Raw genomic sequence first — 72,089 nt, 5'->3', positions numbered from 1 at the left:
AAGGGGCTTTAATATTCACCAATGGGCGATCGCCGATATCGCATCGGCGAGTTACAATGGAGCATGGCCTTTTGCATATATGAGCGTTCGCTGATGGGCCGGACCCGATGGCATATTAACTCCTTTTGATAGATTATCGGGTCCACGAAAATATCGGCATATCGCATTGGCAGGAGGTAGTGGGAGCGACAAGACTTTGCCGATGGGCCGGACCCGATGGCGGTATTAATTCCTTCTTATAAAATATCGGATCCGCAGCTATCGGCGCATCGACGGGACAGTGGTATGGGCAGTGACAATGGAGATCAACGATTAAGTGAGGATCGTTGATCACGTGTGTGGATCAATGGCTCACGCTGCGTCAGCTTTTCGCTATCGGAAAAACCAAAGGGGCGGACCTGATAGATGATTGAACCATGCCTGAGCCTTTTAAAGCCAAAGTCGAAACAGTGATGGGCGGGAATGAACAGTGCAACAACGTTTCTCTGATTTAAATCCAAACAGTCATGATTGAGCCGTTTTAATGATTCAACAGCTGCCATTAATCAAAAGTATGGCCGAGGAGGAAGCAGGATGTCGTTTATCAATGCAGAGCATTCAATGGTTATGGTTCCTTTGGTATTACACACCACCTGCCCAAAGAAAGACCGCAGAGAGCCAGAGGGAGGCAAATCCATTTACAGCACAGCCAGATTTGTATCAAAGGCCCATTCCTGAATGTAAATGTTGTTGGCCTTCATTTATTGTTTCCTGCACGTATAACCAGCAGAGCAATTTTGTAAACAAACTCTATATATACCCAGAATAGAGATGTAATGGATTGATGAGTGTTTGACGAATGAGAGCTTATTGTAGCCTTTTAACTTCTGGAGACTGTTAATACTATGAGACCTACAGTTTCTGGTCTTGATTTCCATTAATACAAGCTTCTTTTGCTATCACCTGCTTGCTTTTCACTTCTTCTATGTTCTAGGATCTGCTTGCTTTGCATTTTGTTAATGTGCTGTGAATATTTGGCATCTGAGGGGCTGTCATCCCACCTCTATGTTAAAATTTAGTAGTTCATTGAAAATTGTGTGCAGGTTGCTGTTGTTCAAATAACAGAGAGTTTTCATCCTCACTGTCTATTGAATAATAGTCGTGCAGATCCTCTAACTGATTGCAGCTGGCCATCACAGAGCTCTGTGCATCTGCTGGTGCAATCAATCTTCTCCATCATCACTTTTACCTTAAACCGTGAGTAGTTGGTGGTTGAAAGCCTTGTAGTTTGGGGGTCTTCACCCATGTCTGGGGCAAATCATAATAGGAGTGGTTATCTGGCTTAAAAGTGTTGCACATCTTCCATTTATCCATCATCTTATCCAACATAATTGTTGAATTTTTAATGTTCCTGAGCATCACTGATTTACAACCTAGGTGAGTTTCTTGGGGTGATAACAGTCCCTACCATTTCATATTTCCTTCGATGATTCAGAAAATGCTATTGGCAAAACATTAGGACAAGAAGAGAATAAACAGTCCTATGATATTTACTACATCAATAAAAATTTGTCACCTGCCGAATTTAACTATACAGTGACTGAGAAATGATTTTTAGCCGTTATTTTTGATATTAATAAATTCAGACATTATATTACAGGATATGAAGTTTATGTTCATACTGATCATTCTGTTATAAGATATTTAATGAATAAACCTTTAACTAGAGGTAGTGTGACTAGGTGGTTACTTTTATTATAGAAATTCAATGTTACAATTGTTGATAGGCTAGGAAAGTCTAACGTTGTAACTGATTATCTTTCCAGTTTAAACAATCCTGGCGAAGCAATTCCTGGTGATGTTGATTTCCCTGATGAACATCTTTTTTCTATGTCAGCAAAATCTCCATGGTTTTCTGACATAGCCAACTGTTTAGTCACCGGAAAGACACTACCTCACTTATCCACTCGTGAAAAGAGGAATATTATTCAGAAAAGTGCTTCATATTCTTGGATACAGGGAGACCTCTTTTTCACCAGACTAGATTTTGTTATTTGTATATGTGTACGATATGAAGAAATGTTTGATATTTTAACATCTACCCATGATGAGCCTTGCAGTGGCCACTTTCCTGACAAATGAACTGCATATAAAATTTTACACACTGGCTATTTTTGGCCTTCTTTGTTTAAGGATGCCAAACAATATGTTAGGTGTTGTGATAGTTGTCAATGAATGGGTCAACCTGTTCAAGCGAATGAAATTCCTTTATGTCCTAAAGTCATGATTTAGCCCTTTGAAAAATGGGCTATTTATTTTGTAGGACCCATAAATCACACATCTTTAAATAAAAAGCATATCTTTGTTTGTACAGATTTTGTTGCTAAATGGGTAGAGGCTAAAGCTGTTTCTTTTGCCACTAAAAATGTTGTTGTTGATTTTTTGTTTAATGAAATTTTTACTAGATTTGGTGTTCCTAGAGAAATCATTTCTGACAATGGACCACGATTTTTTTCTAACTTGGTATAGGAAGTCATGAATCAATATAAGATTCGACACATGAAATCTACACCGTACCACCCGCAAGCAAATGGCCAAGTGGTATCCACAAATAAGGTGATCGAATCCATCCTCACCAAAGGAATAAACATTCACAGGAAGGATTAGGCTAGTCAGTTTCCTGAAGCCTTACGGGCTTATCAAGCCACTTGGAGGAACAACAAGGGGCATACGCCATATCAACTAGTGTACGGAAAACAAGTCCTTTTGCTGATTGAATTTTAGATAAAGAATTTCAGGACTGCAGTTCAGTTGGGTCTATATCTCTTGGAGGCATAGAAACAACGTCTATTATAGCTAAACACATTGGATGAATTTTGAAGGGATGTTGTTGAACATAATATTTTGGTGCAACAATAATGCAAGAAATGGCATGACAAGTTTATCAGGAAAAAGCAGTTCCAAGCAGGTGATTGGGTACTTCTCTATGATTTTAGATTTAAACATTTTAAAGGGAAGTTCCATACTCGTTGAATGGGACCGTATGAGGTGATTTAAGTCTTTGACAATGGGGCTGTATAAGTCAAAACCATCGATGGGTGAGATTTAGTCTTCCTTGTGAATGGGCATAGGCTTAAAGTATATTTTCAGCCCATCACAAAGGAAGACTTCATGCAGCAAGTGTAGCAATAGTCTGAACTTCAATTGGTAGGTGGCTATGCCAGCCTATTGTGATCTGATTTCTTCTCTCTTGAAATGAAGTTTAAGGAAAATCTAGAAAAAATATATAAATAATTAAAAATAAAAAAAATTAAAAAGAAAAAGAAAAATATTTTTTCGTGTGATTGTGAAAATCAGTTCTACTAACATGATTGCAGAAGGATCAACTTGAAAACCAGCTTGCTGGCGGGAAGATCAATTCTAATAAAATGGGAATGTTACTTGATCTTTAGATGTGTTAATTGCCACCAAGAAGAAGCAGGTTCAAGTATAGGAATGTTATAGACATTTTTGTGCCTTGCATCACTGAGCATGAAATGTCAATAATCAAGGGATCCAAAGTCCCTAAACATGTTGTTCCTACCCCTAAAGGAACAAGGCCAAGTAACCACAGCAATTCACAAAAGTTCTCCACCTGAAAACACTCAAAACAAGGCAATTCTGGATCATGTCAACTGCTCCACTGAGCATCTGCACTGAATGTCAACTGCTCCACTGTCTACCTGCGTTGAATGTCAACTACAAAGAAGGCTACCTGCGCTGAGCGAGTTTGGACAAGTGGCAGAGTCATTCCTCAAGGTGTCAATGCCCAGGAAGCTTCCAAAATGACACTTGGATCAGGGAATTCGACTTGTGATGAGTAAGAGGTTCCAAATCTCCAAGTGGAAGCAAGAACCTCCAAGTGGACTCAAGAACTGAAGTGGGAGAGGACACTAGTCAGTCTCAGACCAGTCTCAAGCTGACTCATCCTCTCTCCAATATCCTTATATATAGATCTCTCTCCATGAGGTCTGGGGAGGCTGGAATTTGGTATTTGCAAAGAATTGCTGCTGGTTTGTGGCTAGAAATATTGGGTGTGTTATGCTTTGAAAAGAGTTGAAGAATGAATTCCATTCTGCTGGGAAGGAAATGCTGGGTTGGAGCCCTATGGGTTGTATCTCTTCCTGAATCCTGTTACTTTCAATAAAGCTATCTCGATTCTTTCCTATATGATGCTGTACTTTATATAATTGTATTAGTATATTTGATTTACTTCTAATCCTGAATCATTTATGAATATGTATATTTGCCTTTGTATTGTGTTCTTCTCTTGTTGCAAGTAGCTGTTCTCTTGTCACAGGTAGCTGTTCTCTTGTGATCTCGTGGGATTCAAGTAGTTGTTCTCTTGATCAAGCGAGGAGGCAAGTAGCTGTGGACACACAAGGAGAAGAGGATCTAGTTCGAGGGACAGCCGGAAGATAACGGTAAGTCTGCCAATCTCCTCTCTTTCATATTTCATAAAGGAAGAAATCATGATAGCTGTATTCGTTTGTTGCTAAGGCGCTGTCACACCTTAGGTGGATAGGATCGTCCTAAATAGGCATTTCTCCCCACAACAAATTGGCAACTCCGCTGGGGAAGAACTTGTTTATTCATTTCATTTGTGTTTCCGTCATTTGTTTACTTCATAGACTTGACAGCAACTCTTGAACTGCATCTTTCCCGGATGCAAAGTAAAAGTTGCTGCTTTGATCCAGTATGTTGGACTTGTCTATGATTTAAACTAGATCCACAAATGATTTGATTGATCCTTGTGATAGTCTTTAGTACCCTATCAAAGCATCCCTCTGTTTATACCTTACTTGTGTTTCTGATTTGGCCTGAAACAATTGATTTTTGAGCATTTTGTGACCCAGAAACCAAGGGAAACGAGAGTTTCTCTCTTCAGCGCAGGCACTGTGAAGGCAGTCTGCATTTCAACGCAGGTCCCGAAGGGGCTACCTGCGCTGAATGTCAAACTGACAGTGTTGGACCTGCGCTGAACCAGTGTGGCCTTGTGCAGCTGGGGTTCTTTGTCCTTTTTTCCCTGTTTTGATCTCTGTTTTTGCAGCCTTTAACCAAGTATAGGTGCTAGTCTGATAACCCTTTTCTTTGCCTGAATTCCGCTCCAATTTTTGTACAAAAATATTGTGAATGTTTTTATGTGCTTGTGGCGTCATTTACAGTATTCCTTTGCACGAGTAAAGTAGTCTTTCTGTAGCCTTTGATTCAGATCTGATTGAGAGTGATCTTAGAAGAGAGTTCATTGGCTGTTTGTTCAGATTGATTATAGTTTTACTTTTGCTTATTGGTTTGAATTTGTCTCTTTCAAAGTATCAAAACAAGTCTTTATTTTGAAAATCGCAAAGTGATTGTAATCTCTTCTACCCTTGTTGATTTCGAAGAAAGTGAACTTGTTTATTTTGATCATTGTAAAAGCAAATTCAAAGTTGTGCAAAAAGCTTTCTTTGTAGGCATTTATACTAAGAAAGTGAAAACAAACACCTGCATTGTGCATTTTGAATTTGATAAGTTTGCATGTTGGATTTAGGGAAAGTGCATTAGAGTGTGCTGATTGCTCTTTGAGAAAAGATAGTCGCTCTCTTTTCCCTTAGTAGCTAGGATTTTCAAAGTTGAAAGATTGTAAAGCTTGCTTATCATCTTAGACTGCATTTAGGAATTTGTATCATACATCTCGTGGTGAACCTTGAAAGGCAAACTTTAAAAAGATAAACCTAAAATAAACTGAATGAATCTAACAACGCTTTGTAACATAACGCACAACATAGAGGTCTAGGCTAGAGACGTGTTCCGGCGTCGTTAAACATAGTGACTGTCGATCTCGAAGAAGGTGGGTGATTCCTCCTGAGAGTCGGTGGCGCTAATACGGATTGTGCTCCCACGTACCGTCGTGTATATATTGGGATACCCCTATAAGCATATATCTTTTATCCTTAGGAAGCCCTGTCGGCCGCCCTACTGATCGCAATGCAGTGAACACAGCATTCACGAAGATCGACCACCCGTACCGTAAAAAGTATTCTGTGGTTTTGCGAAAGGTTTGGCACACCCTCTGCCTAGATCTCCAGAGCAGTTTCTTTTGGCCTTTTTCAGACTCTATAACAGAAAAAGTCCAGCCGAGCATTTGTCACTTCGGGCTCGTTAAAACATCGAAGGAGACTAGAGTCATCTTTAGCTTTTTCTCGACTCTTTAAAACTGAAAAAGCAAGTTGTGTCTAAAAGCGTCGTTAACAATTTATTTTAAACGGAACAATCACCCTTTAATCCTGCGTTGATCTTTAGGTTGAAAAGATGGAGCACACCAACCAAGGAGTTCCCTTAGGTGGAAATCCTAGTCCCTTCTCCTCTTGGGGAGATGTTGGTGCGCCCCACATGGCCACATTGTCGCTTCCAGGACTGACAATTGGCCTACCAGTTTGGCTCTTTTCGACCAATGTCGTTCAGAATACCACCACTCCTGAACAGTCAAGTCAACAGTTAGATCAAACAAGAGTTGCCTCCTAGCCTTCCACTTCATCTTCCTCCCCTCCTTCCTCTTCACTTAATGGGACTGGTCGATCAAAAAGTCGGGTTCCTAAGGAGAAGAAGGAGAAGAAGAAGAAAGAAAAGAAGAAGAAGGAGCCTAAGGCAACTGGGGGAAAACAAATGTCATCTAACAAAAATCCACACACCACACTTGCAAGGCCTAAATCGCCATGCATCATATGCAGGGGAGACCACTTCCATAGAGATTGTCCCTGTATCCCACGGATACTAAGAGACTGGTCCCCTCGTTTGCACAATTCGGGAGCATCGACCTCTGATAGCCATGTCGACTACTCACCGTCAACTAGTGGGAGTGAAGCTCCAGGATAGAATGGGAAAGTTAAATTTCCCTGCAGACTGTGTGAAGGCGATCACGCCATCCACCGTTGTCCCTTCTTAGACGAGGCAAAAAGAGTTCTGGAAGATCGTCTGATTTTACGAGCGAATCTTCCTCCTGGATATCAAAGACTCCTGCCAAGTCCCTCACTAGTTGAGAATCCAGCTGAGCCACTTAGATGGTCAGCCGAACCACCTGTCATTGAAGAAGAACCGTCTGGATCCATGCCTGATGAAAGTCAAAAGGTTGATACGGCAGTTGACCCGGTTTTGCCTTCAGAGGCTCCACCTTCGAATGACACCATCACAGAGGAGAATACAGACGACACCGTCCAAGTTCTCTTCATCAGCACTGACTCTGATGATCAAGGGGGCAATGCCACCATTCCTTTGTCGCAGGAAGGAAGTTCATCAGAGCGCTATCCGGCCGTATATTCGGTCCCACCACCAAGCAACCTGGTTGTGTCCTTTGATTGGAACCAACTAGGAAGACCCCGGTTGCCAGCCAGTGTGCCATTCAGAATTATTTGTCAAATATACAGAATGGTAATGGCTGGCACTATCATTGATGAGGGGGCATCTGTGAGTATCCTTTCCTCTATTGCTTGGAGAGCGCTTGGTTCGCCAACACTCTTACCTGAGATGAGAAATCTATCAGGTTTTGATAAAGGAACCAGTCGACCTTTAGGGATCCTCCCCAATGTGCCTATAACATTGAAAGGGAAGACCGTTCAAATGAACGTGATGGTTGTTCAAGGACCCTTGGATTATAACCTACTCCTTGGACGAGATTATATATATTGCATGGGAGCTGTAGTCTCCTCACTCTTTAGAGTAATGTGTTTTCCGCATGAAGGAAGAATGGTCAAGCTCGTGGACCAACTTTCGTTTCCCGGATCATACATCGCAAATAGTCATGTGCCATCCCTAAATGGTCTATTCATGCAAGAAGTGTCTCAACCCACGGTCCGTCCTCCTGGTGAGCGCGAGTAATCCGGGAGGATATGACTGGAACCCAGGGGGCATGCATCCTGGCCTGCTTCGGCAGGGAAACTTTGGGTATAAGGTAGGTTTCCACGGGAGAATATGACTAGTCCGTACCCCGTCCGTGGATGGAAGAGGGGTTGTTCTAGAATAAGATTCTTTTGTCAAAGTTACGTGTTTGACAACAGTCATTCACCCTTGTCTATTTCGGTAGATATTGCCGAGGAAGTGTTTTGTTTGAAGGAGTGACGAGACAATCTTTGGGTAACCTGAAAGAGGTAAGCCTCTCTCGATTAAAACAAATGTTTTGGCGGAGGGTAAGTAGAGGTAACCTTGAAACTCTGTTTTATACCTGGGGGCATGCAAACCTTTTGGAGTGCAAGCAAGGGGCGACTATTTATTTTTTAAATTTTTAGGTCCTCCCTTTAAACCTGTAGGTCTAACCCTTTAAACTCGTAGGATTAGCCGTTTCCGAACTTGCATAAAGAAAGGAGAGTGAGCATAGCTTTGGTAAGGCGCAAGCTCTATAAAAAATGGGATCTTTCATGAGACACTCTTAATCAAATGACTGGGTAATCAAGCAGTTTTAGCATAAAGTTCATGCTCGTTAAAAAATAAACGCAAGATCCGAGCAGTTTTAACGCGGTCTTCATGCTCGTTAAAAAATAAATATAAGCAGTGAGCAATGTTTCCTCCAGAGTTTAAGCTCATTTTTAAATAAAAAATGAACCTATCCTGGTAAATAACCGCTGTGATCGTAAATTTATCAGCCATAAAAGCCTTGGTCATGTTTGCACCTGCCACCTCCACTTTCATTTGGCCGATCATTCACCTCCATATGATTGTTTACCCTTTTTGAGGAACAGCTGCGAAGAGTGATTTCACCTAGCCATCCTTGTGACACTGCCGTGATTGGAAAATTCCAACCTGTACCTGGAATCAGTTGCTATCCCTGTTTATCACTCGTTCCTCAAAAGACGAGTCTTCTTTAAGCTCTTTTCAGCTGACTCGTAAAATATGAAAAGATTGCCGAGTTTTGGCCTTCCAGCTCATTAAAGGACCGGAAGAACTATCCCTCCTCTAGATTTTAATCTTTTTGGACCTGAGGGATTATTGCACAAAAAGATCGAGCGCTTGTTTTGTTCGGCTCGTTAAAGATATCGAAAACTCATCCCTTTTGTATTGTTTTATACTTTTTTGGACTTAAAGGATTAGATGACGAAAAAGGAATTTTGGAGTTAACTTTATGTACCTTTTCAGACTCTCTAAAAATGAAAAGGACCGAGTTATCCTTGTCGTTAGACTCGTTAAAATGATTAAATAGCAACAAACTTGTCTTTAGACGAGAACGAGTTTCCCTATCGCTAAGCTCGTTAAAACATAGCGATGGGCTTGCCCGAAGGGCAGGTTAGAGAACAAGCATATGTTATCCTCCTCAAGCTTGACAAAAATAAAGAGGTACTGGTCAGCAATGACTGGGGAAAAATTGGGAAAGATCAAGAAAACTTTGATGGTAGCAGGTCGCTCTTGAACATGACACTTTTCCTCCGTATCACAATTCGGGTTGGGTTGTTTCATTCACCGGTCACATCACCATGGTCTTGCCATACAATCCATATTTGGGGTAATGCTACCGATCCATCGCATCAGTGTTGCCATATGTTCAAGAGAATTTGTTCAGAAAGAGTCAACCGGGTCCCATCCACTGCCATACATTATCCTTCATCCATTCATGACCGCCACCCTGAATCATATGTCACAGATTGTTTTCACCTCCATTAAAATCATTAGCTCCATTCTGTGTCACTGATGTGGGATTCATTAAGGCCCTCCTTTGACGGATCGCTCCTTGTCGACATCAGCTCATTATCCAAGGAGTTGATCTAGGAACAACCCCCTTCAGTACTTTGAAGCTTGCATGCCTTAATGGCAAGTTTCTCACTTCCGGCGATAGGTATACATCAATGACCTTCGACCAGAAGATTTTGCGTGGTGTTTGACGCCAAGTCCTTTATTCACACCACGTGAATTGTACTGCAGTACCTTGAGGGTCATTATCATTATCGGTGATTCCTCTCGCGCTTGTTAACGGTTTACATCATTGACCGGTAATCAAGCGATGTCTTTCCATGTTCGACTTCAGCGCAATTCTCACATGGATCGACTTGTACTTAGAGTGAAGATCGAACGAGTTTGAAGACCCCGGATCTAGTTTCATCCATCTGGGCTGCGATATATATTCAGGAAATATAAAGACATTTGACATGTACATCATTGCAGTAGATGATCATCCTACTCAAAGGATGATAATTTTCACCAAAATTATCAGTCTACCATCAGACGACCGTCTGTTCTATGTACAAAAATGAATTTATAAAGCTGAGCATGGGAATGCCCACCTCAGCTAGATCATGAAAACAATATGAATCATAATGTATTGTATTGTATTTTATTACAGGTCTCCTCCCAGCAGATGGATGAACTTCGGACCCTTCTGGATAAAGCATTTCACCCGATAAACGGCCTCATACTTTAGGGGGCAACTGTTATAGACATTTTTGTGCCTTGCATCACTGAGCATGAAATGTCAATAATCAAGGGATCCAAAGTCCCTAAACATGTTGTTCCTACCCCTAGAGGAACAAGGCCAAGTAACCACAGCAATTCACAAAAGTTCTCCACCTGAAAACACTCAAAACAAGGCAATTCTGGATCATGTCAACTGCTCCACTGAGCATCTGCGCTGAATGTCAACTGCTCCACTATCTACCTGCGTTGACTGTCAACTGCAAAGAAGGCTACCTGCACTGAGCGAGTTTGGACAAGTGGCAGAGTCATTCCTCAAGGTGTCAATGCCCAGGAAGCTTCCAAAATGACACTTGGATCAGGGAATTCGACTGGTGATGAGTAAGAGGTTCCAAATATCCAAGTGGAAGCAAGAACCTCCAAGTGAACTCAAGAACTGAAGTGGGAGAGGACACTAGTCAGTCTCAGACCAGTCTCAAGCTGACTCATCCTCTCTCCAATATCCCTATATATAGATCTCTGTCCATGAGGTCTGGGGAGGCTGGAATTTGGTATTTGCAAAGAATTGTTGTTGGTTTGTGGCTAGAAATATTGGGTGTGTTATGCTTTGAAAAGAGCTGAAGAAGGAATTCCATTCTGCTGGGAAGGAGATGCTAGGTTGGAGCCCTATGGGTTGTATCTCTTCCTGAATCCTGTTACTTTCAATAAAGCTATCTCGATTCTTTCCTATATGCTGGTGTACTTTGTATAATTGCATTAGTATATTTGATTTACTTCTAATCCTGAATCATTTATGAATATGTATATTTGCCTTTGTATTGTGTTCTTCTCTTGTTGCAAGTAGCTGTTCTCTTGTCACATGTAGCTGTTCTCTTGTGATCTCGTGGGATTCAAGTAGCTGTTCTCTTGAACAAGCGAGGAGGCAAGTAGCTGTGGACACACAAAGAGAAGAGGATCTAGTTCGAGGGACAACTGGAAGATAACGGTAAGTCTGCCGATCTCCTCTTTTTCATATTTCATAAAGGAAGAAATCATGATAGCTGTATTCGTTTGTTGCTAAGGCGCTGTCACACCTTAGGTGGATAGGATCGTCCTAAATAGGCATTTTTACCCACAACAAGGAACTAGGCCCTTATTTAAGTTTTGGATAGCTGGCACGCAAATTTTTATTTAAAGCAACACTCAATTCCTGTTGCATTTATTTTATGGATCAACACTGTGCAGGAAGACATTAGGTGAAATTGTTCATTTCTTCTATTCCCATTTTTGAAAAAAAATCCCCTTATTTTCTTCTTTTGATATCCCTAAAGTTTACCATCCCCTTCTTCAAAGAAATTTCCCTATCCAATTTCGTATTTCCCTCTTTTCCCTAGAAAATTTCCCCAAAATCCATCTTCGTGGTTTCTCTCTTGAATTCCCTGTCGTAATTTCCTTCCCATTCTAAAAATTTACCATTTTCCCATTTATTTTTTTCCCTCATGGATTGATTACAAGATTTTATGTGAACGTACAATTCAGATCGAAAGGCATATGTTAACACCAAGGAATGGAAAATAAATTCTCCTTTGTATATTCAACAAATCGTTTTTAATCCAATCTATGAAATGTATTCTATCAAAATTCTGTTTTGGCTCCTATTAAGCTACAAATATCCATGGTGCAGGAATGTATGTTCAAAGTTCAAGTAGATTCAGTGCAGACATGGGTAGTGCTAGCACGCTCGGTGCAAGCATGGTTGGTGTAGGCACATTCAGGTATAGGCACGATTCAGTGTAGGAATCCTCACTGCTGAGCGCGCCCAATTCAAAACACATGTTCTAGTGCAGGAACACCTAGTGCAAAAAAAATGTGTAATGAAGATTATATTTTATTTCATGAACCTTTGTACAGGCAGAACAACTGTGCCACTTGTAGGGCATGACATTCATTTTATGTTATGATTAATGATTTGTCTCATCATTTACTAGATTAGGGAGAAATTGTTTAAGTGCAAGGATATTTTAGGCTATAAAATCTTATCTTTTTAATGAGTACTAAAGTACGCTTTATGTGAAATCATGGAGTAAATGTAGAGTGGTACGATTCTCCCAGAATTTGATACTTACCTTCCCTTGAAAAACTCATCACCTGATAATAATAGCCTCACCCCATGTCCGACCTTGCATGACCGTTATGTGAAATTATTGTCTAAACCGCCGCCTCTTCCAATCATTATAGCCTGCCTGTACTGGCACCAATTCACGTTCGCATCCGTGTAATTTTAATGATGAAGCATGACCCTTTGGGAAATGGTTGATTTAATGATGGGTGTGTAGCTCGATCACCATTTGAGTCCTTTTTGCTTTGATATATTTTTGAAACAGAGAGTGGGTGAATTTGAATAAACATGGTGCTTGTAAGGATCGAGCCACAATCCAAAGAGATGGAACAGACAACTGAGTACAGGAATAGTCTTGCAATGTTGCAGGAACTTGGGTTCCTCTCATTCCTACAGAAGTTCGATGGGTTTGACTCATCTGTGGCAATAGAATTTTCCCGGACCATCGATGGGAGCTGAGCCAAGGTCGGTTCATTGGAATTTGTAGTAGCAGAAGAATCTATATCTTAGGCTACAGGGTTGCTAGTAGTAGGGGAGAAATGGTTCAAGAAGGAAAAGTTAGAAAAGAAACTGTGGTGCCAGTTCGTGGTTAACCCAAAGAAGAAGGTAGACTGGAAGAACAACCTCTAGTAGAATGCCATGATAGGGAAGTGGATCAGTCTCCTGTATCTGTTGCAGAAGTTCCTTACATGCGAAGGCCGCTATTCACTAACTTTCCTCTACCACATACACCTACTCTTACACTTTGAGTCTAGTAAGCTCATCAATTTCCCATATTATTTGCTTAGAAGTTTAGAAAATATGGCGAAGGGGGTTTAGAAAGGAAAATCCAATTAGGTGCATGCAGATTATATCACCACAAGCTGATCACAATCTTAGTCAAGAAGGAACTGGAAGCTAGAAGTATGACTTGGGAGGAATTCTTGGAGGAGTTTCGGGGGCGGAGCATAGAGAAGTCGACTCAAAAGAAAAGCACAGAGAATTTGACCCAGAAGAAGAGTGCAGAAAAACTGAAGTCAGCTCAGAAGAGGAGTGCAGGAAAAAATGAGAAATCAGAAACGATGACCCCACGTTCTACTAAGACTAGGAGTTCGGCCAGGCAAAGAACTGCCTCCTCAAGGGCGGGTCATGTTCAGTCGATCTCTCTAACATTATTCGATGACTCGCCACTTGCTTCACCGGGTAAAGATAATATTTCAGTTCTTACTGAGGCAGTAGCTCACAGAGTGCTTGATGGTGACTATGTGGAGAAGGAATACGCCACACCCTTGTCGGTCCTCCCTGGCATAATGAAGAAAAGAAAGGTGATCTTGAGTACAAGTAAGGACCCGACATAAATTAATTTGGATGACAAGGCACAGGGTGTTGAAACCCCCAATGATTTTGAAGAGCAGGGTACTAAAACCCTTGACATGATGAATGAGCAGGGTACTAAAACCCTTGGCGTGATGAATGAGCAAGGTGCTGAAACCCTCAACAGTTTTGAAGAACAGGGTACTGAAACCCCTAGAGAGATAGATGAGCAAGGCACTGAAGCCCTTAATAATCCTAAGCAGGAGGGTATTGAAACCCCTGGTGAGATAGATGAGCAGGGCATTGATGCCCTTAATAACTCTGAGGAGCAAGGTACTGAAACCACTGATAAGGTAAAAAAGAAGGGCACTAAGACCCTTAGTAACATTGATATTCTCGGTGTTGAAACCCTTGATGATATTACAATGTTGGAATTGAAATGTGGCCAAGATAATTTCGACCTTGATAATGATTGCACATGTCTGGAGTCGATTGCTGAAAAGTCGGTGCTCGAGGAATTGAGAATGTAGAACTCCACCCTCTGCTTGAACAATTGTATAGAAGAACTCAAGCAACATGTTTATGTCTTGGAGGTGTTAAACCGAGCCATGAAGGAACAACATACAGAGCAGAAACGAGAAAACGTAGAGTTGGCAAGGGGGCTGAAGGAATATAAGCGACAAGTTAAGATATGGAAGTATCAAGCTTCAAAGTGTTTTGAGCATCTTAAGAAGGTGACCAAGAAACTTAAAAAGGTTCAGAGTAGGAAGGCAAAGATAACGAAAGCAGGAATCAGTATACGAGTTTATAATTAAAGGGAGGCCATTCTATTTTGGTTTTTTTGTAGCATGTAAGGGTTGTGTTAGGACCCACAACAACTTAAGGAGGGGAGGATGTTGGTAGGCTAAATTGCTCCATCTTTTAACCCTTTTTCCCTTCATAACCATAACCTTATACCTATGTTTTAAGCTTGCAAACTCCCTTATTCTTGCACTAGTCCAAGAATCGTATCCCTTCCTACACTAGCTTTATGTTTCATGTTTAAGGGTAATGAATGTGCTTAATTAATCATTTTCATAGATTTTATTCCTTTAAATCTTTGCAACTAATAATTCTCTTCCTAGAAAGTATTTGATGGACAATAAATTAATGATCTTGATAGCATGGTCAAGTGTAGGTAGGATTCCTACACCGCTGGCGAATCTTCAACTACCATGACAGCTCACCACTCCGTGCAGATGTCGTGTTCTAGAATGATTAACTTGAGTTGGGCTCAAAGCATGGAGGAAAATCAAGGATATGGTGGAGATTAGGTTGCCAGCTGAATACCTAGAATAGTGTTTTGTTATAGCCGAAAGTCTTAACACGAGCTATTGTTGTCATTTTTTTATAGTCGAAAGGCTCAGATTGGAATTTTCATTGTAATTTGGTTATGATAGCAGGCCTGGATGCATGTATAAAATGTAGGAATCAGATAGAAAATGGTATCGAGTGATAGATATAGAAAGGATATTGTGATTCTGTCCTTTTGTAATTTTTCTTATATCGCCCTCATTCTGGACTGGATTCAAATTCATGATGTACATTTGTTGATCATTAATAGAAAGGAACTATGCCATGTTTTCTCAATCTTGCACTGTAATTCTATGTTGATGCGTTGATTAAAGAGCTGAGTCTTTACATTTCCTAAACAGGGAAACACGCTGGTTGGTTAGGACCCAACCAACCCAACTCGTTCTTCCTTGTGTTCCTCTCTTTTTCGATTAAGGTGTGTTAATTTGTTTTAATGCAAAGTGTGAAGTAAGAAGATGTTTCTTTTATCCTTCTGCAAGATTTAAATCTGATTTCATTACAGTGTGACGGATCCGTGGTGTGCGACTTCGATCGAAGTTTAATATTATGATTTCCTTCTTTCAAGTTTAATCACATTTTTTGTTGGATCGTGCAAGAACGCATTCCTGCACTAGTGTGTTTGCAGTTTCACATATTGATTCTTCTGGTTCATTATAGTAATGGTCTTTTGTTTTTATTTTACAAGTCTTAATGAAATCTTGAAGAGTGTGATTTCTATTAAGTCTTAATGCGATTTTGAAAAGCGTGATTTCCATTGTAAAGTTCTTTTGATATTTTGAAGTAAATATACTTTTGAAACAAAACATTGTTGCGACACACACTGGTCCGTGCTTGCACTTTATACTATTTAGGAAAGATTCGATTCATGAGTAATAATTCTTAAAGGAAATCTTTTTGGGTTTAGAAGGTTATGCATGCAAATCAGTAGTGTGGATAGCTATTACAGGATTAAAGCCTTATGTCACATTTAAATGATCTCTTAGATTACGTGCATAAGTTCCTTAATTAAAAGTGTGCTTTGACTTTGGAATTAATTATTGTTTTAGTCATTAAAACATTAGTTGAAGCATCTTTTCGTTTGAGTAATTTAATTTAAAAGTTTTGTTCACCTTTGCAAGTTATTTTTCTTAGTTAACACATTCTTTATTTTCTCGAAAGAAGGATTGGAAAGCTTGGTGTAGGAACCTCTATCCTGGTACATGAATCAATCTCCTAATACAAGAACAGAGTGCTCTAGCCTTGAGGCTTAGAGTTCCTGCATAAAGACATAAATCTTTAGTACAGGTGTAAAATATACTCCCAACACTTAAACTTTGTTCTGGTACTAGTGCAAGCACATTGCAGAAGTACAGGAATAATAACTTAGTATAGGGAGGAAGATCTAAAAGGAGCCAGATATCTTCAAGGGTCCAATTATTAATCTGGAACACAACTATACTGAAGATAAACATAGATTTACATTTTCAAAGATTGTTGCAAGAAGTTTTGAGAATTCCTTTCATTTGTTTTCCCGCAAAAGTAATTTCTTTCATATTCCAGCACTAGAATATCTTTGGTGTAAATTTCTGTGCGATATTTTCTTTTTGATTCTACAAGATTGCAATTAATGAAGTAGGGATAGATTTCGGAGAAATTTATACAATTTCTGGCATTTCCTGTGCTTCCTCTCTAAGTTTAAAAAACCCTCAGGTTGACAATTAAGTGTTGAAGGATTCTCCTTGATAGCAATTCCTGCACCCAACACAAATCATATGACCGAAATACTTTGTAGGGTGCACTTCCACGAGACACCAAAGGCGAGCCAAAGCGAGAGAGAGACGGAGAGGTGGTTGAAGCAATGCAAGGAAGGAAAAAAATGGAGGTGTCGAGACCTAGTAAAGTGATAGAAGTCTCCTTTTATGTCAGAGTACAATATCTCAAATGAGATGGGCGAGGCATACCCATACCCGTCGAGATAACTGAGTACAAAGAATAATGATGAGACCTGTTAGCTCTGCTACAAATTAAGGGTCAAAGAAAGCTTGGCAGTGTTGTGGGTGCTTAAAGAAAGCTGGCAACAGCCTTCTCCTACCTCCTCCTTCATTTTCCTTATATTCTCTTCACTCCCACTGTCCCTATTTTCATTCAAAATCCTTTGAATGAAAATATTCATTCCTCATATTTCCTGTTCCCCTGCTTAATTCTTTTTACCCTGTCATTTATGTTTTCTTTATAAAACTCTTTCATTTCTGATTAAAACCCCGGAAACAGGCAAAGCTCCTATTTAAGCTCCAGCCCCTAAGTGCAAAGCGTAGGTATTTCATAAAACCTAACCATATAACCATGGCACTCTCACCTTCCCCATCGCAGCCGTTGATCTATCGCGATCAGATCTAACGGTCCCTGTCACCCCAACCTGAACGTTAAAACTCATGCTCCTTCCTTGTCATTCGACCTTCCATCGCGAGATCAACGGTTGACGCTCCCACCGATCGCGCGATTAGCGCACTTGTTAACCCGCGGGGGTGGTGGTTTCCCGCTGCCACACGGCGTGTTTTAATTGCATCGCACATTATTATACAAATACCACCATTGCCCAATGAGCAGTCCGGGGAAAGCACCTGCCTGCTATATCGCAATTCTCCCGCGCGTTATCCATCACGCATTTTCCTCGTGCGATGGCTGTCAGATCATCCGCGCCCTGATCTGAAGGCTCTTGTCTATCCCGATTATTAAACCTCCTGATAGCCTCTCTGATCAAATCTCCACCGTTGATCTTTGCCATCCAACGACTCATATTCACTCCGCCTGTTTCTTCCCGATTCCTCCTGCCAGCGATCTCCACCGTTGATCTCTGCGATCCAACAGTTGTTATCAGTATTTGTATTTCCTTCTTGTCCCGCCAATGTGGCATCCATGTTATTCTCATGCCTCTGACTTTTGTTATTCACCCGAAGGATGAAGGGGATAAAATGCCTGTACCTACATAGTTAAAGCCTCAACAACTACAATTAATTAGCAACATGGTTGAGGACAAATAGGATGACCTCAAGCAGTGAAGAGCATTTATCAGGCATGGAATTTCATCCATTGTTCACTCTACCTATTCAGGAAGGACTGCAGAGCACCAGAAAGGTCATTTTGTCCATTAAAGTAGTCAAAATTACAGTAGCGCCCCATATCTAAATGTAAATGTGGTTGGTGGTCCATTAAGACACCTCCACGTTTAGTAGCAGAGGTATTTTGTAACCAACCTCTATATAAACTCAGAAGACAGAATGTAAGGGGTTGATGAGTGTTATTTTGCTGTAAGGTTGAACTTCTTGAGATTGTAACTGCTGTGATACCTGCAACGTCTGGTTTTCATTTTCAGATAATGCAAGATTCTTTTGCTGTTAATTGCTCACTGTCCACTTCTTCTTCTTGTTCCAAGATGTGCCTGTTATGAATTTATTCATGTGCTGTTAATGTTTAGCATTAGAGGGGCTGTCATCCCACCTCTATGTTTGAATCTAGCATGTATCATTGAATTTGTATGCAGGTTTCTATTTGTTTAATACCAGACAGCTGTCATCCTATTTGTGTGTTAAGAAATAGATTTGCAGACCTCTTTACTAGTTGCAGCTGGCCATCATAGGGTGCTGTGCATCTGCTGGTGTGATTAGTATTCTCCATGTCCACTCTTTTCTTAAACTGTGAGTAATTGGTGGTTAAAATCCTTGTAGTCTGGGGGTGTTCACCCATGTCTGGGGTTAAGCATAGTAGAAGTGGTTATCTGGCTTGAATATGCAACATTTCTTACATTCATCCACGATTTTATCCAACTTTTTGTTTAGTTTGTAATGTTCATGAGCATCTCTGATATACAACCTAGGAGAGTTTCTTGGGGTGATAACATTAATTGGCGCCATTACCGGGGAGAGGAGAATCGAAGCTCAGCTTCCCTAGGAGAACGACACAGCTTCAAGCTTTGATGATAGACAAGGTTTGAACACATAATTTGGTTGTAATCATCTATCTGGTGACTCCACTGGTGGAAGACCATCCTTTGGCGACTCCACATTGAAGTTCTGGCGCAGTTGGCGAGGCATGCTTGAAGATATTTTCAGAAATCATCAGCTAAACTAGTGTCTGATCCTGAGAACACCGTTAAGCAGAAGAAAATATCGCAGTAAGGAGCACCAGGATCATGTAAGCCTTAAAAGTTCCATGTTTCTCTGTTAGTGAATGTCACCTTCATAGATTCATTCAGCTCCTTAGACATTCATTTCCCTTCAGACCTTAGTTGAAAGAAACATTCCTTGTTGTCCATCATATTCCTCTGTTTTTGCCATTCCATTCATTGATTCATTCCACTCAATCCACTAGTATTCTTTCACCTTAGCTCAATCATGGCAAGCCAACAAGCCCTCACAAAGATAGAAAAAATAGTTACTGCTAGGTATGGGCCCTTAGTCTTTCCTACACCTTTGAATGCCATGCCTGCTGGAGATTATCAAGAATTTATGCCTAAGTTTACTAGTGCAGAAGAAATATCAGCTGAAGAGAATCTTCATTCTTTTTATAGCTATGTTGATAACTTGGAGATCAATGAAGAGGATGTCTGGATGAGGGTTTTTGTTCAAAGCCTAGATGGGGAAGCTAGAAAATGGTTCAGAAATTTACCCCCTAGGTCCATTGTAGACATTGAGGCCCTAGATGATGTTTTCCTAAAGCACTAGGGAAATAATAAAGATCTGCTCTTTTATCATGATGAATTTGGGAACTTGCAGAGAGAATATGGTGAGCTACTGTCTGATTTCAATATCAGATTCAATCACATGTACAGAAAAATGCCAGCTGAAGTAAGACCTACCCCTGCTTCTGCTATGCTTAATTATTCTATTGCCTTTGATTCTCATTTCTGCCTGCTGTTAAGAGAAAGAAGATCTTCTTCTTTGGCTGATATTCAAGCTACAACCTTTGAAGTAGAAGCAAACATCATTGCTGTAGAGAGACTTGAAGGTGATGTTGAAAGTAGAAGTCAGGGAGGTGACACCTCATCATCCTATGAGGCTGAGATCAATGAATTAGCTAGGATGATTGAGTTTTTGGCCTCTGAAGTTTCCAAACTAAAAGCTAAGAAGAACTCTGAAGAAGCAGGAGCTCATTGTTCCATTTCTTTTTCAACTCCAAATCCACATAGAGGAACACATGAGCATTTGCAGATTCTGCAAAAAATAAAGCTACAAATGAAGATAAAGGGGTCAGGCCCCTTTTACAGAATATAGTCATGAAAGAAGTGCAGTATGAAGAAGAGGAGGAGGTCCATGGTTTGGAAGGTGCTCCTTTCCTAACCAGGGCTGCTTATGAAGAAGCATTGTCCAAAGGCACTATTTGCTAGTTTGTTGTAGCTGCAGAGCAACAAGCTAATAAGCAGCAGCAGTCAGCAGCCAGTCCTACCAGCCTCCAAGAATTCGAGCCTAAGGCCAACACATCTTTACATGGCTATGCAGACCTGCAAATTTTCCAGCCTGCTTTTGTCCCCAGTCCAGTGATTAAAGAGGGAGAGGAAATCTCTCCATCACCTTTTGCTTCTCTATCTCCTCAAATGACAATCCCTCATAGTTGCCACTTAAACACTGAGGCAGAACAAAATTCAATGCTCAAGGCTGAAACTGATAATCTCAGTCTTGATATTCTAATGCCTACTCAGATGGCCTCCATGCAGATTAAAAGGGTAGCTTGTCAGATAGCAAAGGAAGAGAATGTGTAGTTATGGGACTCCTCCTTGGATGAGGATTGTTCAAAGCAAGATGAAGGAGCAAAAAATGTCTCTGTGTCCCCTGCACAAGAATACAATGGTGCATCTTTCATATTAGTTGTGCAGACTACAAAATACACAGACAAGTACATAGCAACAGTGGTTATTCAGCAGGTGTACAAAGGCTCCTATGAAAAACATCCAAGGAGGAGAATACACAAAAGGGAAATGAAATTTGATCCCTATCTACCTATCAAGCTCAAATGTCCTAAACTGTTTGAGGTAGAGGATCAAATAAATCCTGTCTTGCTGATCTATGATGAACCAGATGACATGAAACGATTTTGATGGCCCATCAGTTGGCCAATTTTTGAATATTTATGATGTTTAAGGCTCTCAAGCCTTAGTGATTGCGATTATGTTCTTTTACAGGTTTTCTATTGTAGGCTTAGTTGACTCCATGCCCAATGGATACTAGGCATAGTTTTTTAAGGCTGATTTTGCAAGAAGGTAGTGGTCTGCAGGTTCTTGAGACCTCAGAGGGAGGATCTCATCCCCGGAAGGAGACAATGTTAGCTCTGCTACAAATTGAGGGTCAAAGACAGCTTGGCAGTGTTGTGGGTGCTTAAAGAAAGCTGGCAACAACCTTCTCCTACTTCCTCCTTAATTTTCCTTATATTCTCTTCACTCCCGCTATCCCTATTTTCATTCAAAATCCTTTGAATGAAAATATTCATTCCTCGTCTTTCCTATTCCCTTGCTTAATTCTTTTTACCTTGTCATTTATGTTTTCTTCAGAAAACTCTTTCATTTCCGATTAAAACCCTGAAAACAGGCAAATCTCCTGTTTAAGCTCCAGGCCCTAAGCACAAAGCATAGGTATTTCATAAAACCTGACCATATAACCATGGCGCTCTCACCTTCCCCATCGCAGCCATTGATCTGCCGCAATCAGATCTAATGGTCCCTGTCACCCCAACCCACACATTAAACCTTGTGCTCCTTCCTTGTCATCCGACCGTCCATCACGAGATCGACGGTTGATGCTCCCCCCGACCGTGCGATTAGCGCACTTGTTAACCTGTGGGGGTGGTGGTTTCTCACTGCCACATTGCGTGTTTTAACTGCATCGCGCATTGTTATACAGATACCACCATTTCACGATGAGCGGTGTGGGGAAACCGCCGCCCGCTATACTGCCATTCTCCCGCATGTTATCCATCGCGCATTTTCCTCATGCCATGGCTGTCGGATCATCCACACCCTAATCTGACGACTCTCGTCTATCTCGATTATTAAACCTCCCGATAGCCTCTCTGATCAAATCTCCGCCGTTGATCTCTGCCATCTAACAACTCATATTCACTCCGCTTGTTTCTTCCTGATTCCTCCCGTCGGCGATCTTCGCTGTTGATCTTTGCGATCCAACAGTTGTTATCAGTCTTTGTAGTGCCTCCCTGTCCCGCCCATACAACGTCCATGTTATTCTCGTGCCTCTGACCTGTGTTATTCACCCGAAGGATGAAGGGGATAAACTGCCTGTACCTGCACAATTAAAGTATCAACAACTGCAATTAATTAGCAACATGGCCGAGGACAAATAGGACGACCTCGAGCAGTGAAGAGAATTTATCAGGCATGGAATTTCATCCATTATTCACTTTACCTATTCAGGAAGGACTGCAGAGCACCAGAAAGGTCATTTTGCCCATTAAAGCAGTCAAAATTGCAGCAACGCCCCATATCTAAATGTAAATGTGGTTAGTGGTCCATTAAGACACCTCCACACTTAGTAGCAGAGATATTTTGTAACCAACCTCTATATAAAATCAGAAGACAAAATGTAAGGGGTTGATGAGTGTTATTTTGCTGTAAGGTTCAACTTCTGGAGATTGTAACTGCTGTGATACCTGCAGCGTCTGGTCTTCATTTTCAGCTAATGCAAGCTTCTTTTGCTATTAATTGCTCACTGTCCACTTCTTCTTCTTGTTCCAGGCTGTGCCTGTTATGCATTTATTCATGTGCTGTTAATGTTTAGCATTAGAGGGGCTATCATCCCACCTCTGTGTTTGAATCTAGCATGTATCATTGAATTTGTATGCAGGTTTCTATTTGTTTAATACTAGAGAGTTGTCATCCTATATGTGTGTTAAGAAATAGATTTGCAGGCCTCTTTACTAGTTGTAGCTGGCCATCACAGGGTCCTGTGCATCTGCTGGTGTGATTAGTATTCTCCATGTCCACTTATTTCTTAAACTGTGAGTAATTGGTGGTTAAAAACCTTGTAGTCTAGGGGTGTTCACCCATGTCTGGGGTTAAGAAAAGTAGAAGTGGTTATCTGGCTTGAATATGTAGCATTTCTTACATTCATCCACCATTTTATCCAACTTTTTGTTGAGTTTTTAATGTTCCCGAGCATCTCTGATATACAACCTAGGAGAGTTTCTTGGGGTGATAACAAGACCAATAATGTGGGATTGAGCTACAAAGTAATGATACATGATATGTTGGCATCAATGGGCCAAAAAATAATACAATGAATCTAATATACATAATGTGCTCGGAAAGACATAGGCCAGGACTTAATACAATAACATCATATTACATGAGACATAATGCCCCTCAAGTTGACATGGTGAAGGGGGATCACAATCAAAGAAACCTTATTGAACCAGAAAGGTCTCTAAAGATTTGAGTGGATCATTAGAAGGAGACATGCATGCTATGAGTGCTACAAGTGGCTGAAACCAGACCCATCACATTTGCGGAACTGGATCTGAGGCCGGACCAACATCTACAAATATCCAGGAATTTGGGGTGCTACTTGAAGGGCCACCCCCTCATGAGGTCTAGAACATCTCACACACACCCGAGAATCACTGGGGTAATCGTATGGATCACCGAACCATCAAATCTACGATTCTCAATCGTGCGATAATGAGTTGGGGTCGAACACATGTGAAACAACCAAGTCAAAGGGAAATGATGATTCCCTTTGCTTGATCCAAGGCATCAAACAAAAATGAAGGATGGAACAAAGGTACACCACCCTCAAGACGACACTCTAGTAATACATGTGTTGAAGTCGACAAAAGAGGCGTTGCTAGAGTTAAGGCAATGATGAATCCTTAGAAAAGGTACGAGGTATCATAGTGGAGTGGTTGATGGACTTACATTAGTGATGATGATGGAAGGAAATAAAATGAGTAGTAATTTGATTACTTTCCTTGTCAGAGCATAATATGCATGATTGACTTGGCAGCGACTGACTCTATTCTAGAGGGGATGGTCAATTACCCAGACGGGGCTTTTCAAAGACATAGCAATATAGTTTGAAGCCAAATATGAACATGATGGGATGGATGTGACCCACAGATGTATGGAACATTGTAATTGGACTCAAGGGAACTTGAAACAAACTCCATAGACGTAATGGTGACTCATCTCAGAAGCTCTGAACAAGGGTGACTTGATGATGCTGGCACATGGGGTAGGCCTGTACGAGACCATAAATACATGAGTAAATGATGGTTACTCATGATGAAAATCGACACGTGAGTCAACCAATGTGCAAGTAAAGTGGTACCAGAGTATAGATTTGTCAAATGAAGAAATTCGATTTTAATAGGTGGCAAAGTTAGATCTCATGGAAAAAATGGTGTTCTAGTAAAGTTCCAAATTACTAAAAACAAAGGGAGACCCATTATAGAACTTCGTGAGAGCTTTCAAACGGTGCTGAAATTTCGTCAAATGGAGCTATGGTTTAGTCACAATGGGTGACACAAAAACTAGGGCTTTTCCTATAAAAGGGATTTTTGCCCCCAAATCCAATTCATTTGCATAGTGAGCTGTTGGAGAATTGGGAGAGGAGGAGAAGTCACTAAATGTTGTGAACATCATAGAGGACAAACTGACCATTGGAATTAGGATCTACAAGTTGGAGGTAGGTGGCCGAACCTTACTCATGATTTTTGGTTGATTGGATTTTCAGATTAGGGATTTAGTGCTCTAGGGGAAACCCCGACTCTTCTTTGTAGTTAGAGCACACATCATAGGACCTGATCTACATTCTGGAATGCAAAAACATGGTCAAGAAGTGCATCCAACAAATTTTTGAAGGAAAAAGCTGTGTTCTAGACCCAAAGGAAACTAAGGATGGGGGATCTCTACTGAGTTGAAGCTTTGTACCCATGATTTGTGGATTTGACTCTGAACTGACAAAATAATAGTATGTTGTAGGTATGGAATAGCTAAAGGTGTCATGGCGAAAAAGATATTTGGATACTATTTCTGCTAAGGTTAAAGGGAATCAAGTAGTCAGAGGGGTTTTGGCATGGTATGGGGTGCTAAAGTTCTTGGAGAACCCATTGATGAGGGATGGTGAGCCCTTTCTATCAAGGATTGTGAGCTACTGGGACCCAAATCAGGAGGCCTTTATAGTACAGGGGAAAAGTATCGAGATCATGATCCAAGACATATATTTTCTAACAGGATTTCCCCTGCTGGGAGTGGTAGGGGACATACATCTAGTACTGCATCGTGGGAGGCATAGAGGAGAGTTTGTTGATCATCACTTTATGTCAGGTGTTCATGCAAAGGGAATGACCATTCAAATCAATGACTTATTGAGGCTTGAGACATGAGCTACAACCACAATAGTGTTGCAGATATTGGGTAGACATGCCTTCCATCACATCACTTGGGGGCAGATGATGCTGGTGGAGAGTGTGTTGGTAGGGAGCTACTATGGTTGGGCCCAAATGATGTTTTCATCATTGAAACAATAATTGAAACTATGCACATGAAGGAAAAATGGTAACTGTTCTTTTGGGACAACGTTGTGCTCATTCTTCTTTGAGTAGATCTTGACCATCCACCCTCATGTACAAATATGCGATGCGGGTCCAAAGGAGCCTAGGATACACCGTTGGGGGAAAACTACTACGACGAGGTCGTGGGGGAGTCAGCCGGGTGTTCCAACCTGCGTTTTTTGCACATTGGGACCAAATGCCACTATACATAGATAATTATCCATATAGTGGAATGAACTATCAAGGAGATCCTGACTTATCACTTTCGTTGGGACGAGAATGGGGTCTAAATTGTAAGTTAAAGTTGTTATTAGATTTAATGCATTTATAGTATAAGAAATATGTATATTTTTTACTAATTTCTAAACTTTGCGATATGTAGATATAGCACCTGTGAGGCCGACAGTATATATGGGACGAATTGCAGTGCATCGTGTTGCAGATCAGGGTGGTTCCACATCACAATAGAGATCGGGTAGCGATGCTCTACTGAATGATATCTAACGTGGATTCGACGTGCTATTGACTATGGTGATAGAGCGTGGGTGACATTAGTTAGATGATCAATATATAGATGAGTGCACTTATCTTCCCTCAGAGTGGCGAGGAACCACATGACACATTGCGATGGTCGGTTAGGAAGTACAAGACCTACCAGCTGGTGGAATCTAGCCATTGGCTTGGGAGTCTCTAGATGATAGTGATTAGGCATAGGGACATGTGGGTCCCCATTTTTGTTTTTTGATAACATGCGACTAAGCATGTTAGATGTATTTAGAGTAGTGGATTCCAAATGCTATATGATGACTATTATGATACATAGTTATGGTTGTGCATCCTTTTGTGATGATTGTGGTTCGCCATTTGTTTATGATATGGATGCCTTCTTATACATGCATGTGATAAATTCCAATCTAGAATATTGTTTTCAATGGTATCTACATAGTGATTTTGGGCTCTAGGAACATGATTGAATGTAAAGGATTCAAATTCACATGCCAAAAGCTTAACTCATAGACATTTTCTAAATAAGGCAGGATTACACACATGATAAACGTCATTCAATTGCATGACAAGTAGAAAGGAATAAAGAAAAACATGAACGTGAAGGATGTGATGATCAAGGGAATCGTCTAACAAACCTATGACAACATCATATTTGGTTGGTGGTAGATCTAATCCAAACGTCGTTGTATTGGAGTAACGAATGCAAGGGGGTGAAAATGACGCAAGCTGCCGAGGCTATATTCCTTGAGAAGAGACTTGCACCATTGGTATAACCGATATGAGGTGTTGATGATGGATCCATATGAAAGACGCAAGAATAAAATGAATAAAATGAATAAGATGGTGGGGGATGCAATCTACCTAAATGCAAGAAAAAGACAAAGCTACACGCATTTCAATGGGAAATGCTATGGGTAAAATCTCTTGAGGTTGACTGCAATACAAGGGTGAGGAATAATTACTCCCTCTGGACCCTCTAAAAGGTATGCCCCTTTTCCCAAGCAGTTATGGATGATATAAGGTCCTAGCCATAATGGTTCAAACTTCCCATGACCTAGGACATCATGAGCTTGGTGATAGATGAAAACAAGTTCACCTTCGTGGAAGGTATGGGGGTGGATTTTTTATCATACTGAGATTTGGTGTGCTTTTTGGTTGCTTCAATGATTTGCAATGCAACACATTCATCTTCATTGATGCGCTCAAGCATGATAAGTCATTGTTCTAAAGGTTGGGTGTCTGGGAGGTGTTGAACGAAAAGGTGGAGGGAGGGGATTTTTGATGTACTTCAGCATTGGATCGTGGGATGGTGAAGGATTTTAAGCTCACTAATATGTCAAATTCTATGTCTCAGTGTAAGTAATTGATGGGTGTTATAGGAAGAATATCCCACTCATCCTACACCTAAACTATAAAGATTGTTTGGCCTTGGTGCCCAAGTAGGATTAATCTATGTATTGTTAAATTATTAAGGTGTAGTGTTTCAAGTCTTGGCGTGGAGGTGTTAACCAATTTCACATTCGCTTAGGGTGTGAGTGTGTGAAAATGATATGTCAAGTAGATAAGTTAATTGAGCATGTTTTATGATGCCATGTGTTGAAGAAAATAAAGTGCTGAAATATTATAAATAATGCTGAAAATGACAGAGAAATAAACAGCCAATCAGGTACACAAAACCCCACCCAAAAAGGCTACCAAGCAGCTAAGAAAGAGAAGGAAAACAAGCTACTCAAAGACACATAAAATTCCTAAGAAATCTAATGTGAGAGGGATTGAGATCTAGAGGCACTGATTTTCTATAAATGGTATATACACACAACAAAAATTAGAGGTGAAAAATGATGTAAAGGATATGTATGAAGCTCCAAAACCTAGAATGCCCAAAGGGATCCTATGCAGAAAAAGGAAAACCCCAAACTCTAAAGGGATAAAAGGAGAAATAAAGCTATCCACTAGTGTGATAAAGTAATGGATCAGACTCTGAAAATCAATGGTTGAAAATGTTGAAATCCTAGACTCCTCACTCGGCCAATCTCTTCCTAAAAAGGTGGAGGTGTACTCTAAATCCTAGGGGGATTTTCACTTCCTCAAAAAGAAAAACTAAGAGAATATGGGAATAGGGGAGACTCAAACAAAGATAATGAACCCTTCCCAGTCCACACACAATATATTCATTAAGTCTGATTTTTTTTTGAAAAATTGCAAAACACAGGTATTGACTTGAAAAAAGTGGAAAACACAGATAATGGGCCAAAAAGTGTGCTCAGGAATGAAATCTAGGGTTGAAAAGTTAGTTTTTCTTCTAGGACTCTAGGTTAGTAGATCTCGTACGAATTTTGTTGTCTCCTACTTAGCTAGTACCTATGACCTGTGGAAAGAACCAGAAAACCACCAAAATCTGAAAATTTGACAAAAAAGGAAAGAACTATAAATAGAAATTGAGAGGCTAAAAATAATTGTAGAAAACCCTGACGTTTACTGAAACTTCAGTCACCCAAGAATTGAATTACTATAACGGTGGAGTCAACATTTAGTGGACAAAAAATGTAGCTAAAAACCTAGTGGAGTCATCATTATGTTCTAAGTGCTCAAATAAGGGATTGAAGCATATGGTCCAACAAGCATGAGATCCTCGAGAGGATGATGAGGAGATGTAGGGGCATGGGTTCTCCCCAACTTTGGAGAGGGAAAATATATTAAAAATGGTCAAGTATCTTTATTTAGAAATAATTAACAAATAAATTGATTTATTAATTAATTTGTGAGGATTAAGAACTGTGAAAGATTGGAATAATTATTAAATATTGATTTAACAATTATTCAAATAATAGAATTAACGAATAATCAATGAATAGTGATTTATTTAATTATTCCTAGGTGATTTAGTCAAATGTGACAAGGAATTATTATCAAATAGTTATTTAATAATTATTCCTAGAGAAAATGAAATAAATAATGATTTATTCAATTATTCTCATGGGGTTTTGTTAATTTTAATTAGAAATAATTTAATACAAATGGTTTATTAAATTATTTCCCATGGTGAAAGTGACTTTACTATGGTAAAACTAATCCTACATGGTGTATTTCGATCCGCCTAGTTAGAAATGGCTAGGTGATAATTTTTTGGTGATAAAAAACTATCCATAACAACATAGATGTATTCATTGCATTTTTGGGTTTAGGGTAATCCAAAAACAAAACCATAATAATAGAATCAATGGCCTGGTTAGAATTGGTAATAGATAGTATGATCATGTGTTATGGACTCTTCCTTTAGCATGTTGGCATATTTTCCATTTCTCAACAAATCTCTTCCCATTAACTTGTATACTCCACCTAAAATATAAAGAATTTAACAATGAAAATGTTTTCGAGCTCCGATGTGTTATGACATTTCACAATTATGCTTTTCCTTTATTAAATTATTTCTCATGGAGAATTTTGGTATTCAAACTCTATTTTCCTTGAATAAGCCATATTGCATCATATATCTTGACGACTATGTCCTATTCATGTTGGATAGGTTTTGACTAATTGCATATGCTTGATTGAAATTTGTAGCATCCTTGTACATTTCTCTTAGTTCATCAATTCCTAAAACATTAACATGGAATTATTATAGCATCAAGTTTGTTTACTTAAAGCATCAACTACCTTGTTTGATGAAACACACATATGCTTAGTAAAAAAAGTGAAATTTTGTAGAAATTCTAAATATTTAGTATGCATTTAGTTAAATTTTGGTTAGTTGTTAATAAATTCCAAATCACTATTGTCACTCTACAAGTCAAGTACCTAGGGAATCAAGTAATTCCTCCATTTTTTCAAATCCTAAAATATAGCATAAAATTCCTTATCTTATGAGGAATATTTTTTGCTTGGCCTCATTTAAATTCTCATTGAAGTAAGGAATTGGCATCCCTTCTTGACTTAACACTGCTCCAATGGTAGTTCCATTCGCATCCCTCTCAACATGAGAATTTTTCTAAAGTATGGTAAGGTTAGAATAGGTGGTTATGTGACCATTCTTTTGACAATTTATAATTTCAATTGGCTTCTATAATCCATTTGAAGGGTTATCTTCTCTCTTTAGTGGTCTCTATAACAGGTTCAAAGAGATTGCTAACATTTTTTATGAATTTCATGTAAAAGGTTTTGATACCATGAAAGCTCCTAACCTCAAAGGGATTTCATGAGATAGGACAAAATGACTTCCCTAACTTTTTCAAGTTCCATCTCTACACTAGCTTCAGAAATTACAGAGCCCAAATATACCAATTATTTTTTCGTAAGGATACAATTCTTCAAATTAATTACTAACTTTTCTTGTTACAAGGTATTTAAAACCAACCTAATATGTATTACATGTTCCTACTTTGGTTGTAAACTAAAATGTCATCTAAATAGTTTATAACAAACCTTCCTATATATTCCTTTAAACTTTCATTCGTCAACCCCATAAAAGTACTAGGTGCAATAGTAAAGCCAAAAGGTATCACTAACCAGTCATATAACCCATGGTTTGTCTAGAAAGTTATTTTCCATTCATCTCCTTCTATAATCTAGATTTTATGATACCCACTCTTCAAATAATTTTTGAGAAATATGTAGCACCACTCAAACAACCAATTACATCATCAATATTTTGAAGAGGAAATTTGTACTTGATAGTTATCTTATTTGATGGGTCTTGAATCACTACACATCCTCCATCTACCATGCTTCTCCAGGATGAGAAAAGTGGGAAAAACGCATAGACTAAGGCTTTCTCTTGTGAGACCCATATCTAATAGCTCTTATACTTGCTTCCTCACTTCCTCATTTTCTTGAGGATTCATCTTGTAGTTGACTTTGTTTGGAAGACTTTCTTTAGTTATTAAATTGATATGGTGGCTAATGCTTCGAGCAAGAGGTAAATTATTTTGTAATTCAACCACAATTATGTCATCAAAATCATCGAATATAAACTTGACCCGCTCAGGAAAATAATCTAAAATTATGTTAGTAAGAATGACCTTGGGTTTACCTATCAAGGAAAAATGAATTTCCTTCATTTTGACATCTTACAACAACTCCTTTCCAATCATCAAGAATGTAATAGGACCAACTTCTTCTTTAATTCCTTCACCTTGTTCATGGAAAATTTTAGGGGCTAATATTCACAGGTGGGCTAATTTTCCTTGATTTTGCCACAAAAAAGATTCACCAATTTCTATTTCTTATAAAAATGATTTGGCCAATTTTTAAAATATAAAATTATTTACCTTAAAAATCGTTAATATTATATAGACACTACATATAAAATCATTATAAATTTGAATAATTTTATTTATGTATCAATAAACATTTTATAGCTTGCATATGAGGGACTAGTAAGATTCGCCAATGTTTTTAAACTTCAAGATAATTTTCCATCCTTAAAAATTTCCCCAAAAGGAAACAATGTATGCTTGTGACCATCTTTCTCATTGTGTATCCATTCCTTTTACCATCATGAATAGATTTCCTATCAAACTTCCATGGTATTCCCAACAAAATATGGAAACAATACATGAGCATTATATCACATAGTATTTCATCTTTGTACCTTCCAATCTAAACATCTACATTACATTGTTTATTGAGTAGGATTTCATGGCCATTTTGTAACCATGAAACTTTGTAAGGAGTAGGAGGTGGTCTTATTTTTAAGCCTATTTCTCTATCATATCGATAGAAATAAGATTATCTATACTACCACTATCAGTTACAACCTTACAACACTTATCTCTTGGCTTGCACATTGTCCTAAACAAAATTATCCTTTGTGCTGGTTGCTCAGTTTCCTTTTCTTATTTAATTAGAACTCTCTTCAATAACAATGATTCTACTACTTTAGATACTTCTTTGGTTTTCATTGTATTCAAATTATCCTCTTTAGCTTCTTCCACATGTACACTCCCCTAACCTACTTTGGTATTCACTGGGCATAACCATGACATATGGTCCAATTGTCCACATTTGAAGCATTTGGGATGGTTGTCTCTACCTCTACCTCTTCCCCTCAAAAATATATCTTCTTCCTCTAAAGTCACCTCCTCTTGGTGGTTGTTTATTTGTACTGAAACCTTCTTTCTTTAGAGGTTGAAATCCTTCTCTACTACTTGATTCTGTTTTTCCTCTAGGATTACCTTTTTGTCTCTTCTGCTGACTTCGTTTCCTGAAAATATTTTTTTGGCTTTGGCTTTCTAAGCAGCTTTCTAAACATCCTCGACTATGTTTAAGGTTAATTTTTCAATATCATCTTGAGTTTCATACCTCAATGCATTAAGATATCTTTAAAGTTTCTCAACATCCTCTTCAACATGTCCACTTTTAATGTTTAATTTACAAAAAAAAATGTTATATTCTTTCACTATGATGATTTTTTGTCTAAGCTTCTACAACTTCCTAAAAAGATTTAACTAGTAATCTTGGGAATGAATTTATTTTTTAGGTTTTCTACCATTTTGTCCTATCTTCTAATATTAGACTTGCATTTCTTTTCTTATCTACCTACACTTCATCCCACCATAAGGTTGCATGTCCTTTCAGGCTTGTGATAAAAAACATAATTTTACTTCACTCATCTAATTATTCGTAATCAATATACTTTCCCATGGGATTTATCCAATCCATTAATTCATCAGCATTCAAGTTACCTTCATATTTGGGTACTTCAATCATCAGTTGAGCATTAATTTTGGCTATCATCCTCAACATTTTCCCCTTTGCTACTTCTCCTCCTCCTTCTCCACTATACGTTTCTTCTTCTGCTCCATTAGAATTTCCTATGTCAGCTTCTTACCTCTTAGCAGTTTCCAGTGTTGCCAACCTTTCTTAAATGTGCCTCATCTCCTCTTTTAAGACTGTGTTCACTACAGGCCTTCCTCAGTGTGCAAGTCTCCTCCCACCTTCTCCTCAATATGCTCCTTTATGTCTTACTACAATGTTCAAGGTAAATTATGCTCTAATACCAAATTTTACATTGAATGCCTCAACTATACCCACAATATTGATGGCCCTCATTGATTTACCTGATTTATCAAGACTATGGATTGGGGTAAAACTTTCCACAGTGATTTAAAGTGCTCTCCCCAATTCCCTAAGGGAAAAGCCAAGGTCCATATCCTTCTCCTTTGATGGTTAGGTTCTCAAATCTATCCTTTTATCAAATGACATACTTCTACAACCTTTTCAATATCCCGAGGTTCCAATACCAAGGGTCATTAAATGCTGCAAAATTTTTCGTTTATTGAGAGCATTGTTTGTTGAAACCACCCAAAGCTCACTACTCAATGCTTATCACAAATGTTGGTGCTTTACCGATGGGGTGGTGGCAGTAAAAATGAACTGAAGATTCAATTTGTCTAGTCTATCAATTGATGGGACATGGTTGGAAGGCTTATGTCACTTGACTATTGACTTGGTCCACTATGTCTTCACACTTGCAACTCTCTATGTTCTTTCTCAAAGCCTTTGTCCATACACACATGCAAACATATAAATTATATGGGGTTTCAATGCATACATTCACACATAAATACATACATAATTCCCATCATCACAAGGATACATAGAAAATCGCCCTTCTATTAGCTTAGAGCTCAATTACATACTAATGCCTCCTTCCAAGAAACAAGATTTGTGATTTCATTCCATAGAACCATAAAAATTCACATGTCGCAACTACTTTTCCTTCCTTTTTTCCTCCTTTTAGTTCATCCCTCTATCCTAATAAAAATATCTCTATTATAAGATAGAACTTGTAACTAATAGCCCTCTTTTATTTTTTTACATGTGCTTCTTCTAGAGACAAATACAACCTCACCTACTAGTTTTTCTACATTTTTTCCTTAAGGACACATCAACTCAACCTATTAACTAACAAAAATTATCCTAAACTAAATGTCAGAGTTTAAAGAAAATGAAAAAATGGAATCACTCCATTTGGTTAGATAACTTTTGTGTTAAGGTTCTCCTGCATCACTCATCCCCTTTTGTTCTCTAGCACAAACCACCTAGCAAATCTCAAAGTTATAATTGTAGTTGAAACATCATCCACAAGGTTTTGGGTTAGCAATGAATGGTTGATTTTTTATAGAAATACTTGTAAAGAGGTCACTAGATGAAATCTCTCATGGGTTAGCCCCCAAAAAAGAAACTATAGTTGCAACATCTTCACAATTATTGGGTCTTGCAACAATTGCAACCAATAATCTTTCATTTCTTTCAACCTATAGAATCCTTGAAAGTATTCCCATTCCCCATCATGCTCCTTTGGATTGTCCCCCTTATCTTCCAAAACTCTAGGATAGGTCAAACAAGAAGTGTCATAGTTGTAACACGAACAATTACAACTAATATAAGGGTCTGAAATCATTTAACATAGTTTCATAAATGCCTCCTATATCATTATTACTAGTTCTCTAGAATTTCTTAATTCCATGTTATTTCTCTTGAGTTCCATTTCCTCCTAGTTATTTTCTTTTTAGGTACTTCATTTGCTCCTATGGTAGGCATCAAGAAATAATACATTTGAGAATAGTTTTCCAATAGAAATGATCTTATTCACATAAGTTCTTAACTCCAAAACATAACATGTATTCAAAAGTAAGCTTAGAATCGTAAACCAATACTTATGGCTATTTATGAAATTCGTAATGCTAATACACGAAAGAACTCAACCACTCAACCGTTGACACACCCTCAAGATTCCAACCATGTGTATTCTTAAGCTTTCTCTTACTTATTATACTCACTCTCTAGATATGGGAATCCCCTTCAATACTACATAGTCTCTTTGGTGATCCAAATTTCCAGTTCTTTCATATGCATGAAGAATGCCAACTTACCACAAAAAATCTAACAATACTATATGACATATAGTATTCATAGAGTTCTAGTTTCATAAGCGGGGCATTCTTCGTAAGCTTTCTAGATTCAAAATCCATCATCTCACTTTTATCACACTCATAAGATCATAAGGAGATATCATATCAATTCTACTTATTAATTTCAATTATGTTCCATATAGAAAATTGATTTTCCAAAGTATGAGATTTATCCACATAGTTTTTGGCTCTTACAGGAGTAGGTATTGGTCTTTCTTATGGGCTTACACCTTTTCCATATCAAAGGCAATTCTATGTGCAATATATTGTAACATCCAATCATTTAAACAAATTTCCAATGTTAATGCACATTATCCTTTTATTACAACATTTACAACAACCAATGAATTGATCTCAAAATTATATTATATTAACAATCCTTTATTTCTCTTCAATTTCAAACAACATGTTGCACTCCAAGCACTGATTATAAATAGGAAGACTACTAAGGACGTGTATACCACTATATCAATTCCATATTAAACTAGATCATGGGCTCACCCATGGCTAGCTATGTTTCCATCCATTTATATGGCATGACTGTATTTTATAACTACCTTGGTTATGAACGCATAAGCAATATAACATGACATGCAATTATATTTCACGTTATTCCCTTCGAGCGTTAAATAGCATTTATTTGTTTAAGGCCTTCTACTTTTACTAACTACCTTGGTTATGAACTCATAAGCAATATAACATGACATGCAATTATATTTCACGTTACTCCATTCTAGCATTAAATAACATTTATTTGTTTGAGGCCTTCTACTTTTACCACATCTAGTGAGTGCCTTGCTCATAGTAAATATCAATTCAAATATTGGATTCTAATGGAGGAAATACCTACCTTAATTTCCTTCACCATTAATGTAAGATAAGCTACCAAATTCGTACTTCCATGGTTGTTATCAAATCACTTGATGCTATTTGATCCATTGTTATATTTGATGTTCCATGTTTGGCACCCTTTAGGGTGGTGAGCCTTAATTATTTCACATACTAAAATTTCTTATATGTATACCTTACATCCATTGGGAATTGTGATAAAATAAGTTGTTTTCTTCCCTTGAATACTTTAGTCATAGTTGTTAATTCATAGCTAGCAATTCCTCTATATAGTCATATACTATTTACCAAATATATTTTTCTCATTCTTATAACTCCTACATTACCTCAATAGGTCATTGTTCCTTTTACAACATGTTTTGTAGCCATCACTACATGTTTACCTTGAAGAATAAGGAGGCTTAATTTACCTTCATGTTCTTATTAATGTCATTTTTAACTTGCTTTCTACATGTTTTATGTTAGACTCCTTGTCTATTTATCTTTTCAAGTAAATAAAACTTTGTAATTGGTGAGTTTATATTTTCTTTTCTCGTCTCGAGCTCTTATGTACATTTCTTTCCGTGCTCCATGGCTTTATATTTCCCTCTATAAGTTCTTCATTTTCTCAACCAACTATACATGATCCATTGTACTTCTATGTTTATTGGGCCTTAGAATTATATTTTATAATAGTCAAGCATACAATCTTTGTTTATGATCTCATATTCTTGTTAATAATCCTATGATATAACGCTCATTTTGTCAACAATACCCTATTATCAAAACTTATCCCATTTTTTTTGTTTGGTTGTTACACTTTTAATGCATTTTTAGACTACCATCACACATTATCTGTCCCCTTCCCTACTAAATATTCTTATCTTGCATGCACAATTATCCTTAGGAGATCCTAATTCCAAAAATTAATCTATTTTGGAAGATTTTCATATTAAACGATCTGCACTGTTTACTAAGACATACGTTGTTTCTTTGACAACTTTTTAAAACTATTAGACACTTCTCTAGGAAACTTAGACCTTATTTCATTTTTTATATTATATTTGTGATTGAATGGCTATACTTATGCTTCAATAAAATTTCTAAGATGAAAGTTATAGCTTTCTGAATTTTCCAACTCTACTTAATTATGCCATTTTCTTACTAGGACAATTAATCTAAGGATAATATTTGTCACCTATAGTAGAAAAATTGGTAAGAACTAGAATTTATTTTATCAAGTGTTAATAGTAATATTGGTTAAGACTACATAGCAACTTTTAGATTCATGACCCAATGCTCCATTCAAATTTTTCATCAATTTTGAATTATATCAACTCTTATTGTTGCATTCTCTCTATATACATGGAATTTTTAGTGAAACAAATTATCTCCCAAAAGGATTGAAACTAGAAAATATTAAGTAAGACAAAGTTGTATGTATTACTAAGTAGATTTTCAAGTCAATAATTTCTTTTATATTTGTGACTTGTGTTCCCTTTTCCCCTCTGAAGATCTCAAAAATCTAAAAAAGGTAGCATGAAAGGGTGGATTTTGTCTTATTTGGGCACCTCCACTCCAATACCTTTGAAATTTGGTAAAAATATCAATGAGGTATGCCCATGTTTTCATTTTCAACTCACTTATTTTCTCAAAAGTGTTCTACCCTATTCTTAAAAAATAACCAATTTGCATTATTTGGAGATTTGGAGCAGAATCAGTTAATGGATCTCAATAGCGATTTTTTGGGAATATTCACTACAAACATACGCTTTAAATTTCATTTGGTTCTGATTTGACCTACATTTGTCATGACCAAAGAAAATTTTGGGTTCTAGATGATTTTTATTTAATCATTAACCATATGTCTCCTTTTCTATCCTTTTATTCTTCTCTTCTTTTCCTTTTGTTTTTCCTTTCTTCCTTCTCTTTTATTCTTCATTATGTTACACCATCCTTATTTTTCCTTCATGTGGTTATACATTCCATGACCAAATTTTATCCATTTTACCAAATAAAGTTTATGACATGGGTATATTGCAACTTCATTTTTTTTTCCTTTTGATGCTCTTATCACATCGAATAATTTTTCTTGTAGTAGCTAATAAAATCATAAAGAATACCTTGTGTGGTGTATGATGCCTACACAATATTGGTATGATACATCACATTAAAAAATGTTTTTTTTTTAACTGATTTAAAATGTATTCATCTTCTCTATGTTCTTACTTCATCTTTCTTCCATCTTCCTTACACCATTGGAAAGTTACTTCCCCATAGTGTATCACATTATAATTTTTATGGTGTAATGCAATATTGAACAAAAATTATGTTGCATATTTGTTATGTTGTTTACATGACTAGCTCCATGTGTTGTACATTGCATTGGACATAACAGGGTGGAATCCACCCTATACAAGGGTTTAAGGTAACACCTTCAAAAAACTATTTGGGCTATTTTGTCTCTGTTTTTTGTGGTTTTTGGCTCATGGGTTTTGCTAAAATTTGTTTTGTGGTGCATGGTGTTTTTTCCCATGGCTTTTTAGTGTTGGTTAAGGAACTATGTTTATATTCTAATCCACGTTAAATGGATTGGAAGTTAATGGATGTCGTCAGATATATATTGTATAGTAATATTGTACATGAACTATATATTGGAAAATCATATTGATTTTCCTAAGGTTTCTACAATAAAAGACTTGTGTAGTGTACGTGTGTGTGTGTCAGTGTGTGCGTGTATTTGCCATTTCATCTCTTATTTTCTTAATTAAGAATATATTTGCAACAATTAATTGTATAGGGTTAAAGCCTGCAACTTTTTTCTTGTAGTAAATGGTTTTCCCAGATCGTGAAATTGTGAATGGCTCATTAAATCAATTTATTACATCGCAAGAGGCTTTCCTTCCATGTTTTGTATCACACTACAAATTTCTATGGTGCATAAACCTCATGATTCGAAAATTAGTTTCTTGTGAAATATAAGAAATTTCTATGTTTTCTTGAAAAAAATTAGTAAGTCTTCTTTCTTTAACCTATAGTATCTCTTCACACCTTAGAAAATATTCTTCTTAGTGTATCACATCATAAAATTTTCAGGTATGATCTACCACATCTCTTTAAATTTGTATTCATCACATCCTCCTGAACTTTTCTCTTGTACAATGTGATACATCACATTACAAAAAAATATTATTTGTGTGTGATATAATCCTTTCCAAAAAAAATTAGAATTTCTAAGTATTAGGTCTATGCCTTCATAATAACAATGTATCACATGAACATTATTTTAATATGAAACACATTGTATTAGAACAAAATTATCTTTGAATGAAGCAAAAAATCCTTCAAATCTTCAAGATATTTTAATTGTAAAAGAATCATTTTCTTGCCTGAGAACATTGTATCGAATGAAAATATATATAATCAGTATGCAATATATCACATAGAATATGTTTTGTTTGTTATAGACACAAATTTACTCATGTTTCTAACACTTAGTCATTTTTCCAAAATTGAAACTCGTGACTAGAACTCACAATCTGGCCCTATAAGCTAATTGTTACCAATTCAACTTCCAAATCATCATTAATTCCCATCAACTATCCTTTTCCTATGCTATATAACCTAAAGAGAAATCAAATTTGGGGATTTTCCAATTGGAGACTAAGAAAAATCTATGGTTCCTCACAATGGACCAATGTAGGATTAGTGTTGTAACTTTCTACTATGTTGCAGTCGATAACACACACATAACTGAAAAACATGAAAAATACTTCAATGCCCTTAAAATATCAAATGAATACAATAAGACAAAACTATTCATATAACTATGAATAATTTAAGAATGTGAATAACAAATATTAGCCATAACCAATATTCCAAGACACAATACAATGTAGTAGTTAAGCACAACATTTAAACATACATATAGATAAGAACATTTACATTTAGGAAACCATTAGCTGACTGCAAACAAGGGATGATCCTCCCAATCGTAGTATTTTTTGTGCCATTTATCCCAACATAAGCATCCTTTGAATCGGGGCTATGATTCCACAAGCAAAAAATCCCTCATAAGGTTGTATGCTATCCACTCAAGAACCACTATCCACTCAATATCCCAATACTCATAATACTAACTCTTATAACAATTATAGTCCACCAACTCTCTTTCTCCTCAACCTGAACAACTCGAGGAATGAGATCCCCTTTTTTGCCACAACGTCCCTCTGGATATGCCACTTTCCTTTGGGCCTCTAGTATAAGTTGTAAAATATATATTTGAATAGGGAATTTAGGAATATTAGCTATAATTAGGAGTTCTCGTAACTCACAAAATCCTATCCATAAGCTATTAAGTGGTTCCTTAATAAAATATCGTTCCCAAGAATGCCATCCTATTTTTTGGCACAAAACCTAGCCTCTCTCATGGATTCTTTTATACGTTATATGTTATGTATCTAGATCAAAAATAGAATAGAAACATAAGAAAAGATAGATCAATGACTAGATAATAAGCCACTTCAAGGGGGGAACCTTGCTTTACATCACATAAATGAACAATTCTTGGATGATTCTAGGAATAAACCTCCTTGGTATATACAGGAGTCTAAAAGGTCAAAATATAGTTAGGGCCTACATAACAATAATAATCTAAGGGCACAAAAAATAACAATAGTGGGCTTCTATGGGGCACAACACTAGTAATATGGGGGCTAAACTAGTATTATTGGGACCTAACATGCCCCTCTACTTCAGAAAAGAAATTCCCTCAATGCTTGAGTAGTCCTAGATGCTTTTATATAAAATACTCATCATCCCATGTGGAATCTTCAGCAGGTAAGTTCTTCCACTTAATGAGATATTTTGAAATTGATCAATTTCACAGTTGTTGGATACTTTTTTTGTGATTTATTTAGGCTCCAATATGATTTTTTGTTCCTCGTCAAGTTCTAATAATATAGTTTGGACTAGGACGTTATCACTAATAACCTCCTTTAAGCATGAAACATGGAAATATGGGTGTACGGTGAAATTGTAGGTAGCTCTAATTTGTATGCCATAGCACCAATATTTTCCAACTCCTTTTGAGGGCCATCATACTTGGGAGATAATTTATTATCCATCTTTGATTGTTTGATGGACATTTTCTTGTATGGTTGCAGCCATAAAAGTACCCAATCACCCACATCAAAACTTCTTTCACTGTGATGTTGATTTGCTTGTTGCTTCATTTGATTCTCCGCAAAAATTAGGTTATCCTTTAAGAGTTGGAGAGCTTGTTGTTGATGCTCGAGGTTATCTTCCACTGTTTGAACCTTAAAATTCTCTCTTAAGGATGATGTGATGGATGATGGATGATATCCATAAAGTACCATAAATGGGGTGATTTTTGTTGCAGTATGAAAATAAGTGTTATACCACCATTCCGCGAGAGGTAACACTTGACCCATTGTGTTTTCTTATTAGATACAAAGCAATGAGGATAACCTTCCAACCATTTGTTCACTATCTCAATTTTCTAATCAAATTGAGGTAATAAAATGAGCTATGAGCTAATTGAGTAAGAAGACAAGAAAATAATTTTGCCCAAAATTTTCCAGTGAAAATGGGATCTATATCACTTATAATAATATTTGGGTTTCCAAGCAGCTTTTGAACTATTTCCAGAAATGCAGTAGAAATTGTACTAGCTTTAAAGGATGAGATAGTGCACAAAAGTGTGCAAACTTAGTAAGTATATCCACTACCACTATAATGACACTCTTTCCTTTGAACATGAGTAAACATGTGATAAAATCCATTGATACCTCCTCCCAACACTGACTCAGAATGGCTAATGGTTTTAAAATACCCGGGGTCTTAAATGTCTCAAATTTATTTTGTTGGAAAACCAAACATTCTACCACAAACTTTTGAATATTTGATTTAAAGCCATCCGAGAAAAATTCCTTCTTGAATGTGTGCTAAGTTTTTAAAAATATTAAGTGCCCTTATATAGGAGAAGTGTGCAATTCTAAAAGAACCTTTTGTTTGAGTTAGGAGTTCTTACATATATATAAGCAATATATGTACCATAGTGAATCATTTTTACATATAAATGTATCAAATGCACTTGGATCTTGCTACAACTTTTGAATGAGTGTCTAAACTTATTTTTCATTCTTCCATTCCTCGCTTGCTTCACTTATCATATCAGGATGGATAATAGAAATTTCACAAAGCAATGCCTCCACATGCTCATCCCTTCTTGAGAGTGCATCTCCAACAACGTTTTGCTTCCCTTTTCTATAGATGATATAAAATTCATAACCCAACATATTTGTGACCCATTTTTTCTGTTTTTATGAAGATAATGTTTGTTCCAAAAAGTATTTAAGACTATCATGATCTATCTTTTCCTTGAAATGTCTTCCCATTAGGTAAGGGAACAATTGATGCAAGGCATGTAGCATTGCCAAAATTTCCTTACGATAAATAGGCTTGTTTCAATACTTTCTCTTGATTGGACAACTTTCAAAATAAATGCCTCTTCCTTCTTACATTAAAATGACACCAATGTCATTTCCAAAGGCATCGCATTCCACAACAAAGCTTTTTGTGAAGTATGGTGTAGATAAGACTAGAACTCAACACATTACCTCTTTAAGATGTTCAAATTCCTTAGTTTCTTCTGGAGTCCAAAAAAATGCATCTTTCTTTAGTAATGATGTTATTGGTGCTACTATTTTCCCATAAATCTTAACAACATTGTGTTAATATCCTATCAACCACAGAAATCGTCGAAGATGCCTTAAGGTTGTTAGGATTTTCCATTCCTATTTTCCTTTAATTTTGTTAGGGTCTACCTTAACACCCTCATGAAATACAATATGACCAAAATCTTCCACTTCTTGAACACCAAAGAGATAATTGGAGGGTTTTGGATACAATTATTTATCTTCCAATAATTTGAGGACCCTATCAACATGTTGAACGTGATATTTCCAAAACTTTTGGTAAATTAGTACATTAAAAAATACTAACACAAATTTTCTAAGGAAATTTTTGAAAGTGGAATTGATCGAACCTTGAAATATGGAAGGTACATTAGTAATGCCGAAAGGCGTGACCAAAAACTCATAATGGAATCCATCAATGAGAGGAATGGAAAATTGATCTTTAATAGTGATCTCATTGGGATCTCTATAATCTAGACATAAACACCATGATCCATCCTTCTTGTGCACTAATAATATTATAGAAGAAAAAGAACTTTGGCTAGGTTGAATTATGCATGCCTCTAACATTTCTACAACCATATCTTCAACTTCACTCTTCTAGGCATAGGGGTCTCTGTAAGGTCTGATGTTTAGATGGACACCTCCTGGAATGAAGCGAATAGCATGATCATGATTGCGAATAAGTGGGAGAGCTTTGGGAGTCTCAAATACCTTAGAATGATTGTCAAGAAATCTTTGGAAATCCTAAGAAATATATGGGTTAGATGTTTGAACATCTAGTGAGCATAATTTTTCAATTACCCCTCATTATGACTTCTTAAAAATAAATCTCATTCCATTATAGATGATTATATTACCACTTTTCCCTACAAAAATGCTTAATTCAATTTCCTTTCCTTCCCAGAAAAATTTCAAGAAAATTTCTTGAAAAATAAAATATATCATCTCCAAAGATTGTAACCATTAAATTCCTAATGCAACATCAACACCACCCATTGTAATGGAAAGCATTGGACTATCCAATACATATTCCACCATGGTTAGATTGATATTATGGCACTTCCCTAAGAAATTTATAGTTCCTCCATTAGCATCCATCAATTGAAACATACGTGCTAGATATAAAAGGAAATTCAAATCTCTGGTATCTTAAAATGAATAAAATTAGGGGTAATACCTGAATCAATCAACACTATTACCTTTTTCTTCTTGATATATAATTATATCTTAAGAGTTTGAGGAGTAGTAATTCTTGCAGATGCATTAAAATATATGGTCATATTCATTTCTTCTTTTTCAACCTCAAGGGCTGGTTCCGGGTGTATATCTTCTTCTTTTGATGTTTCTTGTTCCTTTTCTTCCTACTCTTCACAATCTATGTAAAATAATTTCTTCTCGTCACACTTATGACCATTAGTGTATTTGTTATCACAACTATAACAAATCCCTTTTTCTCATTTTTCCTCTAGTTGTTGTGGTTTCAACCTTGTAGGTTGTGGGAGGCTAGAAGTGGCAACACTTCCATCTTTATAGTTGTGAGTGGTAAACCTCCTTGTCTCCATAATTTTTATTTCAACTTTTTTTGCCACCCTAAATTCATTCTCTAATGACGTAGGTTCCCAAAGTCGAATCTCATGTTGGATGTTATCATTTAAATTCCTTATAGAAACATCATTTATATGCTACTATAAAATATCAGTTACCTTGATATTAAATATTTGGAAGTCCTCACTCTGGTCCCCAACTGAACCCTTTTTTTGCTATTTATTAATTGGCTAAAGAAGGTATTTCTCTTTGTATCCTCATAATGTGTTATCAATTCATCCATAAAAATTGTCCAAGTAACAAGTGATTTACAAGAATAAAGCCATATATACCACACAAACTGATTAGGCTCTAAATATAAAGATGTAATGTGTACCTTTTGTGTGTGTTTCACATTGTGTAGATCAAAGAACTGCTCCATCTGTAGTATCCATGTTACCAGATCCTTTCCATCAAACTTCCTCATATCATGACCTGGAATAAGGTTGGTCTTTTACCCAAATTTAAAGTCTCTAGAATCATGATTCAAAATCCTTATTTTCTCATCATGAATTTCACAGAATACCTTATCACCATTACGAAGCATTTCTTGTAGCAACTTTGTCAAACCTTCCTTCAAACCTTTCATTTTTTCTTTTGAACCATCCTTCAAACCTTTGATGTCTACTTTTAAATTATCAATGTCCCCTTTTATTTTTTATTCTAAACCATTCATATTAACATTCATCACTCCCAATTCAATTTTGGTTTCTCTTTGTGAGAGCGAAACTTTCTTCACTTGGTCCTGTAATTTTGATAAATCATGTTGCATTTCTTCTTCTTCATGCATCATAGTAGAAATTTTTGAGGGCTTAATGGGTATATATTTTTTTTGTTTGGGACGAATTTTGGAATCAATAATTGATATATATGCTTCATTATTCCCTTTGAATCACTTCAAACTTAATTTTCAAACCAAAGTTATGGAAAATCAAAAATACCTATATTTTAAGAGCTTGATTTTGAGCTTGTTGATAAGGTTCACCTTGAAACTATTTTGTCTCTATCATTATAGCCTCCCAAGTTATGAAATAGATTCTTGTAGTAGCTCTATATGTGTTATTTCCAACTCCATTAGTTAAACTAATATTGGATCCTTCAAGATTAAGTTATGCCAAATATCCCACAATGTCCTCATTAAGGACTCATTCAGTAGAGAGAACTTGTACAATGTGCCATGTGTCACCATTTTAACCTTTGACCCTAAAATTCCTACATGAAACAATAAATTCCATGCAATTTTAGTCACATTTTATAAAATTCAAACCCTATGTTTGAAGAGAATGTTTTGAATATTTTCTCTGAGACACCTATTTGAGACTAAATTTTAGAGCATGCAAAAACCCTAACTTATTTGGACCATATCTATGAAAATATAGCAAACCAAGTTTTCAAATTGTAACTGGATGTTCACTAATATTTATCCTTCACATGGAATCAATTTCATTGTTTAAAGCTTCGAAGAAAAAAAAATTATACAAAAAATACCTGATGACCTGTTTGAAGTAGCAAAACCATAGGATCAAGAGCTTTAATACCAAATGTTATATATCCAGATCACAAATAGCATAGAAACATAAGGAAATATAGTCAAAAAATGGATAATAAGCCACTTCGAGGGGTCAACTTCCCTTTACATCACATAAATATAAAGTTCTTGGATGATTCAGATGACAAAAACCTCCTTGGTATATATAGGAGTCTAAAGAATCAACATATAATTAGGTCCTACATAACAATAATAATGTAAGGAGACAACAATAAAAATAGTGGGCTTCTATGGATCACATAAATAACAATATGGGGGCTAAACTAGTATTATAGGGACCTAACATTATTTGGCTAGTGATCTTCTTCTACCACCTATCTCTCCTTTTGTTGTCCAAAATCACTCCTAAAACGTTGTTCCCTATCATACCAAAATTTCCTTTGCTTTCATGCATGTTTTGACACTCACATTTCCTAATCCATACTATAAGTGTTTGACACTCACATTTCCTACTTCAGTATAAGTGTTTATATTGAATCCAGAATATCATATATTGGTGAGATTACCTTTCCTACCAAACTCTTACTTGTATCTAATGCTCACTTTGATTATTCAAAGGAATATTATGTTGTTAATAACAATATGATCTAAGCATGTGGGAAATTCCTCTTAGACGTCCTTTATCCCCATTTGTTGTGGAGTCATACAACCTTAGGATTACCATTCCTCTCATATCATAGCCATCAATGCATATTTATTAAATCAATATACATGACTCAACCTTGATCCATATTAATTAGTATAGGTTCTTCATCCTAAAAGCAAACTAGCAAACTAATCTACCTAATATATGTATGTCTACATTAAAAATAATGATGACTTAAACTAGGATATTATATGGGATGTTCTACAATGATTATGCCTCCTTAAAACATTAAAATTACCCTATATGATCCTATTATCCTACATTAGTTTAGTAACCTACCCATAGAGTGATTGGTTTTTGTACTTGATTCCAATAAGTATTATTAGTATACATATGAGGTATGTGTATGCTAGATACATATCCATGCCTCGCATGAATACACTAGTATTCTAAGTCTTAATATGTTAGGTGATTAATCAATGATCAAGATTATGGTTATCCTTAAGCTTGATTAATGGCTAAACTTGATTATGGATTTATTAACCCTTAAATCATGATTTAGAAATAGTTATTATCAACATAGTTTATTTAATAATTAATTTAATTGGATTCTTATTAATCCACATGTTTGACTAACATTTGAAGGGTAGTATTACTTTATCTCATTAATGAGGGTGGTTGGGGAATTGACCACCCAAAATGTTAATTAAGGGACAAAGGTGTAGGCGGTGTGATAAGGAGGGGTGTAGCTCAAAGAAGGTGTCAGGGGGAATATTTGAATGAGGTGAAGGGGATAAGAGGGCTTGACATGGAGAAAAAGAGGGATATGCTTTGTTTTCAGGTCACACGCGAACAAGAGTGAGAAGGAGATTCAAGCAAAGGGAAAAAAATTAGGAAGGGAGAACTTAGACTTTCATAATGGAGATTATAATTGGGAGGGTGTTGGATTGAGAAATCATACACACTTCATTTGTAGTCTAGGCTTGGTTTTAGAAGTCTAGGGAACCTGTGGAGGTTACCTGGGCTAGGATTCCAGATAGGTTGTTTCTTGCTGGCATGGTTACATATTCAGTCAAGTGGTGTTAGGAGTAGCACAACAATGGAGCCATTGTTAACATGTATTTTCTTGTTAATTTTTATTGTCAAGGTTCTTATTAATTTTCATTGTTAAATTATTTAAATTGCATTATGCATTGTCATTAAATTTGAAATTGAAAAGAAAAATAAAGTATGGAATGAACAGAAAATATAGTCATCACAATAAAATTGTTTTTTTTTTTCTAATTCATGCTAATTAGTTGTTTATACAAACTCAAGACTCTAGAAAGCATGCCATACACATGGTATTAGATCCAAATTTCAAATTATGGACCCTAAAACCCATCAAAATAGATTTAACTTCCCTTGAACTAGTAGTATATTTCTTACGTGTAAAGAAGAGAATTGACAAAATAAAATTGAGATAAAGAGACTACATGATACAAAAAAATACATTACCCTAGAAATTAAGCCTAATTATTTCACTTATATACAAGATAACCAATTCTAAAAAGACGTGGTATCTGCAATTTTTCAATATCTATATCTATGATGATATCCATATTCTAGTAATTTAGGTATGTATACACATGTAGTCACAACTAAATGTTGCCTAACTGCAACTCTATGGTGATAGTCAATTACATCCTCCTTAAGACTGAAATTAAATGCTGATAGGAAATTGCCTTTTATATTTGTAACTTATGTTCTCTAGTTTATTTTCTCTTTGAATTTTATTCTACCTACAATTAATTTTCCTGTGGATTTTCTAGATATTTAAAGCTTACAAAATTTGGCGGGGAAACAATAGAGTGAATAATATTCAAATTTTAAATCGAAACCACGTATAGAACAAAAGAAAATTGGTGAGCTTGTCAACCCAAAAATGAAAACTCAAATTTTGAATGGGTTCATAAGATTAGACATAAAACATGAAACATTTCATTGAATGTAATTAATAAGATAAGGAAACTATAGACTTCTACATAAAGTAGGATTTCGTTTTCTAGAGGAAAAAGGCATCTTCTTCCACCAAAAAAGAAACTCATGAATAAAAATATGTACATGTTGTGTAAAAGAAATTTGATAATGCATCCTATGGGAGAAAGTAAATGTATTTACAATAAGTCTACATGGAAGAAAACTTTGAACGCAATGTTAAATATGAACCAGAATACATAGTAACTATAGAACAAACTCAATGGTCGTAGGTTCAAACCATACAACAATGCCATAGGCCCACTATAAAATGCCAACTCCTTTCAATTTAGTATGCTTATTTCTCTAACGCAATTTGTGTCTATAAATGGATCTGCCCTGCTTTTTGAGCATTTTAGTAGTTTGGTCCACATAAAACTCTTAGTGTTGGTGGGTGCCAAGAGTACATCATTTTAACCAAATTGGCAATAATTTCAAAAAATGACGAAGTTTACATGAAATTCCTGTACCTTTTCTTCTTATAAGAAAATGCTTGAGGGTCTATATAGCTATGTAGACGAAGCAATGAAATCAAAGTAGGAAAATTTCTATACTGAGGATTCCTTGGCTAATAAACACATCAATATATGTCATATTATAAAGAAGGGATCTCATACATCAATACAATATGGTGTATGGTGTGTATCTACACAAACCTATTGGATGATTTCCAATGATAAATGTAAGGAAGTACTTCTTAAAATTACGAAATTCAAGCTTTGTGAGATAGTTGGTTGGGTTCTTGTAGCCTCATAGAGGAGTTCTAGGGTTTGATCCTATACTCGGAATGGAGCTAGTTCTAGTGACTAAGTGTATTAAGCCTCAAGCATGAGTTCTAAGGTTGATTTTAAACTTGGCTTGATAAGTTGATCCTATTACATGCCTTACTAATTGAGTTGATTTTCTTACATGCCTCACTTAATGGCATCATAATAAATCCAAATTACACCAAACACCATTTACAAACATGGGAAAGTTCTAAGGATCCCCTAAACCTTGAAAAAAACAAATTATTACAAAGTTTAACGAGTTCTAATTTTGTGAGTTGATATATTCACAATCTTGACAAATTCATTTTCCTAATGAAATCATTGCCCATAAAATATGCTTCAACTATGTCTTTGTAGATAGGTCATGATTCACAGGGGTCAAAATTTAGCATACAACCATAAATAATGTAGCTATATAATGCGGCAAGTAAAATAAAAAAGTTTTCTAAAAAAATGGAGGGTTTTATAGATCTATAAATTAAAAGTATATAATTACCTTCCTTCACGGCATGGGGTCATAATTCTTTTCCTAAAAATCATGCAACATGGAGGAGAGCTTCTAACAATATAAACTATCAAACGAGAACTGTAAACTCAAAATGGGAACTCCAGCAAAAGAACCCCGAAAAAACATGAAAAACAACCAGGAAACGAAAAGTGTTGATGCTAGAATAACAATATATATATATATATATATATATATATATATATATATATATATATATATATATATATATATATATATATATATATATATATATATATATATAAGGGTCAATTTTCAACATTTTAAAAAAATGGCAGTGAAATGCAATAAAAGTTTTTTTGGTGCAAAAAACGCCCTGGAAATGCAAATTAGTTGATGCTGGAAATATGTTGGTTTTTTTTTTTTTCGGGTGAAATTTTTAACATTTTTATAGCAATGGCATTAAAGATAGAATATCATAACTCTGAAAACCTTAAAATTCCGACACTTTTCATGCATGGCATTAAAGATAAAATATCACATCACTGAAAAGCCTTAAAATTCCAACATTTTTCAACCATGGTTTTATTGATAAAATACTCATAATTATTTTAAACAATAGCATGAAAGATAAAATATCATGACTTAGAAAAACCTTAAAATTTTGACGAAATTTTCAACCATAGCATTAAAGGTAAAATATCATGACTTAAAAAAACCTTAAAATTTGGACAAATTTTCAACCATGGAATTCAAACCGAAGATCATGGCTACAAAAAACCTTAAGTTTTAAACATATTTCAACATTGGCATGATGGAAAAATTATATGACTATGTTTTTTTTAAAAATGAATATCTAAATGAAAGAGTCATTATACCAAGAGTAATTTCTTTTTTAAATGCTAAAAGTATAACTATTTTAAAACCTTAGTCTAAGACAACTTGAGACATTGCAACAAAGATTTAAAAATAAACCATCAAATTGACATGCAAAGCAGGAAAACTTGACCCATTACAATGAAAACTTAAAAATCAACCATAAGATTGACACATTATGGGGGCAAACTTAATCCATTATAAAAAAAAAAACTTTCAAATCAACTATCAAATTGACACATAAAGGGGTCGGGTTGCTAGTCGAGGATTGACATGGACCTTGTAGAAAAAGATAAAACAAAACAAAATAATTAATAAATATATAAATAAATATAAATTTAAAATTTAAAATAAAACAAAAATTAAAACATTCAAAAAATTTAAAACTAAAAAAAATAGTTTAAAAAAATATTAACGAGCAAATAAAAAATATATTAAAACATTCCCAAAAAAAATCAAATATAAAAAAAACAAAACCAAAAAAACATTTAAAAGAAAAAATAAATGAAAAAAAATTAAACATTTTGAAAAGAAACATAATTTAATAGAATCAAAATAAAAAATTAGCACAAATAAATTTAAATAAAAAAAACAAATTGGATAATTAATTAAAAACATAAATTTTCTTTTAAACCCAAAAAAAAATATTGTAATAAAATTAAAATTATATATATATATATCTCTGAAAAATTATTAAAATAAAAAGATTTAAAAACATAAAAAAACCATCAAAATAGCTAAAAAAAATAAAATGAATAATCAATAAATAAATAATAAAAAAAAAAAATTAAAAAATAATAAAATTAAAAAACATTAAATAAATAAAAAAACAACAGTGAAAATATGTTAAATTTAAAAAATAAATATACAATTAGAGGAGTTTTGAAGTCTAAAGTGGACCTTCTAAGGAAATTATAAAATAATAGTGGAAATAATAAAATAAGATTAGATTACATAATCTAAGTTTAGAGAGAAAAAAATAAAATAAATAAATTCAACCCGTATTTTCAACTTATCTTTCTATGGGTTTACTCAAATTTCAAGCGACAACACTTGTTGTATGCCGAATTTTATTCCCCATCAATCACGTTTTTTCATGTATTTCTCATTTTTAGAGTAGCAGGGTCCATCGAAAGTATGCAACATGGGTACTCCTTGGATGATGAATTAAATTTTGCATTGAATGAGTACTCCTGCTCGAAATTTGAGTAAAACCTTAGGGAGATAAGTTGAAAATAGGTGTTGAAAAAGTAGTTTCATTATTTTATTATTTTTTAATCTTTTAATTTTTTTACTCCAAAAGTGGTGAATCATCCCCCATGGTTGACATTGTCATCTTGAATTCTATTGGTTCTTATAAAGTTTATTTTGGTTGTACATTTTTCTTATGAGGCCCATTTTAGACCTCAAAATGCCCCTAATGAGGCATTGGCCCACGGCCCCTGGGGCTCCCTGGGTAAGCCTGCCCGATTACCAGAATCGGCTAGGCCTATCGAAGGGGACCAAGGGCCACAGGCTAAGGCCTCACCCGCCTTGGCCAACTGACCCTCGGGCCCCCTGGGTGAACCTCGTTAATTTTGGGAATTAGCCTGGCCCGCTGGCCAGGGCCAGGAAAGCTCGTGTGGCATTTCCTGCCCCAGCCAACAACCTATCAGGCCCCTTGGGCAAGCGTTACCGATTCCTAAAATCGGCTAGGTCCCCTAGTCGGGGCCTAATCGATCCTGGAATCAGGCATGCCTGTCTAAGGGGCTTGATGTGCTATTAGCTAGAGCGGGCGTTGATGATTCCCAGAATCAGCCAGGCCCACCCGAGGGGCTTGATGGTTCACTAGAAGGTTAGGCGGGGCTCATGTAGCCTACCCACCCTAACCAATGACCCATCAGGCCCCTTCGGTGGGCCTTACTGATTCTAGGAATCAGCAGGGTCCCCTAGGCGAGCCTTCCAAATTCCTAGAATCGACCCTGGCCAGTGGCCCCTTGCAAATTCCTAGAATCGACCTTGGCCCGTGGCACCTTGGCTCCCCTAGGGGGGCCAAGAGGCCATGGGCTAGGGCCTTATGTATTTTTTTTTCTTTTTAATTTATTTTAAATGTGTTTTTTTATTTATTTCTTTTATTTCTTTTTTATTTTAATGAGTTTTTTATTTTATTTTATATATGTGTGTGTGTGTTTTATTTTGTATAACCTTTAAACAGAAGTTAATGATTTTTTTGTTTTAAATTATCCAATTTGTTTTTATTTATTTGTTTTGGTTAATTTTTTTATTCGTTTTCTTAAATTATGTTTTATTTGAAATATCTTCTTGTGTTTTCATTATGTTTTTTATATTTCCTTTACTTTTTGTTTTTTTATATTTCCTTTTTTTAGTGTGTTTTTTTGGTTTTTATTTTTTTGGTTAAATTTTCATTTTTATGAGTTAATTTTTATTTTTATTTTTTTTTAACAAGTTTTGTGATGATTCATTTCTTTTTTTAATATATATTTTTTTCTATTTGATTTTGTTTTCTTTTGGGGTATTTTGTTTAAATATATTTTTTGATTTACTTTATATTAATTTTTTAAATTTTTAGATTTTTTTGTTGTTGTCTATTTTTTTACTATTATATTTTTTGAATTTTTGAATATATATATATATATATATATATATATATATATTGTATTTTTTATTTTATTTGTTTGTTTGGTTTTTTTTGTTTTTTTTTTTTCATTATCCAATTTGTTTTTATTTATTTGTTTTGGTTAATTTTTTTTTTTTTAACTATGTTTTATTTGAATTTTTTTATTTTTATTTTTTTATATTTCCTTCATTTTTTATTGTTTTTAATGTTTTTTTAGTTGTTAATTTTTTATTTTTTATGAGTTAATTTTATTTTCTTGTTTTTTACACTCTTTTTTTTTGGGTAATTTCTTTTAAATATATTTTTTGATTTTCTCTATATTAATTTTTTAAACTTTTAGTTTTTTTGTTGTTGTCTATTTTTAAATATTATATTTTTTGAATATATATATATATATATATATATATTATGTTTTAATTTTAATTTTGTTTATATTTATTTATTTTATAAAGATATAAAAAATCTTAAATTCAAAATATTAATTTTGTTAATTTTATTTTAACTTTATAAAAGGAAAAAATATATATTTCATTATAGAAACACATTATAAAGAAAAACAATAAACACAATTTTGGAAAATCTTTAAAAAACAAACATCTTAGGATGAAAAACAATAAGAGGAATAAGACAACTTGAAAAATAGATAAATAATCATCATTTAAAAAGGAATGTGCCTACTTAGGACATGACAAAATTTAAAGTGTCAAAAATATGCCTTAAAAAATAATGTTGATGTGTTTCAAAACCCGCATGAAAATCCCGAATATTTAAAAAAAATGAGACTTAATACATTAAAGAATTTAAAGTGTCAAAAATAAACCCTATAAGAAAAAGGGTCGATATTGCATCAATTCTTTTCAAAATCAACATGAAAATCACTGATGTTTTAAAAAAATGTTCATACTTGAGACAAGGGAAAATTTAAAGTGTCAAAAATATGCCTTAAAACAAAGTGTTGATGCTTTTGAAAATGAACATGAAAATCATTAACGTTTTAAAGAAAATGCTCATGCTTGATACATAAGAAAATTTAAAGTGTCCAAAATAAGCCCTCTAAAAAAAGGGGTTGATGTTGCATCAACACTTTTCAAAATCAACATGAAATTCACTAACATTTTAAAAAACATGTCCATACTTGATACATAAGAAAATTAAAAAGTGCCAAAAAGATGCTCTTAAAAAAAGGTTGTATTCATAATCGTCACTTTTCAAAATCAGATCATTTTTTGCTACCTCAAAAAAACAGGTACTCACTATAGTTCTCATTTGATAGTTTACATTGCTTTCTAGTAGAGAGGCCGAGAAACAAAAAATTCTAAGATGTAGATCAATATGGCTAGGGCCAGGTGTAACCCCACTCTAATCACTTGGATTACCTTTAAAATAAAAATTATTCTAACCTTGTGTATTTTTCACACTCTCTGCATCTTGAAATGTATTACTCTCTTCAATGAAAAAGTGGGTTCACCTTCACATCAATCATAATTTATTGTCATTTCCATGAATTAAACTTATGAAACTAATGTGATAGGAAGGTATAATCACAACCACTTTTCCACCACAAGACCTACAAAACATGAAGGCACATCCACCTTTGCATTGCATTGTGAGCACCTCAGATTTGAAAAGGATCCATCACACGCAATAATAAGAGGATCTCTATGCCTTGGGAATACCTTTATATTAGCTCTATTTCTTAGCCATACCTACACTCATTAAGGAATTAAATTTCACGTTCAATGAAATTATGTACAAATCCTAGACTGTAAATTCTAACAACATGCGAGGATAAACATGAGAAAATTTTTCTTGCCTACCTCTTATGCTCAATTTGTTAGCTATAAATATCAAATTTTCTATGGATTATGAAAACCATCTACAATTCTCTACTAGAATAATTTGTTTGATATTTTATGGATATTAAATAATCATGCTTGATTAAAATAGGGTGAAAGATGACAGTATTCATCTGGCATTGATAGAAGAGAAGAACATATGAACTTACAATTCACTCTGATTCATAATAAACACTCCAATCCATGTTAAGATAATATATACCCATTTTCCATTTGGCTATGTCATTGTAACTGATGAGCCCTAGCATTGTAGCGAGAATGCTGCAACTCCCAAGGATACCAACTTAAATTATCAACCCAGGGTTCATACAAACTTAAGACGTGTCGACACTAGATGTGAAGCATGAATGTGTCCTTCTTTCATTGCTCTGATTCAATTTTGTACAAAATTAAGAGGTTGCGACACTGTATGGGCAATATGTGACTTACTTCTACCTAAGCTTGTGTAAGGGACTAAAGTACTCTGTGTTTGTAGATAGAAAAAATACAACTAATCCTAATTGCAGAAAAGAAAACCTACTTACTTTTTAAGAAAGGAAACCTAATTACTTTTATAGAAAGGAAATCCTAGTGACTTTTGCAGAAAGGAAAGGCTATTCTAATTTGCACGAATGTAAATGCCAATTCTACTTGTAAAAATGTAAACATTAACCTATTTTCATAGTGTAAATGGTACATAAAAAAGAAACCTAGTCTATGTAACAAAATTACAATGTTGAAAATGGAAACCCTATCCTAAGATGTATGAAACAAAACCTAATAATGAAAATATTATTCAATCACTACATTCAAGATAGATTTTGTTAAAAGAGTTCATAAGGTGCTTCATAAAGTAATCATTAAAATCCCCATTATGCTCTCGAAGTCATGAATTTGTCCACTAACCATAACTACAGAGGTAAATTGCAATGGAGAAGAGACAAGACTTAAGAGGTGTTTGGTCTTACTCAATCATAGTTTTATACCCTAAGGGTCATTATTAAAGGTGAAGAGGAAAAATTAAATCTTTTGGAGAAAATCTAGCCAAATTTACACTGTGCTACAAGATGCTACAAGATTGCAATAGGATCATACATCATTGCCCTTTGTTTCAACAGGATTGGATATGTCAACATTCTGAGGGATGAAAAGGTGATGTAAAGGTGGGAAAGGGTATATGAAATTTGTATGAGGTTTTTACCAAGCTTATAACCTCTTAATGGCCCAGCTTGCACAAAAACAAATGCACACGGTGTCCTTCAATAACCCAAAAAAGTACTTTTGGTGGAAGAATTTTGAGAACATTGTGTAGTGAGGAGAAAGAGGATGATGAGGCTTGGAGGAATGTAGGATGAAATTATAACCTTAAAAATAAATAGTAGTAATTGCATACCACAAAAATATTATGATGTTTTATACTTGCAAAGACTAAAATACCTAGTCTGTCAGCTAGTTTGTCCTCCAGTTTATCTCACTGAATGACCTAGAAAATCGAATGTAAATGATATGGGGTACTTTTTTTTATTAAATAGGATGTAATAAGACTCCAATAAAAGTTAAATCACTCAAAAATATCCATTTTATCATGTGCTAAAAAATAGTAGAGAATTACTACTCTAAAAATAAGAAATTCAAGAATTTGTGAGCTAGTTAACCTACCAAATTCCTAACCTAATCAAGTGAAAATTATATGGGGTATATTTTCTTATTAGATTTAATATATTTTTAGGAATATATAAATGTGGAAAGAACTTGAAACAACTCTGGTAACACGTGCTAAAATGGAGCAGAAAATTACTACTATTATGTTACAAGAGACTTCCAGAAATTCTAGAATTATGAACTAGCAAACCAATCCAAGTAGCTCAATGATGAATATGAATTTTAAAATTTGTTCCAAGGATGAATCATGCTTGTGAATCTATATAAAACCTACAAAAAACTCACTTCAATTATTTAACCAATATAACCTACAACAAAGAAATAATGAATACTAAATTCAAAAATAAGAGATGCAAGTGAAAAAGACATTCAAAGAAAATAAAAAAGTTGTACAATAGGGCTTTGAGGCTAATAAAATGGCCAAGCCAAAGAGTGCTTATTGTCCCATGAAGGAAACCAAGCATTAGAAGATAAAAATGGTACCAAACTTCATTATTAGAGTCAACCCAAGTACATCCCTACTAGAAATGAAAGTAGAACTGCTAAATAACAAGTTTTCTCCTCAAAAAGACTAATAAATACATTCCCCTAGAGGAAAATTAGAATTGGTATTTATAAAAATCAACGGGGAAGCATCCTCTTTGAAAAAATGAATCTTTCCCTTCCAAAATACCTCAAAAAGTGGATCTGGTTCCCAACAAGAGGAATATGCATTTAATGACAGAGAACACATTCCTAGGCTTTCTCAATGAGTGGAGCTCAAAAATTTGTTAATAATTGCATGATATCCAGTTAATTTATTATCGAATATTGGTCAATTCTTGTACTACGAAGAAAGTCCTATATAATCTCATTTTGAATTTACTCAATATTTTGCAAAAATATATAATATTAGGCATATAATATGTAGTTATTTCTAAACCTTCCTAAGAACGTATTAAAGCTAAGAAAATTAAGTGTAGAAAAAGAGATTTAACATAGTCTTTGTGTTCCTAAGAAATGTTAGATGGGCCTTAATTTGTGCCTATTTTGGAGGCCCATCATATCCCCTTACTCAAATTGTTTCTCACCCTCAGAGCAACCCACCCATATTCTTGCCTCATTGTTGTTCTTTTATGCCTCAGATGACTTTTCTGATGTCCCACACTGATGTCGATGTAGTTGTTGTTCTTGGATAAGATTTGTTTTTTTCTCAATTTCACATCATTCCTTTTATTCTCTATCTTGGTTTTAGTATTCCATAAGTATCTATTGGTTATCCTCCTCTCATGACTTCAATAAACTTTTATCATTGTGGAACAAGAAGTTTCTCTTTTTGTGTAACAAGATTCTAAATTCTTCTATGTGAGAGTCTTTATGGAAATAGAGTTAGAATAAATTTTATTTTTATGGCGTTGAGGAGAAGGGATATTTCAACATGAAACCCGAGACACTTTATTCTTAATGACAAAAATTCACTATTCTTTTATATTAAGATTTAAATATGTGGCATCTACAAAGTATGATTTTGAGAGTTGAGAGATTTTTAAGGATTTTCATGCTAAGTATTGGTGGGGTTAATTTGTACTTACCCTTTCTCCAATGATTATTTACTCCTTCTTAGGTTTTTAGGGTAATTTTTTCCACTATCAAGCTTCCTATATCAACCTGTGACTTTCGTGTAACACTTCTGGCAGACCCTATAGGTTCCTATGTAGTGGAGGATATTGTAGCAGAAGAAATTTTTGATAGTCTTGTTTCAATTTTTAGGAAAGAAAACTTACAACATGCACCCTTTCCCTATTCAACACACCACATTCTTAAGCAAATTCTCAGCTAAACTAATTGTTTTTTCTTACTAGAATTGAAATTGTAAATTTGCAGAGTAATTTTTCTTGATGAATGAGGTGTGTTTGGAATGCTTATGCTGAATGTTGGAGAGAAGGAACTTGTACTTACCTTTCCTTTGAATATTTCCTTGATTCCCAAGGCTCTAGTGGTTGTTTTGGGTGAAATTGCTCACTCTGTTAGCTTCATGTAGTAGACTGTCTCAAACTTACAACAATATGTCTTGATCCTGTAGAAGTTTGCTATGATCTATAGCACACAAACCGATTCCTATGTCAATTAATATTTGCATGCCAAGAGGTGTTGTGTCCACATTTTTTAATTTTTATTTATCTTTGTGTGTGTTTTCAAAATTTTCTCTTTTTTTCATTGCATGCAAAATAAACTTAGAGTGCTTTGAGTTAAATGAGTTGACCCCACCCGCCCCTTCCTGCGTTTTGTGCTATATCATGACCAAATGATAATAACTCAGTGTATTAAGTCTTTTTAACTTTTTTCTTGTTCCTCTCCCACAAATGTGCGTGTGTTGGTGGAAAATTGAAGTTAACTGCTAGATAAGGTTGAGGTTACTCTGTTACTAATTTTGGCTATAATTTTTTTTTCCTTGATACACTTGCAACGTTTTTTTGAGATAAAATAAGTTTATAGGATAGGCTTTGAGGATTTCATACCTTGTATTTACCCTTGATGTGTTTTTGCAAGTGATATTAGGGCTGCTAATATGACTGTTGAAGTTGCCTTTGTTGGTTCTAAAGCTCATGTGTTGATCAATTAATGTTTGCAAGTTGTTTCTGAACAAAGTAAATGATTGATCTACTCGATTCTTGAGGTTTCTTATTATTATGCTCGTTTCTCTATGATCTCGTCCTTATTTTGTTCACAAAATAGCTTTTTAGATATTTTTGATTGGTGCTTGACTTAGGAAAGTCTGTTGATGCAGGTTCTTCAAGTGGTCGATTGATTTGTTGGTGTTGGATATGAATAGTGAACCTGTAGTAGCTCCTCAAGAGGTGTGTGGCTACCCAATATCACAGAGACGACCCTTCAATGTTTCAAGATGGCTAAGTATTCATTCTGGTGTGGTCAAGTGCATCCAACTGTTGTTTTTTAGGGTTTGTACATGTTTCTATAGGATTGGATTCTTTCCTGTAGTAGTCAGATAGGCCCCTCCAAGACCATAATGATATTTATGAAATGCATTCAAAATCTTTGATAATTCATGTTGAGCTCATGGGTAGGGACTAGAAATTTTGATGGTAGTGAAAATTGTCGAAGAAGGGGTGAAAATGGGTTTTTTTCATGGACAAAGATGATTTTTTAGGTGGAGAAGTAACTAAATGGTGCGGACGATGGATGATGGAGGTGTGGTGGACTTATTTTTTCATTCCTTCGTGAAAAACATAAGATCTTACCAGTTCTCTATGCTAATCACAATCCTGTAGCAAATCGGGGACAATCCTGTAGCACTACAAGACAATCTTATAGCAAACCTTTTTAATCCATATCTATCAAATGGTAGATTGGATTCACCTAAAAAAAATTGAGGATGTTTCCATCATCCTTATGCATCTCCCTAAAAGAAATCTTGGCTAATGGATGCATAAATATCGAGAAAAAATAAAAATGTTTGTAAGTAATGGTAGTTGATTTCTCAAAAAATATACATTATAATTTGCTAAAATTTCTTCAACATGTTACCAACCTCCCTATGCATCTCCCCATAAAACATCTTGGCCAATGGATGCACGATTTTCTAGAAATGGTAAAAAAATTATGCCCTGTATTTTTTCAATCCTATAGCAACATGGAACTCTCCTGTAGCAGCGATAGGATAACGAGGAAAAACAATGACAAAGGATTGGGAATGATGGGTGGACGTTGGAAATGGATGAGGGTAATGGAATAGCATGGCCTTGGTCCTATTGGAGCATCTGGCCAAAGGGGGAGAAAACCCAATTTTGACTTGCTTTGACTATATTTTTTATCATATTTTTCTTATGGTGTTAACTTGTTCTTGTTGCTTGTAGAGCTTAGAGAGAACCTGCATTCATCAAAGAGAGATACCTAGGGGAAAAAATAAATCATTTTTTCCTTTTTTTCTTTTTTCTTAGGCCTACTAGTCACCTTAATGAGGTTCTCAACAAGTAAGTCTGCCTAGAAACCTTGGAGGAGGCTTCCACCTAGGATCTTTTTTCCTTTTTTTTTTTTTTTTTTCCAACCTATTGACTACCTCATGGAGGTTTTCAATCAGTGAACCCATCTCAGGTGCCTCAAATGATGTTTTCACCTACGACTTTATTCTTTCCCTCTTATGTTTTTCCCTTTTTTTTATTCTTCTATCCTACTCTACATGGAAAAAGAAAATATCTTTCAAGTAAAGGAATACTTCCAATGGAGCCATGTGTATAACAAGATGATAGATAAACTCATGTGTATGCTAAAAATATATGCTTTGACATGTACCTGAATATGGGAGACCAAATGATTTGACTTTGAGGATGCCAAACATTGTTGAAGAGAGTGGTGTTCCTACTTAGTGATTTTCAGGAACCAAAGTTAAATACAGTTGTGATTCCCTTAGTTCACTTTCTCATCTCAATCATTTTGTATGTATCCTTCTTCCATGTTGTTAAAATTGTCTACTATTTGTTGATTAGTCCCTTAGACACATAAATTATCCGATGATAATAATAGAAGAAATTCTTCAACCTCAAGCTCCAATGGATGCTCTCCATCAAATGCATTACATGATTCTTCTTGATATTCTTCTTCTAGATGTTGTTCTTCAATGAAATTAGGAGAATATCTTATTTGCAGTACTTTTCCTGGTCTAAGATGAATACCATTTAAATCAAGAGGAGTTGTTTGGATGTGTTTTACCTCAGCATTGTAAGTGGGTTGAGTTACTTTATTATTTAGGTTGAGAAATGGTTATACAAGTAGTTGTGTGAAAGTGGATCTTTGAGATGGATGTTGTTGGGGTTGTGGTTGTGGTGAAGGTGGATAGTATGGATAACATAGAGTTGGGTATGGAGGATATTGAGGAAAATATTAATGATATTGTGGATTTCTACCATAAGGTGGTTTCACGCTTGTTGCCAAGATTGTTTTGGGGTTGAGATGGCCAAGGTTGTGAACGAAATGGTGTGTTCCAATTACCTTGAGATTGTTGTACATGAAATTCTGAATTAGGATCTTGCATCATACTAAGTTTACTAGGCTTCCATGGTCTTCTTGGAGCTACATAAAAGAGCTCCTTTGATGATTGATTTGCTCCACTATATTCATCATCAACTTCCTTCAACCTTGGTAATGATGGGAAATATTTAGTAGCATGTGATTCTGCATGGATAACACAAATATCAACATCCTCTTTTTGCTCATTTTTCATTTTTAACATTTCTACTTGTTCACTTAGATTGTATGAATTTCCATTTTGAAGTTATTAATCAAATTTCCAAGTTCAACTTGACTAACTGATCTTGATGTTGATTTACTTACTTTTATCCTTCCTCTTGATATGTGATTTCATATTTCAAAACTTTCCTCAAATGATAATCGGTATACATCACATCTACTCGACATTATACATAAATCTCTCTATTAGATCCTAAAATATCCCATCTTTTGTTTGAATCATTCTAAAGATTTCTTCCTTAAGATCATGATCCTTATATTTTTCTATAAATATCTTTTGAATATCATTCCATAATTTATTTGAATTAGTCTCTAAACTCATGAACCATTTAAGAGATCTATCCTTCAATGGAAATTGCAATTTTTGAGTGTTTAATAAGTAACCATAAGCTCTAAAAAGTATTTCAAATTCAAAGAGAAAGTTTTTGGATCCTCTGACCTCATAACATGGAAGTTTGGAAGGAAATATGGAATGATATTATTCATATGAACACTGTTATGAGTATCTTGAATGGGAAATCCTAGAGGATCTTCCTCATTGGCATTATCTTGATCCATTTATTCTACCTTATTTGTCACCTCCTATTCTTCTACCTGCAAAAGTGGATGGTGATTTGGTTCTTACAATGGCACATGGTCCAATGGGGATGTTTTGGTGTTGGAGAAGTATTTTTTCTTTTTTTATAAAAACAACAATTGAATAAGAATGTTAATGCAATGCAATATGCCTCATTTCTTTTGTTTTTGCAAAATGTAAAAGAAATGAATCAACTAGGAAAGAAAAAAACAGATTATTTGACACCTCCCCAAAAACAACATCAAAAAGTGATGAGCCTCTGTATTTCAACAAGAATGTTGCAACTCCCAAGACTACCAACTAAATTGTCAACCTGAGGTTCATACAAACTTAAGAGGTGTCAGAATTATATGTGAAACATGACATGTTTCCTTCTTCCATTGCTCTGATTCAATGTTGTACAAAATTAAGAGGTTGAAACACTTTGTGTGCAATAGGTGGTGCACTTCTACCTAAGTTGGTGCTGTTAGGGTCCTATAATTTTTATAGGATGAGCTATTGTTTTACCTAATTATTTGGGTTTGAGAGATGTAAATAATATTTCATCCTGCAAATTATTTCCAAGAAAAAAATAGAAAAATCAAAATAAAACCTTCGAAAAAATAATAAAGTATGCTTGCAAGTCAAAATGTAGCATTTAAGGTTACTTAAATTATGCTTAGATTAATTAATCACATTATTTAATTGTAATTAGTAAAAGTTGTAATAAATTTATGGTTGGATGCAACACTTTTGTCGTTTATAATAACTGGTGTGCAAGAAGAAACGACCATGATTCAACCCGCTCGAATCAATGACATGTGATCAAATTTGGACCCCCCTAGCCCCTCTGACAGTTAACCACAGGGGGTGCGAAACGTTGTTTCCCCTTTTCCCTCTTATGCAATGTGGTCACCGCTCATGTGTTTCGTACCATCACAAAACACTTACCACTTCAACCCCCCTCTGAAATCCACCAACATTCACCCCCTTTCGTGCTATCTCTTCCCATGCACTCCCCTCCACTTCTATCCCGACACCTGGCCATGTTTGTTACATAATTAACATTTGACCTCATTGTCACTCCCACACCACTCACTGCCTGTGACTTGGACTATTGTCCCCACTCACCTCCACGTCATTTATCCACATCACCCTTACTAACCCCACTTCCTTTCCACCAACTATGTGCCTCCACATCATCCCCCACCTCCATGTCACCTCCCGCCTCCACGTCATATGTTCATTTCATGGTCAGTTAAAACTATGTTTTTCTTCCTTATACAACACAGTAATTTAAAACATCATTTGAAAACAACTGAGAATGGATTTTCAAAACTGGAAAGAGGTTTTTCTGAAAACATCCTCATGTACAAAAAACTCTCTCATTTTTCTAATAGATGTTATGGTTTGGGAGATTCGGATCAATCTTTGTAGGCATATTTTCCCGAATTTTCTTGTTTTTAGCGAGTGTTTTCAAATGCGGTTTCCGAGCAGGTGGAAATTAATTTTCAAAAACTGAAAAGAATTTTGGACAGTTAGTGACTTGGATGTCACCTTAATGCACCTGCGCTAAGATCAATATATTAGACTTCAAATTTCAGACTTCAGTTTCAAATAAACCGATCTTCTTTAACTTGAAACCGCCGGACTACCAAAACAGAGCCTCTGTTTTCTTTTTAAAACTAATTGGATTCTTCTTGTTATCATATAGGCGCGGCCATCACACCCTTTTCCCAACGCATAAAAAAAATGACACCCGTTGGTTTCAAACAAAAACAGAAAACATTGTATTTCCACCTGCGCTAGTGTTATTACAATTACCAAACGAACACATATTTATTCGTCCATCGTATCCACTGATACAATACGTTCCATCACGCAGCACATCACAAGATTTAATTCACGCATAATAGATCACAACCAAAACAAAGGAAAAAAAACAAAACATCTATTTATCTATCTTTTTTGACAACGCAGGTCCTTAATTTACATCGCTATCTGAATAAACGAACAACAAACACAAAAGACGCTGGTCCAACACTGCTTCCCCGCATCTCAAGACTCTTGGATGTAATCATAAAAAAAAATATCACGCTATCGACCCAGATTCTGAGCCAATTCCAGCATATCACATACAGTTACGTAATGCCCCTAATCTATAGAATGCCTCCTCTGTTTCATCACCGAATCCGATTATGGATTACTGGTCCCTCTTTTCTTTACAAAAAATGGTGCCGGTCTCTTTTCATTTCCCTTTGACCGCCAATTTCTTTCAATGAATCCACCCTCCGCCATATCTCAGTTAGATTTTTAATGCAGGTTCGATGATTGACCGAGATTCCGGTCCAACGCAGCTGTATTAGCCACAATCGGCGGTCAGAACAGGTATATAACACATGTTTATAACAATTTGCCAGATTTCAGGCGCTCTTGAATCAAGATTGCCCACGAGAAATCGGCGTTGATCCGCTCCAAGAGATCTTCAGTTTGCCATTTATTTCCACCAGAATCGCCCTTCTTTAGCTTCTGTTATACCACTAATTACTCTAACAATAGATAAGGTGATCACCATAAATTTATTCCAACAGACATATCAAGATGCGCCTAACAAATCAAATACTAAATGGAGAGATTTTATCTATTACAACAACAAACTAACTGTGAACTCGACTCTCTATCAACAGCAAATGAAATACGATTTTTTTTCAAGCCACAACATGTGGGCAATTTCCCACATTGCTGGCCCGTCCCGATGCTCCTGCATCAGACTCCCGAAGAAGAAAAAGTTGGTTCTTAAAACTTTCAAGAGTTATGCCATATTTCTGCAATTCAGTTGCTGTCAACCAACTGGAATCTTCCATTGGCTGCTCCTTCCACTTGACAAGATACTGAAAATATGTCTGCCCTCGAGTTTTCTTGGATATCCGCTGATCTAAAATAGCTTCAACTTCTTTCTTGAATGTTTTTGGTACCTGTTCTTCCCAATCCACAGTTTGAACTTCATCACCTGTAGCTTCAGTCTGTAATTCTGTTTCTGCCTCTCTGAATGAATACAAGTTTGCAATATTAAAAATGGGAGATATTCCGATCCCTTCTGGTAACTTAATCTCATATGCATTGGCTGAAAATTTCCTTTTGATTTTACATGGCCCTATCTTCTTCAGTTTCAGCTTGTTGTAAGTTTTCGTAGGAAATCTCTCTTTTCTCAAATATGCCATGACTAAATCTCCCACTTGAAATTCTTTCACTCTTCTTTTCAGATCTGCCTTTTGCTTGTATCTCTTGCTACTTTCCTGTAGTTTACCTTTAACTTCTTCTTGTAGCTTCTGCATTTGTTCAACAAAATCTTCAGCACTTGCACTTCTGGTTTCTTGTTTCCCCAAGTCTCTTAGCTCATATACTCCTCTCGGATGCATTCCAAACACAATCTGAAATGGACTCATTCCAGTGCTTCGGTTTGGTGTGTCATTATAAGCAAATTCAACTTGAGCTAATGATAAATCCCACTGTTTGGGATTTTGATGTACCAAACTTCTTAATATATTTCCCAAGCTTTTGTTTACAACTTCAGTTTGTCCATCCCTCTGAGGATGGTAAGTTGAACTAAAACTGAGCTTAGTTCCCAGTTTCTTCCAAAGTGTCCTCCAGAAATGCCCTACAAATTTAGTGTCTGGATCTGATACAATACTTACAGGCAAACCATGCAATCTTACAATCTCTGAAAAGAACAAATTTGCTATGTGTGTTCCATCATTAGTCTTCTTACAAGCAATAAAATGAGCCATTTTAGAAAATCTATCTACAACAACATAAATAGAATCATTTCCTCTCTGAGTTTCTGGTAAACCCAAAACGAAGTCCATACTCACTGCATCCCATGGTCGATCTGGTATGGGCAATGGCTGATATAGTCCAGTATTTTGACTCCTTCCTTTGGCATACTGGCATACCATGCATTTCTCAACAAACTTTTTGACATCAGTTTGCATTTTAGGCCAGGGAGCAAGTAATGCCTCCACTTTTTTAATGCCTGCACAATAGCGTAAAATTCTTTATCATAAGAGGAATATTTTTTTTTTGCATCATTTAACTTCTCGCTGAAATATGCTATTGGCCTTTGCTCTTGGCTTAGCACCGCACCAACTGACTTCTGTTATGGCTCACTGGATTCTGCACTGTTGTGTAGATGTCTTTAAAATCCTCATCATCCTTGTACATTTCTATCATTTCGTCAAAACCTACAACACCCACTTTAAATTCTTGCAAAAGAAAACTTACTCTTCTCAATGCATCCGCTACTTTGTTAGACTTACCACTTTTATGCTTTATTACAAAAGTGAAACTTTGCAGAAATTCCACCCACTTGGCGTGCTTCTGATTTAGCATTGGCTGGTTATTAATAAACTGCAAAGCATGGTTGTCTGAATATAAGATGAACTCCTTCGGTAGCAAGATACTTTGTAAGGTGCAGGATGCGCTTTCTTTGTTAACCCAAGCTTTTCCACCATCTCTATAGACACAAGATTGTCAGTACTCCCGCTATCAATTATAACCTTACAGCACTTACCCTTTGATTTACATATAGTTCTGAACAAGTTCTTCCTTTGTCCAGGTTCTCCAATCTCTTTTTCTGATCTCAGCAAAGTTCTTCTGAGTAGCAATGATTCACCTTCCTCCGGTGGTTCTTCCTTCTCTACAAGTCGAGGTGGTTCCGGCTTTGCCTCAGCCACATTTGCACCTCTCTGGCTTGCTGATTTGTTATGAGGACAATTCCACGACGTATGTCCCCATTCTCCACAGGTATAACACCTGACATCTCTTCCTCGCCCTCTTCCTCTGGGCGCGAATCTCCCTCTACTAGAATCACCCATCTGTGGTGATCTGCCGCTGGAACTTCCTGCTTCAAACTGATGTTGTGTTCCTCTGGATCTGGCTGATCCTCTACCCCTTGCTGAGCTCTTTCCTCTGTTCCTTTGACTCTGTTTCCGCAATATTTTCTCCTCTGCTTTCAAACTTGCTTGATAGGCATCTTCAACAGTTTTCAAACTTAACAGGCTAATCTCATCTTGGATCTCATACCTTAGCCCATTAAGATATCTGGCTACTTTCTCCAGATCATCTTCTACATGTCCTATTCTGATGTTTAGCCTGTAAAATTCTTCAGTATATTCTTTAACAGACATTCCTTTCTGCTTCAAATTTTGCATTTGCTTAAAAAGATTCAAATGATAGTCTTTAGGCAAAAACTTGGCTTTGAGTTTTCTTACCATTTTATCCCACTGCTTGACTTTAGATTTCCCCTTCCGCGTTCTTGATATCTGTAACTTGTCCCACCAGATGGCTGCATGGCCCTTCAGTCTAGTGACTGCAAACTTCACCCTCTTATTCTCCTCAACCTCTTCATAATCGAAATACTGATCTATGGATCTGATCCAATCCATGAGCTCCTCGGCATTTGAATTCCCTTCGTACATAGGAATTTCTATCTTGGGTTTGCTTCCAACCTTCGCCAGCATCTTCACGAGTTTAACATTTTCATTCTCTTCTTCTGCTTCCACATCTTCCTCAGATTCTTCTGAAGAGATTTCAGCCCCCTCATCAGGCGCTCTCTCTGGGTTGTTTCCATTGTTTCCATTCGTTCATGCAGTCTTCGCACTTCTTCTATCAGGATTGCATTAGGTTCTGGTCTTCCTCGACCAATTCCTCTCCTTGGCGGCATCTTTGTTGCAACACCTATCACTGGCTCTGATACCAAATAATGCATCTGTTCTAAGATCAATATATTAGACTTCAAATTTCAGACTTCAGTTTCAAATAAACCGATCTTCTTTAACTTGAAATCGCCGGACTACCAAAACAGAGCCTCTGTTTTCTTTTTAAAACTAATTGGATTCTTCTTGTTATCATATAGGCGCGGCCATCACACCCTTTTCCCAACGCATAAAAATAATGACACCCGTTGGTTTCAAAGAAAAGCAGAAAACGTTGTATTTCCACCTGTGCTAGTGTTATTACAATTACCAAACGAACACATATTTATTCGTCCATCGTATCCACTGATACAATACGTTCCATCACGCAGCACATCACAAGCTTTAATTCACGCATAATAGATCACAACCAAAACAAAGGAAAAAAAAACAACACATCTGTTTATCTATCTTTTTTGACAACGCAGGTCCTTAATTTACATCACTATCTGAATAAATGAACAACAAACACAAAAGACGCTGGTCCAACACCGCTTCCCCACATCTCAAGACTCTTGGATGTAATCATAAAAAAAAATATCACGCTATCGACCCGGATTCTGAGCCAATTCCAGCATATCACACGTAATGCCCCTAATCTGTAGAATGCCTCCTCTGTTTCATCACCGAATCCGATTATGGATTACTGGTCCTTTTTTTCTTTACAAAAAATGTGCCGGTCTCTTTTCATTTCCCTTTGACCGCCAACTTCTTTCAATGAATCCACCCTCCGCCATATCTCAGTTAGATTTTTTTTTAATGCAGGTTCGATGATTGATCGAGATTCCGTCCAACGCAGCTGTATTAGCCACAATCGGCAGTCAGAACAGATATATAACACATGTTTATAACAATTTGCCAGATTTCAGGCACTCTTGAATCGAGATTTCCAACGAGAAATCGGCGTTGATCCACTCCAAGAGATCTTTAGTTGCCATTTATTTCCACCAGAATCGCCCTTCTTTAGCTTCTGTTATACCACTAATTACTCTAACAATAGATAAGGTGATCACCATAAATTTATTTCAACAGACATATCAAGATGTCCCTAACAAATCAGATACTAAATGGAGAGATTTTATCTATTACAACAACAAACTAACTGTGAACTCGACTCTCTATCAACAACAAATGAAATACGATTTTTTTTCAAGCCACAACATGTGGGCAATTTCCCACATTGCTGGCCCGTCTCGATGCTCCTGCATCACACCTCATCAAATACGAGTTGTAATCAAATTCCAATTTCTCTTCTTTATCACTAGAAATCCTCAAGGGTAGTGCCATAACTCTTCAAATAGTTTTAGTTGCCTTTATTTGTGTTCTATTTTTACAATCAGTTTAGGATATTTTGAAATGAATCTTGATATTTTAAATCAAGATATTTTGTAATAAATTTTTATAAATACTTCATCATTTGAAGTAAGAGATTTCTGGTTTTTGTACAGAAGAAAGCTATTGTATATTTTTCAAGCCTCAGTGGACTTATCAGTAATAAAAAGGACATTCTTCACAGGATTGATGTCTTGGACTATTTGGTGAAGTGCTTCTCTCACTATCTATGTGTTTATTTATTTTTTTTCCATACTTATGTGTTCTTAAATCGGAATTATTTTACATAAAGTTTATGAACAAAATTTGTTGAAAGATACACTCTAATTCTAGTTGTGAATAATTTAAATTTTTTCTCCTGATATTAAGTTAAAGAATTCTTAACTGCTCTTTTGCTTAATTGAACCTATTTCTTTTCTTCTATTACATTTCATTTAAATACAAAGGATCAAATTAGTTCAGCTACCTTACCCTATGAAACTCCTTTGAAAATTTGAGACAGATCCCTGCTAAGTTTGCAGACTCCTTTGCCCACTAGCTCTTCCCTTGCTATTCCAACCAAACCAATTCATAAAACAAACTATGAACTTACATAGCTAGCCTAATATATCAATATAAAAAAATGTAAATATGAAAGAGAGATCCCTCTCTGAAGCTGGCAGGGATGGATTCTAGCTTCCAAGCGGTTTTGTGGTTACCTCTGTAATTATTTCCCAGCCTTATTAAATTATAGAGTGACAACAGGTGCAAGGGACTAAAGAACTCTATGTTTGTAAAAAGAAAAAGAACAACTAATCCTAATTGCAGAAAAGAAAACTTACCTACCTTTGTAGAAAGGAAAGCCTATTCTACTTTGCATGAATGTAGATTCTAATCTTATTTTCAGAGTGTAAATGGTACATCAAAGGAAACCTAGTCTATGCAATAGAAATAAAAATGTTGGAAATGGAAATCCTAGCTTAAGATGTATGAAAAAAACCTAATCATTATATCATTCTTCAATAATTGCATTTAAAATAGATTTTTTCAATAGAGTTCATAAGGTGCTTCATAAAGTAATCATTAAAATCATCATTATGCTCTACAAGTCATGAATATGTCCACTAACCATAACTGCAGAGGTGAATTGCAATGGAGAAGAGGCAAGAATTAAGAGGTATTTGGTCTTACCCAACCATGGTTTTATAGCCCAAGGGTAATTATTCAAGGTTAAGAGGAAAAAAAAAAATCTTTTCGAGAGAAAAAAAGCCATGTTTACATAGTGCTACAGGATGCTACAAGATCGCTACAAGATGCTTCAAGATTTCCTTATTTTGCTACAAGATTAGATTTGTGAGGATTATGAGGGTGGAAAAGGTGATATAAAAGTGGGAAATGGTAGATGAAGGTATATTAAGGTTGTATGAGGAGTTTTCCAAGCTTAGAACCTCTCATAGACCCATGTTGCACAAAAACAAATGTGCATGGTGTCCTTCAATTACGCAGAAATGTACTTTCAGTGGTAGACTTTTGAGGGCATTGTGTAGTGAGGATAAAGAGGATGAATAGGGTAGGAGGAATGTAGTATTACAACTATAGCCCTAAAAATCAACAATAGTACCTGCATACCACAAAAACAATTATGATGTTTTATACTTGCAAATACTAAAATACCTAGTTTGCCAACTAGTTTGTCCTCCAATTATCACTGAATTACCAAGAAACTAGAATGAAAATGAAATGGGGAAATATTTTTTATTAAATACCATTTCATAAGACTCCAATCCAAGTGAAATCACCAAAAAAATTTCATATTAAAATGTGCTAAAAAATAGCAGAAAATTACTACAAAAACTAAAAATTCAAGAATTACTGAGTTAGTTAACCTACCAAATGCCTAACCTAGTCAAGTGAAAATTATATGAGGTGAATATTATTATTAAATTTAATATTTTTAGGACTCTATACAAGTGGAAAAAATTCAAAGTAGATTCTTTAACATGTGCTAAAATTGATCATAAATTACTATGATTTTGCTACAAGAGACTTCTAGAAATTTTAGAATTGTGAACTAGTAAACCAATCCAAGTAGCTCAATGATGAATATGAATCTTAATTTTTTTTCTAGTGATGCATCATGATTGTGACTCTGTAAAAAACCTGCAAAACAACTCACTTCAATTATTTAAGTAATACAACCTAAAGGAAGAATGAATACTAAATCAAAAAATAAGAGATGCAAGTGAAAAAGATATTCAAAAAAAATAAAAAATTGTACAACAGGGCTCTGAGGCTCCCGTGATGGCCAAGACCAAGGATACTCAGATTCCTATGAATTAAATCAAGCTTTAGAAGCTAAAAATGGCACAAAATTTCATTATTAGAGTTAATCCTAGGACATCCTTGCTAGAAATGAAAGTACAAGTGCTAAATAACAAGTTTTCTCCTCAAGAAGACTAAGAAATGCATTCCCCTAGAGGAAAATTTGAATTGGTACTTATAAAAATTGACGGGGGAAATTCGACTTGAAAGAAGGCAACTTTCTCTTCCAAAATCCCTCAAAAGGTGGACCTGGTTCCCAATAGGATGTATCTTCATTTAATGACAAAGAACAAATTCCTAGATT

This window comes from Pinus tabuliformis, chromosome X (genome assembly GCF_031772625.1).
Source record: "Pinus tabuliformis cultivar Carrire ecotype Pingquan chromosome X, CPIR1, whole genome shotgun sequence".
NCBI lineage: Eukaryota > Viridiplantae > Streptophyta > Pinopsida > Pinales > Pinaceae > Pinus > Pinus tabuliformis.
Note: the sequence above shows the minus strand (reverse complement) of the source record.